This window comes from Salarias fasciatus, chromosome 15 (assembly GCF_902148845.1).
Source record: "Salarias fasciatus chromosome 15, fSalaFa1.1, whole genome shotgun sequence".
NCBI classification, from domain to species: domain Eukaryota; kingdom Metazoa; phylum Chordata; class Actinopteri; order Blenniiformes; family Blenniidae; genus Salarias; species Salarias fasciatus.
Window position 1 is genome coordinate 26,170,439 of NC_043759.1, and position 60,948 is coordinate 26,231,386.

General features: G+C 45.6%; 4 protein-coding genes across 4 annotated transcripts in view; all 4 read right to left on the reverse strand.

Annotated features, from left to right (window-relative positions):
* znf292b (zinc finger protein 292b) overlaps positions 1-2,486 on the reverse strand; it is a 17,095-nt gene extending 14,609 nt beyond the window's left edge. The window contains exon 1 of the mRNA XM_030109937.1: positions 2,311-2,486. Within this exon, the coding sequence (XP_029965797.1) occupies positions 2,311-2,475 (165 nt within the window). The 5' untranslated portion in view covers positions 2,476-2,486. The remainder of the gene's footprint in view (positions 1-2,310) is intronic.
* A 2,275-nt stretch (positions 2,487-4,761) lies between these two features.
* On the reverse strand, positions 4,762-5,907 carry htr1e (5-hydroxytryptamine receptor 1E). The gene has a single exon (XM_030109965.1). The coding sequence runs from the start codon at positions 5,905-5,907 to the stop codon at positions 4,771-4,773; it is 1,137 nt and encodes a 378-aa protein (XP_029965825.1). The 3' UTR covers positions 4,762-4,770.
* Positions 5,908-37,993: 32,086 nt separating this feature from the next.
* pcare2 (photoreceptor cilium actin regulator 2) lies at positions 37,994-44,147 on the reverse strand. The gene is made up of 3 exons (XM_030109756.1): positions 43,245-44,147; positions 41,710-42,080; positions 37,994-38,033 (listed from the first exon to the last, which is right to left on the reverse strand). Exons 1-3 carry the CDS (start codon positions 44,013-44,015, stop codon positions 37,994-37,996), a joined length of 1,182 nt encoding a protein of 393 aa, XP_029965616.1. The 5' UTR covers positions 44,016-44,147.
* A 4,959-nt stretch (positions 44,148-49,106) lies between these two features.
* Positions 49,107-59,520, reverse strand: LOC115401664 (G-protein coupled receptor family C group 6 member A-like). Its single transcript, XM_030109943.1, has 6 exons — positions 59,186-59,520; positions 57,156-57,447; positions 56,248-57,072; positions 55,940-56,155; positions 53,616-53,733; positions 49,107-51,592 (listed from the first exon to the last, which is right to left on the reverse strand). The coding sequence occupies exons 1-6, from the start codon at positions 59,404-59,406 to the stop codon at positions 50,472-50,474; spliced, it is 2,793 nt and encodes a 930-aa protein (XP_029965803.1). The 5' UTR covers positions 59,407-59,520; the 3' UTR covers positions 49,107-50,471.
* Between the last annotated feature and the right edge of the window lie 1,428 nt (positions 59,521-60,948).

The window sequence follows — 60,948 nt, forward strand, 5'->3', positions numbered from 1 at the left end:
CACTGCTTCAACACAGCAATCACACCTTGTTTTTATTTATTTTTTATAACCACACCAAACCTGACTGGCTGGAGCTTGTTTCACTTTCAAATTAGAAAAAAGAATCAATGTACTGACTGAAAAGGTCAAAACATATTTTAACAGCACAATGGAAGGAACTGAAATGGAATTTGATAAATTTACCAGATACAACAGTGTCGTTCAGTAAGTTCTGGGAAAAGCAAGCTGCCCTCTACTTGTCCATGTGTGAGCAGACTCGCCCTCTGCACGGATCCAGCCTAAAGGGCTCTATTCTACTTAGTTATGTGGAAATAAAAAACATGTGCATTATACAACAATAGCTTCACGTAAATGCTGGGGTATTTACACTCGAGCTGGATCAAATCCCTGGAGACGCTGTAATGACTTTAATTCAGTGCGATAAGCACAGGGAACATTTCCACCTGTCAGGTCACCTGCTACGAGAACTGACACACACACACACACACACACACACACACACACACACACACACACACACACACACACACACACACACACACAGTTTACACTTGTGTTCAGATTGTACTACCACCGCTACGTCACTTTCGCTTTAGGCTCAAAGGTCCTGACGTGCAGTTACTACCCCAGTCTGTCCCCAGACGGTATCCTCTGCCCAGGCTGCTATAAAGCACCGTGTCTCTGCAGAGACCCAGACACACACCTCCATGTTCTTCCCCATCGTTTGCTTGGAAAGTTGCAATGAGTTGAACTCCATATCAAACTCTGGTCCTCCAGCGCCGCCGTCCTGCATGTTTTAGGACTCATGAGGTTTTTTTCTGAGCTTGATTATGACGCCAACATTAGACTGAGGTGGGCTGAAGCAGGGAGACGTCTAAAACAAGCAGGACATCAGCTCTCAAAGACTGCAGCAATCAATGAAAACATGGTGTGCACTGATAACGCCACATCGCGGGGCTCATTGGTGATGTGTGAGGTTTACACTCCAAAGCCGGCATGGCCAGATGCATTTGTGAGGAGAAAAAGTGGCCCCCCATGTAATTCAGAGGGCACAGCTGAACTATCTGTGTGAGGGTCAGAGGGATTACCCGCTAACAGTGGGAGTGGCTATTAACCCAGCTCATGTCATGAAGGCTGAATCTCTGATTCGCCGGTTTGAGCTCACAGTTCCTGAGGGAATATCAGACCTTTAAGTGAAAGTGCTTTGGTGCTTGTTTACACTCGCCTTTCAGGCTTGCCACACGTGATCCGATCACCTGAAACACACATTAATGCCGAGTGTAAACAGCGCAAGCACTAACACAGCTGAGATGATGGAACAGACTGGTTTTTAGGATCACTTCTGACCACGTACTGTATTCACAGCACTGACATTCAGTCAACAATATTATCAGGACAAACACTGTGACAACACAGATTAAACCTTGAAGGCAGATGCTGATAAACTTCACTGTTCAGGGCCTTGTCGATTGACTGGTTTTACAATGATGATTCACTACAACGGACACACACACACACACACACACACACACACACACACACACACACACTTCTCCATTCACGGAACATACCAGGCTCTCTGCATCCACCTCAACCTTCCTATCGAGCAGCATGCCGCCATCAGCCTCCACGAGGGGTAAATGTTGTCTTTGGCGGATGTTTGGTGCATATTTTAATGCCACTCCAACAGGCACGCGCGTTACGTTCGGCACGTACACAGCAGAAATTCCTCACGAGAGAAAACACTCCGCTTATCTCAATAATTCCTGCTCATGTTTCATTGTATCGGACTCGCCATGTTGTCTCACCCTCCTGGCCGCAGCAGAAAGGTAACATATTGATAAAGGCTGGTTGGGGAAGCTACGTTACACCCCCCTCCCCTGTCAGCAAATAATAACCTCGCGTGAACGCGCATGTATCCAGGAACACGGACCTGAGCAAAACGTGACAGTGATTTCAGACCAGCACACCTCGTTTTGAAAAACAACACCCAAAACAACGTTAAGTCGATTACGGCATGCAATGAGAGGCACGAGAGAAAAGGGCTTCAAACAGCGAGCTGCACCCAGAATGAAGCTAGCAGGGTTAGCATTGGGTGCTCACGTGAAGCAGACAGCGAGGACTCCTCAATAAACACACAACACGTGCTCACAAGGTCGTACTGAAGAACCCACGAGATGCAAATAACATACACTGAACGCATCGGGCACGAATGGACTCTGAAGGCTTCTGTTTATGTGGATTATCCACGAGCTGGGTCGGAACATGCTAACTGGCTGTGTGCTAAACTCATGGGGGAAAATGACTCACCCGACAGAACTCCTGGCAGTACTCGGAGGAGGACTGCACCGGACCGCCGGCCGCGTCTCCGGCGACGCCTTCCTGCAGCCGCTGCAGCCGCTCTCGGAGCTCCAGGATCGCCCGGTCGGTCTGTCCAGCGGTACTCCGGTCCTGCTCGGCCTCGTCGTCCGCCATCTTCACATCCAGCTCCGGCGCGTACCACTCCTGCGTAACCACGTAAAAGTGACGCACGACGTCGGCGCAGTGACGTACCCTGCGTCTTATTATCATCTCAGTGTTTTTTATGTTATGCGTCGAGTTTTTGTATTTGAGTACTGTATGGAAACTGACAGTGTGATGGCAGCACAGGCTATTTTATTCTATTCTGTTTTAAAATATAAAAGACATTTGATTTAAATGATGATTTATAGATTAAGTTATGGAAATGAAGAAGGGTTAACTCAATCTCTTGCTGTGATCAGTTCCTGAGGGGAACAAAAAATGATAAAAAAAAAAAAAATAAATAAAAGGAAGGCTGGTGACCATATTAACAATAACACTAAAGGTCAGCACACAAAACACTTTTAATATACAGACCTATAGAAATAGTAAACATATAAAAACTCAACATAGTATATTTACATTTCACACCAGGCAGTGGCTTAAAGCGATCTAAAGTAACCAGAAGTGATTTCAACAGGCAGCATGAAAAACAGCTGCATTAAACTACATAAGGCGAACCTGGAAGATAAATCCTCACATTTCAGCATAAAGGGAATATTTTCCTCTCTACAGCCACACTCACTGTTCATCTCAGCATCCGTCAATAAATTGTCAGATTAAATCAAAACTGTATTGTCCAGTTGTAGAATAAATTCACACCTTCATTCTCTCACCTCCACTGCAGTCATCTCCTCCTGGCTGCGAAAAATGAAAAACATCCTAAAAATCAGCAGCTCGGGTCCTCAGAGGCTTCAATAGACGTCATCTCATGAATTCTGTGTAACTTCTCTGCCTTGAGCCTCTTTTCTTACGTTAATTATTACCTTTGAAGCTCGTCTGAGGTTTGGATCCCTGGGCAGAGTGTTTCTGTCTCAAAGTCCAGGTTGAAGACGAAAGGCGTTTTGCTTCAAGGCCCCTGGCTTCGGTGTGAGCCTCTTTTGAATTTCTTCCCAGACTCTTCCAGAAGTATCTGACATTTATTTGCTTTCTATGCATGTTGTAATGAGGGAAGTTCATTTGAAGAAGGAGAAACATTTAGATGATATGATTTATTTGTGTGGCAGTGTTATTTTGGGGACTATTTCCTGTCGGTGGAGGAATACGTGAAGTTTGTCAACACGTGTTGTGTTCTAGTGGGAGAGCAGTGTTATGATGAGAACAGAAGAGGATGAGGAATAAAAGAGTTGTTCTTGACCTTGGGCTGTGTGACTTTGTTCACGAGCCGAAATGGGATCAGCTGACGCTACTCAGGCCGGCGTTACACTGATATTCCACTATAATGTCATTTCTCATGCTCTCTAAGTGAACTGGAATACGATCATTCATTTGTTTTTTGTGCTGTAATAGCTCTGATTTTTACCTTTAATGACTGAACTGATGACTTTTTCCTCCACTACACCTGTTTTTGATAAGCAAGCACAAAAAATGTTTTTTTTGAAAAAAAAAATGCAGTCCTCAAGTGTTTTTTTTAATTTTTTTGTTTGAGTTTGTTTCAGATGTGTATATGACCAAGCAAGCGTATACTGATAAGACATATTCAGGTATTACATTCTCAACGATTTTTTTGACACTACTTGGCAAAATATTATTGCAATATTCAAATATTTTATGACACTAGTGGCACATTAGTTTTGCCTCTATTACATATAAAATTCACCAAACTATTACCTATTTGGTAGTTATGACATGATTGATTGCAAAAAAACCCCGGCATTTCTTTTCAGGGATATACGCTTGTATGTCAGTCTCATTTTTTGGTAACACTTTGCTTGAAGGCCCCCGGGATAACACATTATAAGTAGTTATAAACACTCATAAATGATCACAGTGTTTTATAACCCACTATACAGCATAGGGTTAGGGTTAGGTCCTGATGTTATAAAGCATTGTGATCATTCATGAGTGTTTATAACTATAGTTATACAGTGCTATAATGCACTGATAATGTGTTATACAGGGAGGCTTCAAGGAAAATGTTACCCATTTTTTAAATGTAATTGTTTTGTAAGTTAAAATCAGAAATTAGGACTAGATTCCTCCTTGTGTGGCATTGTCAGTTTTTTAAAAGTCAGTTATGTTTGTGAGAAATAAAAGAGCTGAAGACAGTGGCTGATTTGTTGCTCACTGCTTAGAAAGTAATGACATGAATGAGCAGATGTTATAAATGTCTCCTTTATTGAGAAAAAGTGAGAATCGAGGTACGTTAGAGATTCTTCTATATGAAATGCAGGACACAGGGGCGGTGCGCTGGCCCAGTCCTGATCCGTCCTACGAGTGCTCCTTCCTGCGGAGCAGCTTCTTGAAGGCCGCCTTGAAGTCGTCGTTGAAGCTGGTGTAGAGCAGCGGGTTGATGAGGGAGTTGACGTAGCCCAGCCAGGTGAGGAGGTCCGAGACGGACCGCGACGGCTGCAGCACCCGCAGGCCCGCCAGCAGCTCCTTCAGGAAGAACGGCAGCCAGCAGGCGGTGAAGGCCCCCAGGATCAGGCCCAGGATCCGGGCCGCCTTCCTCTCCCGGGACGACACGATCTGGTTCTTGTCGTCCTGCCCGTCCGTCGCGTCCGTCTCCGAGCCGGGGACGCGGACGGCCGCGGTCAGCGTGTCGGAGCCCGGCGCGCGGTCCGACCTGGATGAGTCCGAGACGCAGAACGCGTGGGAGACCCGGCACTGGTCCATGGAGTTCTGGCTGCCGACGCTGCGGTTGCTGAGGTGGCGAGACGAGCCGCGCTTCTGGTACAGCATCTTGGCGGCGTTGTAAATCCGGTAGTACAGCATGAGAATGACCATGAGCGGGATGTAGAACGCCCCGAAGGTGGAGTAGATGGTGTAGCCCAGGTGGTCGTGCTCGATGGCGCAGTGGTGGGGGCTGCCGCCGCCCCGGGCCCGCTGCCTCCAGAACAGGGGAGGCACGGATATGAAGACCGAGATGACCCACACCGCGCCCACCATGGCGGCGGCGTGGCGCGGCGAGCGCCGGCAGGCGTACTCCACGGCCTTGGTGATGGCCCAGTAGCGGTCCAGCGCGATGACGCACAGGTGCAGGATGGAGGAGGTGCAGCAGGTCATGTCCAGGCTGAGCCACGCCTCGCACACCGCCGCGCCCAGCGTCCACGCCCCCGTGCTGATGTACAGGATGCTGAGGGGCATGACCAGCAGCGCCACCAGCAGGTCGGTGACGGCCAGCGAGCAGATGAGGTAGTTGGCGGGCACGTGGAGCTTCCTGGTGGTGCAGATGGCGAGGATCACGGCGCCGTTGACGAGTGCGGTGAGGAGGGTGACCAGGCCGAGGAGGACCACCAGCGCCGCCATGCTGTCGCTGGGCCGGACCGCCCGCAGGACGGTGCCGGGCGGGCCGGTGCAGTTGGTGGAGTTGGGTCCTGCGGTGGCCCCCCGTGCGTAGCCCTCCATGACTGTCCGAGGCCTGGACAGCTCTGTCTTCTAAAGGTCAAAGGTGAGTCTGAAACCACAAGACAGAGAAAGACCACATTAGACCATGTTAAACTTCCGAAAACGCAATTTGAATCTATTTTTCCCGAGCGATCCCAAGACTTCCTCTAAAAACATCAGCAGGCCAACTGTCTGGTCCCTCATTTGATGAAACATTCCAGTGAAGCAAGACTACAGCAGTTGAGAAGGGTCAACGCCACAACACAGCAGCAAAGAAACAATAACGGTTAACTATGAAAATGCATATAAAAAACAATCCCTAAAAGTATTATGTCAACAAACTGATTATTAATTCTTATCCTGGCACTGCCAGAGGAGATGGTGAGTTAATCAGGAAGATCTTGCGTACAGTCGCTGACAAAATGATTGATTCCTCTTGAACGTTTTGCATTTCATCACTTTATAACCACAAATGTCAACATACTGTCTTGTCTTCCTGTGACAGACCAACACAACTTGAAATTGAATAGAAATGATTCATGGTTTTGAAGCTACTGCAAACGGCCACCAGAGGGCGCCATTGTATGTCAAGTCTGTTTTTTTTTTCATTAAATTGAGTTTGGATAATGTTTTTTTAATCTCATTTCAGAGATTAAAACACTATTTGAAAAGCTGCCGTGATTCAATACAAATTCCAATAATTAAATAAAACCTTGTATGTAGTTTTAAAAGGAAACAAGTGAGAGATAAATAAATATTCACCACCTTCAAAGGTTTACCCTTCATAAATGTAAGGATGGTGGATAAAATAATGCTTTAATAACAGAAGGGAATCATCTTTATTGTAAGAGTGGCAGCAGAAAGGCCAGCTGCTTACATCTGTCTCTTACTGACAGTGATGAAACCCTGAAACCTTAAAGAGGCCTGAGACGGATGGAGCTGATGTTACAGGAGTTACAACGGTCTGGGATCACTTGGTCTTATTGATCAGCACAGTCAGATTTCTGAAAAGGTGACCTTTGACCCTAAGGTGGAAAGACTTCTGCTCCACTTTAGTAAATGATCCACCAGTAACGTCTCCTCTGCAGCATTTCAGTCCTGCTTCTTTCGTATTATTTAACTGAACGGTTGCTCTGAAGATAAAGCATGTTACTCTGACGATATTCTGTCTACGGAGGCCCTGAAGGGACATGAAGGAAAAACTAAATGGTTTGTGGTGAGCACAGGTGTTATGTGAGAACGGGAGACGTTTCTCCTAAGAACAGGATGAGTCTCTTAAGGTAAAGTTTTGTATTTTCAGCAACCGACGGGGAACAAACCTTAGTAGCAGCTGTTCTGTTTTTGTTGGTATCGTTTGAAATAAACTGATTGAAACAGGATCTAAAATTTGGTCAGTATGTAAAACATGAGAGCGTTTTGAAGGGCTGGCACAACAGACTTGACAGTTTTGTCCCTTTAGGGTCTCCATACATTCAACTGTGGCAAAGTAAAAACATGTCTGGGCTGTGGAGGACATGGATGAGGACTGAATGTCTTACAAACACGGTTTTTACAAAGAAACACACTGATATTGGGAGACTTTGCACCAGAGGATGATTCACACAGACATTCATTGATCGTGTTTGTTTTCACTCAGTCTCTTTAAAGAGGCTCAACCCATCAAAAACATCATTTCATGGTGAATTGTCCAAAGACTGGACTACTCACGAGATGTATAGAAAAGGAGATGCTTTTAAAAAAAATTTCAAATCCCTTCACGTGTTAAAAACAGATGTTTCTCTGATATTCCGACACTCGTCACTAGAGGGAGCTGCTGTACCACTGGTACAACTTTCATAATTTTAGCCATTGAGGTTATTATAGGAGTCTTTTCTGGAAGTATTTGCTGTTCAAGTTCATACTTAATTTAACCATTTAATCTGTAGTTTTTATACATTTTCATTAAATCTGTTTTCCTGTTTTATATGCCTCCAGGGCAGATTTATTATTAAATAAATGATGATTTTTGAAAATGACTCAATCCGTCTGCAGTCTCCTGGTTTCAGTCATGCCAGAGACTGACTTCATGAACTGCAGCTGACAAAAGTTTAGTAAGTTTGGAGAAAGAATTCTGGAAACACTTTAGACGAGACATAAAGAACACACTATTAATGCGTTTTAATGCAATAAATTGGCAATAAAGAAACAAAATAGTAAAACAGATGACTGAATGTATATTAACTATCTCACCCACTTTCATAATTTTTGACAAATAAAGTGAAAAACCTTCAGCAGAGGTTTTATTTCTGAGGAATTCAGCCAAATTTAAGTGTCATTATAATATTGGCTGCCCTTTTTATATTAAAGTTACTCTTTCAAGTAAGAACTTCTTGAATTATTAATCAAATGTTAATACTATAGTAATAAAATACCAAGATCATTACTTTATTAACTCGTTTATTATTACACTATTACTTGGTTTCTAGCATCTTGTTGAATCTGTGACACCAAAAGAAACACATCTGAAGGAGAAACAGAGTTTTTCTTTGTAAAAATGCCTAAGTGGGCGATGACATTACAGGAAATCATTTGTTAAAATCATTTATTGACAAAGAAGAAACAAAGCATATTGATGTTTCTTTAATAATGTGGAAAAATTCCCTCTCTGCAAACACCTTATTCCTGGTGAACCTTGAACACACATGCTCAGTGTTACGGCCATAGGTGGCGTCATTGGGGGAAACATGATTTTTAAAAAAGCACGTGGTTTGTTTAGACCTCTAGAAGTCGAGCAGACGTGAGAAGCACTGCGCTGCTGCGTCTCCCTGGGAGACGGAGCGAGGCTGGGCTGGTCAGCGGCGGCCGTCAGCGAGGACACGCTCCACCGCCGCTGCTGTACAGCCTCTCATCACCCATCAGCTGAATCAATACCCACCGACAGCTGGTCCGGCACGGCGGCCCAGTCCGCCGGGGAAAACACGGGTCATGCACGGACACGAGACAGACTGAGGGGAACCACAGAGCCCTGAGCGCCCCGCAGAGCGCACCGATACCCTGAAACCCACACGGCGAGGGACGGGGATCCCTATAAACACACCAAGACTGAGCAGGACCACAGTTTAAGACCCAAATTCAAGATCCTGAACTCAGAGAAACATCTGGAGGTGAGAAGACGGCTCACACACGCAGAAATACACAGAAGCTAGCTGAGCTACAGCTAACGCTTGCTAATATGAATGTCAGGATGTCAGTAACCCCAGACCCAGTGCCACGAGGGGAAAACAAGGCTGTCGTTTCCCAGTTATTTAGTTTTCGTCTCTTTGATTGAGCATTTATTTCTCTGAACCTTCCATAAATCCACATGTTTACCTGCTAACGGACAAGTAGCTTTGTTCAGGTCAGAAAATTTGCATACACTTCAGAAGTAGAGAAAAACATGTTATATTTTGTGTAAAAACAGCTCCACAGCGCCTCCTACTGTTTGTGAGAACCCCACAGGAAGTCCGCTCTTTGGACAATATGTGTGTAAAATGCAGAAACAACAAAATCTTTGTTGGTGAAACCGAGTGGCCTGAAATTTTTCCGGTTGATTCAACAGACCTTCCTGATGAGAAGTTATCAGAATGTTATTCAGAAGTCAGAGGGCGAGGCCGTGACGGGCCTCTGGCACTTCTAACAGGAAGTACAGTCTAGCTTTCAAGCTCCAGTCTTCCTAAAACTTCACAGGTTTGATCAGCAGGCTGCCCTGATCTCATCCATATATTGCTATACATCCACAGTCATAGCGCCACCTTCTGGAGACAGGAAATACGCTTCGATGGAGCACTGAACTGTTGATATTTTCCTCCTGTGTTTACTGCAAAGGGACAGTAATCTCCTCCCAGATATTGATTTGCATCCTTCTGCTTCATGATGAACACCGATCACTTGTCTTTCCTGTGACAAACCGAGCTCCAAAACCCCAGAGAGAGCGTGGCGAGCAGAGCAGCGCTGCACACCCCGTCCTCCCTGGAACTGAGTAACGAGAAGAGACGCTTGTCACTTCAACCTCCTCATAAATCACAACCAGCGCCGACAGAGGTGATATGAAGCACCGCCGAGCTCCATTTATAGCGCACGAACTCTTCATCAATCATCACTTTAACATGAATCGTTATTAGAAGACACAGTCTGAACCCTGCTTTATTAAGGTCGTGTGTATCTGAATCCACACAGATAACAAAAGTAATCATCTCGGCCCGCAGACGGCTGTGATTCAGTGTTTTGACAGGACAAAGGGTTTCACTGCAAAGCTAAATCCAGACTGACACTTGAACGACTCCGGCTCTAAATCGCCAGCGGAGCTGCCGCCGGCGCCGTTGCTCAGCCGGCGTCTCACCGGCAAAATGGATGACCTCTCCGGGGAGGAGACTGTAGAGGTGATTTTGCATCATCGTAAAAGCGCCAGACTTCCAGCGCGTCTGCGGTCTGAGCGTCGGGGCTCCGCTCGGTCTCCTGCAGGCAGACGGCCCACATTGACCTCCACTGGTTCTGCTCAGCATCAGAGAGCCGGTCCGCCCTGAACCCCACCCCGCAGAGCTGAAGCCATAAAGACATCAGACCGGAGAGGAGATCAGTCAGGGCGATGCCTCTGACTGGCCTTTCTCCTTGTTTTATGGAACCAGGTTTCACTTCGTCCTCTAAATCACACTGTTTGTCCAAAGTCAACACTCGCCAGTGCCGCCGCTGGAGCTTCCATCATCCACCTCTGAGTCTCACTGACACACTGACCGCTAAAGGAAAGGATGAAAACACGCAGCAACGTGGAGGAGTCGGCAGAAAAACATGCTGAAGACGTAAAGATGTGGTCAAAGACAGCTGGGTGTCAATGAGAATGAGACATGGTGTGTGGTGTGTGTGTGTGTGTGTGTGTGTGCGTGTGTGTGCGTGTGTGTACGTATGTGCACTGAACCAAAAGCTTCCGGTAATACAAGCCAAAACTGGGGGAAAAGGCTGGATTGAATCCAGGGGGAAGTGTGTTTTAGGAGCAGTTTCTGAAACAGGGAGTTAGCCTGTGTGCAGACAACATCCAGGCTTTGTCATCTCTGCGCTCCAGTCTGCACATCAGGACCTTCGTGAAGGGATGAAACAGAATGAAACTCCAGCACGTGGCTCATCCATTCACCTCTGCTGTTAACTGCTTCAGCAAATCAGTTTTCCAGGGGATTCCTCATCCGCTCATCCTCACTGACGCCACAGACCAGATTCTTTTTCTGCTGATGCCGTCCTGCCAGAGCCAAGACTTGAACCAAGGTTCCCACACAAAATGAGGCAAACCTACATTGCGGGTTGTTTCATTGCGGGTCAGCTTTGTCTTCCTAAACGAGGCTCCCGTTTCTCAGCTCAGTGTCTGGGAGTGTGTCCCTGCTGGGCGCTGTGGACAGGGAGTGATGCCACTCAGACATGGCGGCCAGGTGCCTCCCAGATGTAATCTACCAGTCAGTGCAGTCTGCCTCCTCGTTATCAGAACGGATGGTTTCGTTCTAATGTTACTTGATAGGTTCACATTGATGTTTTACTGACCGGACACACTGCTGCCATCAGTAACGGACGAGAGGCAGCCGCATGGCGCTGGACGCTCCAGGAGGAGACGGCTCTCTTAGAGAAGCTACATTCATCATGGTTTGATGCTTCAGTGTACCTGCTCCCAGTGATGCAGGACTCAACCACACCAAGAAAACATTTTCAACAATAACATCAATTAAAGAGCCCACATTATGCAAAACTCACTTTCTAATGTTTCTCTAACATTAATCTGTGTCTGTACATCCTGTATGTGAGGCCCCCGAGGCGGAGAACGTCGCTCATCTCCCGCACTTCACTTTTTAACAAGTGTGTTCAAACAGGAGTTTCAGAGAGTTTCCCTTCATGACGTCATGAGGGGAAATAACCCCTCCCTCTTTAAATAGCCCCTCCCTCTTTAAATAGCCCCTCCCTCTGGAAATAGCCCCTCCCTTTGAAGGTGGATACTGAAACACGACAGGAAAACAGACATGATAAGGGTTCCACCAAAGACCAGCAGCTGCTCGGCCGTTGCTCTCGCTGCAGTGGGCGTGGACAGACACAGCTCATTAACATTCAAGAAATACAGTCAACCAAAGATGGAGAAGATGCAGAGCGTGCACGTTCAGTTTGTGCGCTGTAAACACGCACAACTCAAGAAGATCTTGCTACAGCTGATAGGTAGATTTTTCTCGTTCAAAAGGTCATTTTACTTGTCCGGGAAAATCAGACAAGCATGAATGAGGAGCTCTGGCCGTGATATCACATGGTTCATGGATCAACTTGGTGATTTAAAAAAAAACACTGAGATGTAGAGCGTGTATTTGGTCACCAAAACTGGGTTTTAGTCTCAAATGGCAGCCATCTCAATCGAGGACTGAACCGCCTGACATTTGCCAATCCCGTCCTCAAGGAAAGTGGTCTTCACTCCCATTTCTCCCACTTCAGCAGACTCACTGGACACTCAGCTCATTAGCGTTTAAAAATCAGAGATTTAGTATAAAAATCTTTCCCACTTTTCAGCTGTCATTGAAGAAACATCTCCTTGAAGCAATCTGCCATCTCCATCTATGATGTCTTTGTCAGGTTTTTTCATTTCAAAATAAGTTGTTCTGGGATGGAACGACTTCAGTGGGCGGGGCTAGACGTCACACTTCCTGGTTCCAGAGCCAATCACATGTGACTTCCTGAGGTTGCCAAACAAGCAGCGCGACACTCTGTATTTTAAGAGCGCGCTGTCGGCCCTGCGTGGAGGACGGCTGGCCGTGTGCACGGCGCTCATGCCTGGCGCTACAATCTCTCAACCTGGCAACCTGGTGACGCCCTCTGAAGGGGGAAGAAGGTGAGGTATGGTTAGTGCGCTAAGTGATGAAATGTTCGCTCACCTTTAAAGGTCCAGACCAGAACCAGCCTGTTCTCAGTAGAGCTCAGAGGGACTTTTAGACTGACTGGAATTGACCAAGGCTGATTTGGGGAAATACACTTTGAATACAGTGTTGTTGGACCTCTGACTCCTCTTTCTAGGAATTGTTTTAAAGACATTTTTAAAAATGTTTTCTTTTACATTGAGCCATTTTAATATCAACAGTACAATATTGCTTTTATCTGAAAACTGTCTCATCTTTTTTTTAATTTTAACACATTACTCACTGCTTGATATTTGGAACATACATTAACTAGAACAATAGCTACATCCTCCAGCCACAGACTTCACCCCCCACACACCCATGTATATCAGATAAAATATATAAAAGCTGCTGCTTCCCGCCTCCACAGAGCATGTCTGACGGAATTCGGCCGATGGTTCCACTGCCTGACACACTGCTCTTCATCCTCCACAGCCGCTTCAGACTCTTTGATTTGTGCTTTTCCTCCCAGCAGTCTCTCCACCGGCGAGCCGCCGGGTTTCCTCCTGTAAACCAGCCAGAGGAGGCCGGCAGACGCTTCCCAACAAACCCTCACTCTGAAGCAGCGGGGACTCCGCTGTGATTACAGCATCCAGGAGGCTGATTACTGCCTGTAATTCCAGGAATTAAAGGAAGACTCCAGCAGGTTTCCTAATGCTGTAATTCATTTCAACTGTTTTTCTTGGTGTAAAGTGATATTTACATGATTAGGTGTTATAATTACATCTGTCAGTAACAAGATAGTAGGAGGCTTTTTTTCAATATTGCTTACATATTTAAAGAGTGAATGTGAAATTAAATGTGACTCTAAAAGGATCTGATTGGATAAATATGGTGGAAATGTCTCACTTATTCATTCAATCAGAGAGTTTATGACTATAAATTGTTTGGAATATGAAATTTCATCTGCTTCCAGGTTGATTTTTGTTTCGTCCGGTTCAGTTTCCGTCCTAAAATTTGCATATTATCTTCCATGAATTGAATCTTTGCTGAGACGAACGGTGTGGAGGGAGGAAAGACGTTTCCCAGGGTGTTTCCAGAGAGGCGGCAGGAGCGAGGACACCTCTGGCTTCATTACGGAGTGAAGCCCCGCTTCATTAAACAGTGTCATCTTTAAAAAGGTCACAGATAAATTCCCAGCGCACGTTAGAGTCTTTCCTCCATGAATCAGGCTGAGTGTGCTGCACAGCTCCTCCCTCGCTCGCTCGCTCGCTGCCATGTTTCCTCACAGCTCATTAAAGAGACCAGAGCCGAGCTTTTATCTCAGTGGGAGCCAGTTTCTCCTGCTGCCTCTTGGTCTCCGTCCTCCGGCTCATGTCCAAAGCAATGTGGCACAAAACCAATCCGGGTGGAGCACTGCAATTGAACTTTGGCTAAGCCCCGCCCCCAAATACAAGTGAGCCAATAGCATTCAACTACCGACTGCCCGGACTCAAGACAAACACTCTCACTCTCACTGCAGTTTTGTTTTTTACAATTTTGCAGCCAAATTCTACACATTCAAACAATCCAAAGTCCAGTCGGAGTGTCAGTTATATGCACAGCTCTCTCTCCCTCCCTCTCTCTCTCTCTCGTGGCAGAGTGAGTGATTTCATGCCGTGGTGAGAGAAGCGTCCAGTCTCTCCGGTGTGCCGCCGCCCTCGGTCCAGTGAGGCTCTGCAGGCGTCACTGAAGGAAATGTTCTGTTCAAAAAGCACTCAGAGGAAAAAAACGGGCTCTCACAGGAATATGACAAAACAAACAGCTCAGTCCGGAATAAAGGAAAACACCGAGGGAGCTCGGCTTTATGCATCAACCACCGAGCAGAGGAGCCGGCCCAGAGACAGTCCTGAGACTGAATGCTCCGCTCATGTTTCCCTCAGGAGGAACATGAACTCGTTTAACCTGGTGACAGAAAGCGGTTGCAGTTTTTCTGGAGATATGAGGAGCAGAAAAGAGCGTGGTGCCGGGGAGGAATGGCCAGACTGTGGTTATAATAATGACAGCGAAGACATTGACTGTCAGCATGATGTAGCTTTTGACTTCAGCTTTTATTTAACAGTAGATTAATAATCACATATTGTCATTAAAAATAGAGCGCGTTTATTTATTTATGGTGACTTTACTTGAATCAGCGTAGCCTCTTTATATGTGATTCATCGTAGATGTTAAATAAAGCAACAACATATAAATTCCACTGTGGTTTTCATTAATGTGCACTGATTCTCAGTGAGCCATCTATCCAGTGAGGATGGAAGAAACATGCAGCAGCTCTGAAACGAAGACTCAGTGTGTTTTGGTGTGATTCGGGGAATGATTTCATGCACCAGTTTTTCTATTTATCACTTCTTTTTGGTGAATATTAGTTCATCACAGCTGCTTCACTTGCAGTATGATTAAAATAATTGTGAATGCTTCAGAACTCAAATTCACAGATTGTGTTTGATTGTGAGTTTTCTGTATTTTCCAATCCAAAGATGACAATTGTTGTTACATTTCTTTACTAACAAGTCTTCTTTAAACAGGAAATGCAGATTCCAGGAAAAAGGTTGAAATGATTATACAGAATTTATAAAATTAAACAGAAATGACATTAATATCATGATAGTTTACAGATCCATCCATCATCCCTCCATCCATCCATCATCCCTCCATCCATCCATCATCCCTCCATCCATCCATCAATCCATCCATCACATGGTGCTGGAGCTAATCTCAGCTCTTCATTGGGGAGGACAGGATCCCCCTTGATAGGTCTCCACTCCATCACCGGACACACACACACACACACACACACACACACACACACACACACACACACACACACACACACACACACACACACACACCAGTTGGCAGCTGAGGCCCAGCGATTAACCTCACAGCATGTTTTGGACAGAGGGAGGACACCGGAGGATCTGGAGGAAAGACACGTGGGGAAACCTCCACCAGGAAAGGCCCGGCTGGTATTTGAACCCGTGACCTTCTCCCTGTGAGGACGACCACTGCTCCACCGCACACCACTAACGCTCATCTAGCGGCTCAAAGCAGCGACTGTGGGAGGATGCAAGTCGGTGATTAAAGCTCGGTAAACAGGGAATGATGTGCCGGAGTTTACTGACGTCTTTTAACATGCTGTGATAAAATACATTAAATGTCATCCCTCTTCTTGTTTACTTAAAAAAAAATCTCTCAAAAGTTAAAAGAAAAGTAAGTGAAATGGTCTCAGGTTTTTTCTTTTTTAATAAATCCCAAAATGACAATGAGAAATTAAAGTTGATTTCTCTGCTTGTCCTCTATACTTTATTCAAACATGAAATTAAAACATTTTTGTCAAAGTGATGCATTGACTTCAGTGTTGATGTGACGACTCCATGAGTATTTACTGTGCACTGCAGGGGTGTGAAATATATGGTCTGTGGACTAAAACTGGCTCCAAGTCAAATGGAGCCAACAGGATGAGACGGCAAAGAGAATTAATAGAAAGAAGAGTGATTTCTCTTTAGAACTAACTGTGGTTCCTCGTTTGTTCACTGGTAAAGTAGGAGAAGTGAAGATATCAGCTGTAGACTGCAATCAGCGTCAACCAAAGACTGGAAACGCACTGCTGCAGAAATGACCATGAGATAAAATAAAATCACACAACTCATCCAGGATTGCCATGTAAAACACTGAAACACTGACAAGAATAATACACACATACATGGATGTGATGGAGGAGGTGGAAATGTATCTGCTGAACACAAACAGGTCAAAAGCAAAAGGGTTTTCATGCAGACATCATTGTGCCTGTTATCATTGTTATTATTTTCATGGATTTGTATTTTATTTTATGAGTTGCTGAATTAGCATCAGGTGTGTGTGTGTGTGTGTGTGTGTGTGTGTGTGTGTGTGTGTGTGTGTGTGTGTGTGTGTGTGTGTGTGTGTGTGTTACCCATCGCTTACCTCTGACAGTCACAAGACGCCTCCATCGCCCTGTCCTCCTCCTCCTCCTCCTCCTCCTCCTCCTGCAGGTTTTATTGGGAATAAAAGAAAAAAAAACAGGTGTTTCTCCTCCTGAAGCTCCTCTGAGAAAAGAAGAAAATCACATCCGGTCGAGTCAGAGCGCATCTGGAGTCCACCTGCATGCGACAGCAGAAGTTCAGTTTCCTCTCCTCCTCTCTCTCTCTCTCTCTCTCTCTGTTCTCTCTCTCTCTCTCTCTCTCTCTCTCTGTTCTCCTCCCTCTGGCTTCACACTACAATGATGCCTTCAAGTGCTGTGGGAATCTAAACCACCAACTGCTACAAACCAGCAGCGGTCTTTGAAGGTTCTGTCTTCTGTAAAATTCTCTTTCTCGTTTTCTAACTAAATGTCCAGGGAAGAGTGTCTCCCGTCCCTCAGTAGCTCCACTTCAGAGCAAACGTGTGATCAAACAGGTGATTCAGAGATTTTCCCTTCATGACATCAGGTGGGGAAACAACCCCTCCCCCTGGAAATACCCCCTCCCCCTGGAAATACCCCCTCCCTCTGGTATTGGATACTTAAATGCTATCAGAACACAGGCAGAGGTGCGATTAATGTCTGATTGTTGTTCCCTGTCCTGATGTGTTTCACCTTAGTGTCTGATTGTTGTTCCCTGTCCTGATGTGTTTCACCTTAGTGTCTGATTGTTGTTCCCTGACTTGATGTGTTTCACTGGAGTATTTTTTTTCCTTTTTGCAAAGGTTGGTTCCACTAACACTGTGCTGTTTTATGTCTGTTTGAGATTTTCATGTACTGGATGTGGATCAGTGTCTATTCAGGCGAGTCCTCAGAACTAAAACACAACCTGTTCTATCGTCCATAAGTTTCTCCTTTTCTGTGGCGCCTGCTTGGATTGGACTGGTACACTGTCTGGTAGGAGATTGAATGTAGATTGTTACAATGTTTCAAAAACCCTTTCTTATCCTTTGCCGGACTAAACGTTGTAAGAAGTGCGATGAGCTGTAATGAGCCTGTGGCAAATGTGCAGTAGGAGGCTGAAGAAACTCGTCAACACCCTCCATTTCAGAGCCCAGCAGGACGGAGACGAGCTGATCTCTGTCCAAACACACACAGACAGAATCCAACAAGTGAAGAAATCACTGAAAACAGTAAGCTCTGTTGTATTTATTACTATTATACATTGATGTTAGTGGTTTTGTTCATGCAGGATTTGCAGAACTTGTGCACACAGTGATCATGATAAGCTGTGTTTCCCCTCTTTGCTTTGGCTTTACGGATCTCCCTCACACTTCTGATGGATGCAGTTCAACTGAAATACGAAAGAGAAGCCATTAGAATAGTCACACTGTATTTGAGCATATTCTCTCTGTACAGGTGTGGCCAAATGAACGTATTATTTATTTATTTCCTTTATAAAAAAAAACACACCTACTCTCTCCCAAAAGTGTGATTAAGGGGATTGTGTCTGTAATTGATGCACACCTTTGTGTCTTGTTGTCATTTCCTTTTTTCTTTCTTTTGAAATATTTTTTGTTAGATTATTAACATTTCTTTCAGACAGCTACTTCAGATAATGTAGTAGATAAATGAATAAAGTATATGTATTTTTTTAATTAAAACCAGTTGTCAAAGACGGTCTCAGAATTTTTTTTTCTATTTAACAACATAAGAATTGATATCTTATCTTGTTGTAAAGTGTGTATATATCGATCAATTATATATTTTTGTTGAAGCACTTTAAGCAATTACTGTTGTGGTTGTTGTAGTACTCTGGACTGGACATGATGCCGAAACTCTATTACAGTAAAACACCTTTTAATGACGTTTATTGAGCTTTTTAAGATATAAATAGTGAGAAGTGTGTGTACATTTCCCTTCTGATCTCTTCAAGAACTGCAAAAACATACACTCTTCACCAAAATCTAGAATTCTTCACTTCTTGGGTTTTCCCTCAATGAACACTTTGATATTGTTTTTGGTTCTTTAAAAGAAAGCTGAAAAAATGAAATGGAAACAGTGGAAAAAATAAAGCGAAAACTAACAGTGAAATCTTCAAAGGATCTCTGTAGGAGCCAATGTTCTTCATATCGTACTGTTTTGTGTGCCCGTTACCTCCCACAGGAAAAAAGGCTTTAGTCTTACAAATGTTTTGCAACATTAAAGCACAAATGGTAAAACAGTGGAGAGAAACAGGATGAAATAAAATGACCACAATTTCATTTCAATAAAAAAAGGGGCAAGCCAAAGAACATGATTAGATTCTGTCAGAATAAATGTTTAATGCATCTAATTCTCACAAAGAGATTTCACATTCAGTGATCAATCAGCAAGATACAAACAACACATTTTGTAAAGAACTGGACTTGATAACAACCTTTCAGATATGAATCACCTTGAAAAAACAGACTGCTCTCTGCAAATGGTTCTCTGAAACGCCGCAGCGTCTCTATTAGATACTGAATCATCGGCGAATCAATAGAGCAGATTATCAACGAGACGCACGTCGTCAAAACCCGTCTTTTCCTATTGACTGCACGACTGAATGTGAGAGTGTGCGCGTCCGATCCTGCGATCAGATTTCCATTATCAACAGGCCACTGCTGTACCGTCCACGGCGTTTCCATAGAGACCACGGAGACCCTCTCACATCCATGCAGACACATTTGCGCCCCACTGTCAGCAGCAGTGGCATCTCAGAGAGCTGAGTTACATCATTAAACCCTGCGTGTGTGAGACGCTGCCACTCCACACACACACACACACACACACATCACACCGCTGCTGGGTTATTTCTGTGTGTGGAGCATTGAAGCTGATGAATGCTGAGAAGGAAAACTTATGACACTTAGCACAAATTATCATGCATTTGTGCAATCAACAGAACAGACAGTTTGCAAAAGCACATCAAAACCAGAAACTCCCGCCTCTGCAAAACACTCCCTTTCTGCAAAACACTAAATTTCTATCAAACACTGCACCTAAACAAAATACTCCACCTCTGCAAAACACATGTATTATCACCAGTGGTGGGCCGTCAGGGCCTGCAAGGCCCTCCCCGCTGGAATAAAAAGCATCTGAATTACAGACTGATGGAAATTGTATTTTGCCTATGAATACTTATTAAATAATTCCAAATGGTATGTTCCGGTTCTTTTCATAGATTTCCCGTGGTTGTGCTGCTTCCAGTCATTTTTTTTTTTTTCATATTTAAGTTTTTAACCAATCAGATTCCAGCCATCATCTGTTGCTAGGGTAATAATAATAAGAATAATGCATTGGTTTTATATAGCACTTTTCAGGACACTCAAAGACGCTTTACATTGCATTATTCATTCACACCATACTGGGTGGTGGTAAGCTACTGCTGTAGCCACAGCTGCCCTGGGGCAGACTGACGGAAGCGAGGCTGCCAATCTGCGCCATCGGCTCCTCCAACCATTCACTCTCACAACTTCCACACTAAGCAAGCTGGGTGAAGTGTCTTGCCCAAGGACACAACGACAGTTTTACGCCTGCAGGAGCGGGGATCGAACCGCCAACCTTCCGGTTATAAGACAACCTGCTCTACCAAGTGAGCTACTGTCGCCCCGTCAGCAGCTCAGGGTCAAAGAAATCTGCCTGGAGGCCTGCACAGTCAGTTCTGATGGCTCAGTAAAGTAAAGTAAAGTAAAGTAAAGTAAAGTAAAGTAAAGTAAAGTAAAGTAAAGTGTCAGACAGACAGTTGCTTTAACCAATCAGATTTTGAGTTGGTGCCTCAGTGCCTTCTCACAGGTGTACAGTAACAGCAGCGTATCCAGGTTTTATGATTGGATAGTCAGAGGGCGGGCTAGCCAGAGCTAGCAAACAGCATCTGTAGCGAGCTGCACGGGCGAAAATACAGTTTTGCAATGGCGGAAGGAGGAGGAATTGATGTAAATTAGTGTGAATTAAAAATTACGCCAGAAATTCCACAGGGAAAGCTCGACTTTCAGCCCTGGCTTTGATGGCAATGGAGAAGGATCTGCTGATGGAACTGAAACGCACGGGTAATCTATATGACAGAGCAACTGAACTCTTTTGAGGAAGGAAAGGAGGATGGATTTTGTTTACAAATAATCCGGATTTTGGTGAGTAAAATGTTGTTATTTTCCTAAATAATATTGCTGTTTTATTAAAGGGGCTGTATCCTGCTTTTTTAGCTAGTCCAAACCCTAGAAATGGCATTAACATGGTAATAGTTTATTTTTGGCGCTAAGGAAAAGTAATTTTGTGAGAAATAAAAGATTTTCTGGGGCTAATTCTGAAACCCGGAAGAGAAAACGCTCTGTTTCACTGAAATTCCGCCTCTCCCCCTGTGGACTTTGACTGACAGCTACTTCAACCAATCAGCGCTTCAAAACAAATACGCTGGCTAGCTTTAGCTCTTTAGCTCTAACTTCTCGACACGCAAAGACACGTGAAAACGTCTTTTCCTGTTAGAAACTCACCAAGCGCAGACCCTTCAGACCCTTCAGACTCTTGCTCCTGCTTGACTGTTGCTTTCAGACGATGGTCAAAGTTCATCTCCGTAATCGGAGTTACAAAAAGCAGCAACGCTGATTGCCGAGGGCCTGCAGGAGGGGGGCTCAGGGGAGCCATCTTCTCCGTGTGACGTCAACGTGGGAAACAGAGCATTTTCACGGTGCGGGAGGGGCTGCCTCTCTGAGCAGCAGAAACACTAGGAAAGCTCAAACACACAGGCACGAAGGACAAAAACCCTTTGTGGGTGTTTTTGGTGAGTACATAACTATATCAAGGTTAAAACATACAAAAAGTGAATTTTGCAGGATACAGCCCCTTTAAGTTGTTGATGCTCATTGTAGGTGCAGAGATGTAGGAGGAGACTTGTGCACTTCAGCAAAGGCATTTATTCTGGCTGCACAAGTATCTATCTGCTGTGCAACAGCTCTTTATATGCATGTCTGTACAATAAGATGGTTATTATAGACATAAAATAGTTATTGAGAGGTGGATTTTTCAGGCAGATCTGTTCTGAAGGCCTTAGTGTGAAATGGACGGTCCGCCACTGATTATCACCATTGTTAATAATACATTTGTCAACAATATTATCTCAGCATTTTCCCAATGCATCATTACCATTGGTTTGAACACGAAAAGACAAATATAATAAAGGAAAAGACAAAAATTAAATGAACCATGCGATGCCACTGAACTGTCTGAACTCACAGAAACTCTCCTAAACTGCATCCCATGTTACGCTTTCCCCAGTAAAGGATGGGGAGGGGAGGAACTCTATGTGATGCAATGCTAACTAGTGCTCCTCTAATTCCGGGACTCCAATGTGATTTTCAGATAACGTGGTTATGAAAGGTGCTTCAACAGGCTTTTGAGTAAAGACCATGGAGCTCCAGTATGTTTGACTGTTCCTCTGTCTCTGATGTTGATGATGTTTGATCTTTTGATGAAACATCTTGAGTGGTCGTTTCTTCTAACTTCTTCTTCGTCTATCATCCTGCTTCATCATGGCCTTCTTTGATGGTTAAACTTCCAGATTCATGCATTCATGCATTTTTTTTAATATTAAAATTCTGTTGGTATGCTTGCTGATGTGCTGTGATCCTGTTGATTTCCAGCCTCTGAACTGATCCACAGGATTCATTATTTTTATAAGCTTCTATTTGAACTTATAAACTCCTATGCATATTTAATTTATTAATCTACGGGCCTTTTCTTCTCCTCAGTCGAGACTCGGGGCTAATTAGCTGTCGGTGACCGATCACAGTGAACGTCCTTGATAAAGTTTTCATGAGGATGCTCTGCCTCCCCCTGGGCTTCACAGCTGCTCACCTGCAGACGTTACATTTAATCCGCCACACTCACAGACGGGTAAACAGATCAAGGGCGGAGACGTGATTATAGGGAGTCCTGCAGAGTGTGAGGAACGGCTGAGAGACCAGCGTTATGGACTGACTGTTTAGTAACATTAACAGTGTGCTTTACTCTGGACCTCTGCCGTGCTACACAATGTGGCATTTAGAGATGTAATGTATAAAAAAATAATGGGACTGTTTCATTCATCCAAAGAATTTCTCAGAATCCTTTTATTATGAGCAGCAAAACATCCTTTTTTTGGTGGTCATTGTCCAGGCGCCAGGCAGCGGAATGCTGCACCTCCTTCCTGTAGGCCGTTCCACCATTATTATTGATAAGGCCGATCACCACTGTGTCATCTGCAAACGTTCTAATTGGGTTGGATCCATGCACAGGTCTGCAGTCACTGGTGAAGAGGAAGTGGCGTGCCTGTGTTGAGAGTGATAGTGGATCAGCAGGTGTGTCCTGATCCAACATGCTGTGGCCTGTTTGTCAGGAAGTCCATGGTTCAGTGACAGGGTGCTGGTGATTCCCAGGTACCCGGGTTCGGTGAGGAGATGATAGATTTGAATGCTGAGATAAATTCAAAAAACAATATTTGTAGTTATTGTGAGGACAGTGTAATGCTGTGGACACTGTCCACTGTGTGCAAACTGGCTTGGGTTCATTGTGAGTGGAAGACGGTCCGTGCCAGGACTAGTCCCTCCAGGCACTTCATTAGAATGGGTGTGAGTACTACAGGGCGGGAGTATTTCAGGCATGAAATACTACTGGTTGTGGAGTTTTTTGGCACGCTAGTAAAGGCGGTGGATTTGGCACATGCTGGTTTGGCTGCTTTGGCAAGAGACAGGCTGAAAATCTCTGTAAGTCTGAGCATGCACCTGGGGATGCTGAGTGGGCCGCAGCCTTGCAAGTCTTGGATCTCCTCCTCTGTGGAGGATAGTGAGGGGGGCTGGTGGTCTGCAGGGGTTCTGGGAGTGGTCACAACCTCCCTGTCAGCGCTATCAAAAGAAGCCTAAAAGTGAATTGGCCCGTTCAGGACAGAGACATCTGTGGTATGTGGAGCGGAGTTGCTGGACTTGTAGTAGCTGATGACCTGGATGCCATAACATATTAGTGTCAGGCACATTATGAAGGCGCAGCATTCAGTGTTGGGGTGTGGAGCGGTTCAACACTCTGACTGACTCTGGGTCAAGCTGTTTCTCAGTCTGGATATTTTTGCCCCAGCGCAGTCTCCTCCCAGAAGCCAGAAGGGTGAACAGGATGAGTGCGATCCTGTAGGACACAGGGGGCTTCATCTCTGTATCTGATGGTGTAGATGTGGCTGGTGGAAGGGAAGCTGCAGCTGACTGTCCTTTAGAAATCACCACCCTCTGCCACCGTGCAGTTTCTGTAGCACACAATGAGACAGGAAGTCAGGACACTCTGCACCACCGCTGCAGAAAGAACTGAGGACATCAGCTTTCAGTCCTGGTCTCTTCAGTTTCCTGAGAACCTTCTTCGTGACAACTGTGATGTTGTTGAGACAGTTGAGGGTGTTGTTCAGATGAACCCTGAGGTACCAGATGGAGGAGACCATCTCCACAGCCGCTCCATTGATGTAGAGTGGAGGGAGGGCAGTGCTGGACCTAAAGAACTCCACGACTATCTCCCTGGTCTTCAGTAAATTGACGATAAGCTGCTGAATTGGTCACTTCAGTGGTTCCAGTTGGTTGCATCTTGATGTCTCAAGTGATTAACTTAAACGTTTAAGTAACTAATTGCTGTAAGGATGAACTCACTCATGGAGTCAGAAGAAGTCAAGCCAGGCAACCTTCAAGCCAAACAGGTCCTTATTGCAGGATTTACAAGTCAGCAGCAGTGAGAATACCCCAGGTAGACCGATTCTTTTCCCCCCAGTGTCTCCATTGTACTCTTCTGGGGCCAAGGGATGAACTCTGCTTTCCTGATTGACTCTTTCTCCATTAACTAACTTTTTTATCCATCCCATGTCTCGACTCTCACGTTCTTGTTTAAAAACCTGAAAAGCACCCCCCTTGCCCTCCTCTCTAGGGCTTTGGAGACAACTCTCCAAATGCTATTTTTTACATGAAGACATTTAGCTTACATTGGGAACACAGTTAGCATGTTAAAAACTCAGTTAGTTTACATTGGGTGCATCTAAATACTTCTCCATAATGCCCCATTGGTGGCACCTTAATGGTTTTGCATATGGTTTGCCTGACAGAGATATGACTACCAGACACTTGTGTTGATCGTGCTGGGCAAGTCCAAAAATATGGCTCTCACAGCATAATTAACCCTAACTGGGTGAGAGAAGGAGCACCGTAGCATTTGGACAAAGGTGCTGTTCACCGCCATCTTATCCTGGTACACCAATTGCAGGGTGCTGAGGCATGGCAGACCTGTGGTCATAGTGTAGCCACGGTCAAGGACTGGTGTTGGACTCAGAAAGCAGCCACAGCAGGTAAAACAGAAACTCCTTTATTTGAAGGAACAGGAAAATGCAGGAACTCCCTGACGCAGGAACACGGTTCCAAAACAGACTGTCCAGGAAAGGAACACAGGCACAACATTCCAGGAACAAACACTGATGGACAGGCCACACAGGGAACACACAGGGGCAGCACATCAAGGTGATGAGCACAAGGGGAAAGACGACTGGATGGTTGGAAAGACGAGGTGAAGCAGACGGTGACATTGAAGACACCAGGGAGTTCGAGGGGAAACAGGAGGAATGACAGCAGCTGCTCCATGGGCTTCATCACATGTCGTTAGCTTGGTTAGCTGGCGACGCGGATATCAGTGTCAGTGGCTAACATCAGGTAAGCTCGGTGGCTAGCTTAAGGAAGCTCATCATTAGATTGCTCAGATTATAACAGACGTCACCTTACCTCGGAACAAATGAAGACGTCCATGTTTCCAGTTGTCCCACTGAGTTGTCTGTGTGTTCTGATACACAGCTTCATCCACAGGAGACTGTTGTTCCAGGATTTGTTTGGGAAATGGGAGGATCTGCTCAGGAAACCTCGTATCCCTGTAGCATGTTCTCCATTTTAGCATCTTAAATGACTTAAATAACCCAGAAAACAACATAGCTCTCGTCAGCTCCAATCATTCTCTACAGAGGTTTCTGCTTCCAGAGTCTGAGTTGGTGTTTTTCTGGGAGTTGGTAGTTAGATGATATTGTTTCATTTGCATTTAGGGGCTGGCCATAGCCAAAGGTCAATTAGAGGTCACACTTTTCAGGACATGTTTTCATTTTTCCACCTAACCGGCTCTGTGTTGGGCTGGGTCATTAGCTCAACTGTGAAAAATATCTTGTTGTGGATGAAGTGAAAGCCAGGTGGTTTATTAGAGATTGGTCCTGACCTTTCACCCACCCAAATACTATGGAGACGTTTAAAAGCACCCAGACGATCCCCCGCAAGCAAACACGCAGAGTCCAGCTGGAAGACATCGGCAGACTTTATTTACTGTGATAATTTGACAGAGCGTTGCCTCGTCTTCACAGACTCGTTAGATAAAAGGGCACCTATCGACCCGCGGCGCCGTGGCGGTGCAAAGCGGCATTAGCTCACCGCTGGAGATGAACTGCTGCCTCCTGCTCGCCATGTCTGCACAGGGCTAATGAGCTCTGCTGGATCAGGGAAGTGGCTGCAGCATGCACAAGGTCTTTGCAAACGAGCTGCGTCTAGCGCCAACATTTCTGCATGTGGAGCGCGATCAAATAGCAAAGACATAGGAAATATGAGTGAAAAAAATCTGTCTTTTTTTTTAATGAGGATTGAGATGTTCTTCTGAGTATTATCACAAATACATTCAAGTGGGAGTTTAGAATTGTGAGAGAAACCGTAAAAACTACCTGCAGGAATTTAACCTTAACCCATTCATGCATCCATCCACTGATCCGTCCTTCTGTCCATCCTGACATTCATCCATACACACGGCCATTTCCAGAATCTGTGCAGTAATGGAGAACAGCGGTTCGCACTGAAACATAGAAATGCTTTCTGTGTGTTCAAAACGGAAAAATGGATGGTTTCACGACTGCACTGTCTGGAATGGACAGAACAAGGAAAAGTCTTCTGTATGTTTGTTATCATGGTGGTTTCCCCCCCTCCCCCAATTTCTTTCTGAGTTTCTTTAACTCTGTTTCCTTTTCAAGACGGAGCGCCGTAATTGGCTGACTGGGCGTCTTAAAAACCCAAGCAATTTCGTTGTAACTTGTAACTTGGGTAACTTGTTGTGATGACAATAAAGACTATTCTATTCTATTCTATTCTATTCTATTCTGTTTTATTCTATTCAAGTCTAGTCTATTCTATTCTAGTCTATTCTATCATTTACTTAAATATTGTCACAAGGCTTTTCAACAAAACAGTGTTTATTGGTGGAGGCAGGTTGCCTCAAAACAGAAATGGTGCAGGAGTGATGTGACTTGTTGACTTGAGATCAAAATAAACTGCAAGTTTAGAGTAAAGACGGATACTTTTCTCACAGCCTTGATTTAGTCGCAGTTGCAGCTTGTGTTTTGTATGAGAGAATTGATTTATGCTTCATGCACTGATAACGCTGTAAAGAGATCTTAGGTAACATTAGAGTCAGAAGCATCAGCCTAGGAAGGCTAAATGCATGTTGTTGAAGAAACCGCTGAGGCTAAATACGGTCAGGTAATGGAAAACTAAAAAAAACTATACTAATGATAGCAAGACGGGTGAACTAACCAACGCAATATCACCATGACAGAAGTTAAGAAGAAGATAATAAGACGTGGCTGAAATGGGTCAGGATGTCCACGACCAACGGATGAGATTAGCTTGGAGTTAATGTGAGGAAGTTAATGTAAGAAGAGAGCAGTTCTTTCTGTTCGACCCGACAGGCTGAAGAGAAGAGTGGCAGGAGCCTGTCATCATTTTCCCAGGAAGCCCAAGAAGCCCAGAGAGGTTCACGACAACCAAGGCAAGGAAACCTCCTCCAGTGAGCTTCACAAACACACGATGCCAGAGGAAGAGTGTGAATTAGCCATCTGATTGCCACTGATTGTGTTTCATATCTCTATCAGAATTTCACACACTGCTGCTCCAGATATCTGACCAGAAGACAAAAGAAAATGTTAACGATGTAGAAACAGTGAGAAAACACAGAGATGCGATCCCCCCGGTGTGTGTGAGGCTCATCTCACCTCACACAGCCACTCTCATTACCAGCACACCGTGAACATCATGAATGATTCATCTGATTCTAATCATCGTGAAATTACATTTATAGCACATGGCAGTATCTAGATTTGAATATTAATTTTGTTTTATCAATATTTATTGAGTAATTCTGAGAATGAGGAGTGAAGCTGTGCCTCTGTTACTGTTTCCTGGAGGAGCCAGAAGGACTTCCTGCCTTCCTTCAGCTTGATACCGTTCCAGTGGACTCTCGAGTGCAGCAGGAATGTCTTCCATTTCTGTCTCAATCAACTGCTTTAAGGATCACCTGGACCAGTGGGTTCAATTTTCTCCTAATGGAGTGAGTGGCAGGAGATGTGCAGAGGAAATGAAATGCAGTTTTCCATGTGAGTCTGGCGATCGGAGTTACTGGTGGGGGGTTTCTGCCTTCCTGTCTGATTTGTGTTTTCACCTTCACACTCGTGTCTGACGGGAATCTCTCAAAGCAGGACTCACAGGAGCCACCTCTCACCAAGCCTCAAGTGGTTTATTGACGTCTTACTGTGATTTATAGGCATAGAAGCATTTTTTAAATGTGATTGTTGACAAGAGCGCAGAGGCCAGAAAAAAAAAACAAACATCTGAATCAATAGTGGGAACAGAGTTTTCCTTGATGTTTCAGTCCTGCTGCTGCGTGAAGTTAAATCTCAGTGGAAATCAGGGCTGTTCAGTTCTTCACGTCCACAGTGAGGACGAAAAACCGAGGCCAGGATGAGGGATGCTGGACGTCGGCTTCACACCTCTAATAAGCTGCTGTCTCCTGTAGTTATGCTGAACACATTCTCACATTATTCTAACAGGTCAGCCTGCGATGCGAGGCTGGGCCCAGTCTGGTGTTTATTACCAGCCTTTATAGCAGGATTCAGCGGATAAAAACCACAAAGTGAAACACTTCTGGACAATAGCCAGACGAGAAGGTCAGTTTATCTGAGGTTTCGCTCTGATGGGCGCTGGAGGGCTTTTCATTTGCATCTGACTAAAAATAAAGATGTCCTGCAGACAGTGAAGAGGTGGTGGCGCTCTCTGAGGAAGTTCACTCAGGGGGAAAAGAGAAAGACGCCCTGAAAATAGAAGCGTTTCCTCAGCTGCCTCTCTTTCTGTTTCAGCTCAGTCACTGCAGACTCAGACTGAAAGCTGTTAGCTTAGCTGTTAGCCACTGACGCACTAGCTAGTTTGAACCCAAAGTTCCCTGCAGTCCGCTGCCTCCACTGATAAATAACTAACGTTGATGAAGTCTGGCACTGCGCTTTATGTCTTTTGAATGCCTTTTAATTCTTGAAAACATTCTTTCCAGCCCAGCAGCAGGTTAGGTTTAATGAAACTACTGAACATCTGGATGACAGTAGAATTGAGTAATATTGATAATGCATGGAAATATAAATAAAATATAAATAAGCATTGTTTTTTTCTCTGTAATCGCATGATCTACATTTAAATCTCGTAGGTTCCTGCTAAATTAATAGCAATACTGCTGCACTGACTCTCCAGAACAGGCATTTTTCTTGTTTTTTTTGATACCATAAACAAGTATTCTGCTTCTACTGAAGAAACAGGAATTAACTTTAGCTTCTGTTTCCCATTTTCCTGTGATAACTCATCACTTTCATGGATCAGTACAGACAAAAGTCAGACTTCATTAACAGGGTTTCATCTGAATGGCGGCCAGCAGTCCCTGGGTGAAGGGTCTGAAAGTGGATTCTAATCACCATAATGCTATTGTGTGGATGATTAACATGGGCAGATTGGATCCTGCCCTCGCTCGGTCCTTTGTTGTGCTTCAAATCCATGAATCGAGCGTCTCTAACCTCATGGCAGTGGCGATGAATATTCATTGTAGCTTCACAGTGGAGCAGTTTGATGTTGTTGCCTTTTTATGTTTTTTCCCTTCAGCTAAATGAGCCTGAATCTTTCAGAGAACGAGCTTCCAGGTTTTACATCAAAAACAGCCTCAACAGCAGGAGGTTTACGAGCAGGAATACTGTACCCATGACTGTAACTACACTACTTTTAACCTTAAAATAAGTGCTATGTTCAAACTATTAACAAAGTTGGGCTTGTAAATACAATTTGTTTTTGTCAGAAATGTCTGCTAATTCTTAAATAAATATTTCTAGTCAGGAGAAAAACCAACGCTGGAAATGCAGATGATCAATGATGAGGAACCGGTTCCAGTTTTTCTTTAGGGGAACCGTTTGGGCCAGATGTGCATGTCTTAGGTGCTCTATGGACGGAAAACTTGAGGACTTGTCTCATGTTATTCATGCATGTTTCACCCTCTACAATTACTGAGACGAGCAAAGTAGATGAAGCCTAAACAGCTTTCCACATAGAGTAACAAATATCTCACAGACTGCAATGAAGGACTTGCAGGAAAGATTACAAGAGTTGTAACAAAATGCTTCAACCACTGATTATGTTGCATTTCATCTGTTTGAATTGTATAATTACCATTGAGGGATAAAGTGGCTGGAGGTCAGTCTCAATCAGAATACATGATGGTGGGAATAATTATCTTCACAAGAAAAACACTTGATGTTTTATTGAAGGAAGTGTAGATGTAAATAAGGACCCATGCAGATATATTCCACAAAGGGTGCCAACATATTTCAATGTCCAGTGTCAGTGTCGGAATTGTACAAATTGAAGAAATCGCCCTGCTGTGGGTCATTGCTCACAAAGGAACCTCTGGGACCCAACACTATCACTTCAGGTTATTTTATCGTTAACATTTTAATAACCTGACTGTCATCAGCATAACAATGAGAAGAGACACTGTATTTTCTGAGAAGAGAGTTCAGAGGAAGTAAATAAAAAGAGAAAAACAGGGGCCCTAAGATCGAGCCCTTACCTGTGGAACTCCACATAACAGGAGCAGAAGAGGCCTCAGAATCTGACGTGTTCTGACTGTCCAGATAGTCCAGAGCAGAGCTGGAAATGTCCACGAGATACAGCAACATGTTGTGGTCCAGTATCGACTCACATGGACCCGGAGTCTGATGAGGATGTCTCTGCAGTCTGACTGGGAGCTTTGACGGGTTTGGAAGATCCTCACCATCACGTACACACCAAGATTTTATTTAGCTGAATCAAAGCAGCTTTTGAATGTACCGGTTCGGAGGGATCAAGGTTTGAAATCCACAAGAAACCACCAGAAGACAGACTGAGGTTAATAAGAGCAAGAACTGATAGATTTGATCTTTTAAAAAATGAAATCGTGTTAGACAGGTGTTCTGGTAATGAATCCAAAGACATCCAGTCATCTGGGATTGAGAGGTGACCAGCAGTGGAAGAGTTAAACATCCACATTTAAAGAATCAATGCAGCAGCTTGTCAGGACAGCGCACATGGTATTAAAATCTCCAGTGTTGAGAGTGTGGTTGTATCAGGCATGATTCCAGATCCAAAGTTCCTAAAGTCATTATATGGCGTAAACTGAGCAGCATAGCCGTGTTTCATCAAAGGTGACACTTCCTCGCTGCCGCCACCACCACTTGCTCCAGCCGGAGGATAACGAGCAACCTGTGCTTGTTAGCTGGAAGGTGGAGGAACCCAGCAAGGCTGAGTCCCACCCAAACTCCGTCAGGGCCTGCTAACATCTGACAGTCCAGACATGACCTCTGGCTTCTCGGTCTGACCCCAGCAGCTGACTGAGGGTCGGAGGTCAGGGCAGAACCTGGCTGTGAGATGAAGGACGAGCCGGACGCTGTGATCAGACCTCCGCCTCTTCCAGCAGATCGGATTCCGTCTGGTCTGCTGTGAGAACATCAGAGCTGGAGCAGCTGTGTGATCCTGAAGCCGACGCTCGCTTCTCTTAGTTCTGGCTGCGTTATGAGGAGGCCACAAATATCCACAGCTCCTGTTAACAGAGGTGCCTGGCCCCGAGGTACGTGAGCGGGACTCGGCGCCTGCAGGCAGTTCTGTCCTTGTTAGTGTCGGTTTAAAGTGAAATGAAATCCACAGCGGAAGGTGAAGAAAGCCGCAGCAAATCAGAGAGGTCGGCGGATTCAGAGGGAAGTCAGCCCGTGGCTCGCTGCGGACTTAATGAACACTTCCTGCTGAGGAGAGCCATGCTATCGGGGACTCTACCTGCCACACATGAAGAGACCACCGCCGAACTGTTCTGCTCACCGAGTGGAGCCGCTTCGAGATGACAGACCCTCCGAACGGACCGCTGGCTGAGACGGACCTCAGGCTCCCGCGGTCAAATGAAATCACCGCCGGCGTGATGAACATTCCTGTTTATGACGCTCGGCTGCAGTAAATCCCCGTCGGGTTCGTCCAGCTGATTTTACTCATTACCTCCTGTCACGGGGGGCTGCAGTGATCAACCCCCCCCCCCCCGCTCAGAATACCTTCAGACGGTTCCTCAGGGACTCGTCTTTGACCTTCCTGTCAGCAAACTGAACCTCCACTCAGGTAACCCAGGCAGCGTGAACCGCCGTGTTGCCATGTCGACCAGGCTGAGCTCCATGTTCGACGACACAAAGGAAGACGGCGGAATGTTTCTCTGAGCCGTGTCTCGTGTTTTGAATACAGTTCTCTGATTCGGACTTCCAGCATCAATAAGTCTTTAATGAAACATCGTCGACACACAAACAACAAGATGTGAACAACATGGAAGAAGCTCTCAAAGGTAGCTTCCTGTCTGCTCTCAGCGTGCAGGGACCGTCTGCAGCGATGCTGGAGACGCTGCACTGAATACCAGTGACGTTGTTGGATCTTTTTGTGGTATTCCTTACTGTTTCAGCAGTTTTTACAGTTTGCAGAGGATCTGGAGCCTGGAAACACTCCCAGTTCATCAAAGGCAGTTGGTATATTGAACTACATTATACTGAGCATTTTTTATTCCATTATCTCTCAATAGATAGGAGCGTTTCTGTTTCAAAGGGCCCACCTGGGTATACAGTTGTAAAAGTGTCCGTTCACACGCTCCGCTGGATGTGCCGTCAGCATCTCACTTCACAGTTACATTCATTAAATTTCCAGCAGCGCTAAGAGCAGCGAGTCCCGGTGATTCACTCGGCCGTTTGATCTCGCAGCCACATCAGGTACGGAGACTGACGGCAGTCCTGACAACAAACAGGCTCATCACTCATTTACAGGACCGGCGGCTTCAATCAAAGGCGCTGCAGTATTTTCAAGTTTGCTAACAATGAAATCTCTTCATAGAAGTGTTAGGCCAAGTACCAACAAGGCATCTGACATGCTGTAATGAATTCAGCGATCGCTGCTGCGCTACATGGAACATCAGAGAACGTGAGGAAAAGCTTTCGAATCTGCTGATTGGAGCTGAACTGTGGTTCCTTCATGGTTCTGTTTGACCACCTGTAGTCTGATCGATGTGACTGTACATTTCCTGATTCACACTGATTCTTACGTTCTTGTTGAATGCTCTTAGAGTCGTTTTTATAAAGATTGTTTGCTCTGAAAATATATTTCAGATGGACTGGTGAAACGTTTCCTTGCAGAGTCGCTGGTGACGTCACTCTGAGCGTCTTCTGCAGCCAATCAGGAGAGTCTTCATCAGTCTGTTTCACATTTCATCTCTGTAAAAGGTTTGTTGTTGGTTTGTTATCAGGAATCATTGATCGCCACTTTAAGGACAGCAGAGAGAAACATCTCATCCAACATGCCTGTGGTGTGATCGATCCATCGGCTCAGCGAACAGCAGAGCTGCTGACAGTCTGTTCTACCGCAGAACGGAACCCAGAAGTGTGTGTGTGTGTGTGTGTGTGTGTGTGTGTGTGTGTGTGTGTGTGTGTGTGTGTGTGTGCGCGCGCCCGTTTTTCTATGCTTGTGGGAACCAAATGTCCTCACAAGGATAGGAAAACCTGGCACGATGTGCCTTGTAGGACCTTTTTCCGGTCCTAATGAGGGGAAACAGTGTTTTCTTGATCATGTTGTTGTTACTGAAAAAAGCAAAAGTGCAAAAACATTTCTTTAGGGTTAGGCTGTGTTGTGGTCTGGGTTAGGGTTAGGATCAGGGTTAGGGGACACCGTCGATTTGATAGGAATCTGGAATTCCAGAACGGAAGAATCCGGATCCGGAATTTGCAATTGTGGAATCTGGAATCTGGAATCTGGAATCCAGAACTGAAAATTCCGTTTCCGGTTTTTTCAATTCCGGAATCTCAATTCCGGATTTTGACCACTATGTTTTGAGCGCTAGAGAGCCATCAAAAGTTAGAAAACCATTTTAAAATTCAGTTTTCAAGTGGCTAACCCATGTTTTTCACCAAAATGACTCTAAATAAATCAGAGAACCCGGCCATGTGGGATTTTCACCCGAAATGCCAAAAATGTTGGGACGAGCCCCAAAACACACAAAACAGACAGTCACACCCCCACAAACGCGTGGGTGGGGGTCCCGCCGGTCCCCGAGGGGTCAAAAATTTCACGTTGGAAATTGACCCGACCGACCCTGAGGACAAAGAAAGCTCATCAGCCCGGATCAACGCTAGAGAGCGGGGGCCGATTGGTGAAGTCAAACATTTCTAGAGGTCCTGGAGAGATGACACCCCACCACACCTGTCAGGGACCTCCCCAGCTGTCAGTGGAAGCCAATCCCAGTCCTCTAGCTACTTCCTGGGCGGAGTTATCATTGCTTGACCGCATCTGGAATCCCATTCCAATCTGGAATCTGGAATCTGGAATCTGGAATCCCAACCTGGAATCTGGAATCTGGAATCTGGAATCTGGAATCCCAACCTGGAATCTGGAATCTGGAATCTGGAATCTGGAATCTGGAATCCCAACCTGGAATCTGGAATCTGGAATCTGGAATCTGGAATCCCAATCTGGAATCTGGAATCCCCTTCCAGATTGCGTCTTTGAAGCTCAAAGTGTTTGGATCAGCCCAAAAACACCCAAAACAGACAGTCACCGCCCCGAGAGACACGTGTGCGGGGTCGTTGCCAGTCCCCGAGGGGTCCCAAATTTCATGGTGGAAATTGACCCGACTGACCCTCAGGACACCCAAGGCTCATCCCCACCGATCCAACCACATAGACTATGGGCTGATTCATGAGGTCAAATTTTTATCCAGGGGGTAGAGAGATGACACCCCACCACACCTGTCAGGGACCTCCCCAGCTGTCAGTAGAAGCCAATCCCAGTCCTCTAGCTACTTCCTGGGCAGAGTTAGAGCAGATTCCAGATTTGGTCATTGGTTGACCTAATCTGGAATCCCCTTCCAGAATGTGACATCGATTTTTAAAAAGTGCAGGTAGACACTTGAAACTACAACCATTGCACTGCTGAGGCCCTAAGCTTTCATTTGATGCCAATCTCAGCCCTCTAGCTCCTTCCTGAGAGGAGTTATCATTGCTTGACCGAATCTGGAATCCCAATCTGGAATCTGGAATCTGGAATCTGGAATCTGGAATCCCAATCTGGAATCTGGAATCTGGAATCTGGAATCCCAATCTGGAATCTGGAATCCACTTCCAGATTGGGTCTTTGAAGCTCAAAGTGTTTGGATCAGCCCAAAAACACCCAAAACAGACAGTCACCGCCCCGAGAGACACGTGTGCGGGGTCGTTGCCAGTCCCCGAGGGGTCCCAAATTTCATGGTGGAAATTGACCCAACTGACCCTCAGGACACCCAAGGCTCATCCCCACCGATCAACCACATAGACTATGGGCTGATTCATGAGGTGAAATTTTTATGCAGGTTTACAGAGATGACATCATACCACACCTGTCAGGGACCCCCCCAGCTTTCATTTGAAGTAAATCCCACACCTCTAGCTCTTTCCTGAGCTCAGTTACAGCACCTTCCAGAATCGGTCAAGGCTTGACCAATCTGGAATCCCTATTCAAAATCTACAGTGTTGTAGTTGGACACTTGAAACCACTTCCATTGCACTGCTGAGGCCCTCAGCTTTCATTTGAAGTCATTGCCAGAGCTCTCGGTCCTTCCTGAGCGGAGTTGGAGCTCGTTTTCAGAATGTTCAGTTCCGGAAACGGAATCTTCAGTTCCGGAAACGGAATCTTCAGTTCTGGAAACGGAATCTTCAGTTCTGGAATCTTTGGTAGAAAGGTCCTAGGCACTCAGAAACGGTGGCCAAGGGAGCCCGAGTCCCCTAACAGCAGTTTAAACCAACTCCCAGCTCTCTAGCATGTTCCTACGGCTCACAGTGGTAGATTGAACCAATTGTGGAACTATATTCCAGAAAACGACAGACAAATTGCTCCCCCTAGTGGTAAAATGGTGGTACTGCAACAAAAAAAAATAGGTGCTAGAGAGTCAAAAGACACATCACCGGACTGTAAAAAATCCCCCGAATTCACCTAGACGTCCTGTTTTTGTCTAGGACCCATGGTTAGGGAAATAAATGCCACATACACTTTCCGGGTATAAAATGGCAATGCCAGATATGTTGTAGAGCTCGCCGAGGCGATTCCAACGGTCCTACTCCCGTCGCTCAGAGACCCTCAGAACAAGACCTGGAATCCCCTAATTAGGGTCAGGGTTAGGAGTTAGACATGAATGGGAGTCAATGGAAGGTCCCCACAAGAATAGAAATACGAACCTGTGTGTGTGTGTGTGTGTGTGTGTGTGTGTGTGTGTGTGTGTGTGTGTGTGTGTGTGTGTGTCAGGGACTGAGGTGAACCCAAAGGCGGACTCAGACACAAGAGTAAAGTTCAGAGTTTATTGAATGTTCAGATCAGGAGCTGGAAGTCCAGAGGCGTCAGGGGAGTCATGAGATCTAAGAAAGCACAAGAAGATGAAGCTCAATCCCGAAAACCGGTCAGAACCTCAGAACCTGCTCGCTCCTGTAGCTCCATGAATACTGTCCGAACAGAGAAGATCTGTTTCTCCTCTGTTTGAACTTGACTCAACATCAATAACTTTGAATTCCTGCTCAAATGTCTTGAATCTGTTTAACTGAGATTTTATCAAATAGCCTGCTGGAAATACCATTTGACAGTGTGGTGGCCATACAGTATTTTCATATCCATGAAAGACAATAATTGACCTGGAGATACTTCATATGAAATGTGGATTTATCCTGAGATAATGTCTCTTTACCACACAGACTCAAGTGAGAGTGTGTTTTAAGTCATGGGACACATCAGAGAACCATGGGATTCTGGGTAAGGCAGCAGTCAACAGGAAAATATCCATAACTTTATAACCAAACTAAACCCTGCCTGATGTAAAACTCCGCCGTTCAGATCACCAGTCAAACCCCTTCACAGGACCTGATCAGATCCTCTGGTCCCAGAATGGCTTCAGTATCCAGTTAAACAGTCAGAGGCGACTTTGGAGGCTTAGTCTGAGGATACAGCATGATAATGTCATTAGGAGGAGCTGTGGGTGGAGTTCAGCACTCTCCTACACAGATGAATTATTTCATTAGTTTTGGACCTGAACCCTGACTCCTCTGTGATCTCTTCCGCTCTCTTTAACCGAAGTCACTTCACAGGTGACATGACATTTACTCATTAACAATCAACCACAGGCTTCCAGTTACTATGTTAAAATAACACTTTTCAAGAAAACTCAAACTTGGTTCTTTAATCTTTTATTTGAACACATGTGAGGTAGAAAACAGCTTTAACACAAACTACAAACCATTAAAACACAACACTGAGTACTCAGAAAACATGAGTTCACGCTGGTGAATATGAGAAACACTCTTCTGCAGAACAGAACACCGAACCGGGAGGTTTCTGGAGGAAACCTTCAGTTCTACTCCGCAGGATGGAAAACTGGAACTTTAGGTTCAGTTCTGGGTTTATCCCCATTAACTCGAACTGGAACTTCCTGTTAGAGGGTCCGCACCTTTATCCATCCTCTACTGGCTCGAGCCCTCACGCTGCGTTAACTGTTCCTGTCAAAACAAGAGTTCACAGAAACACACAATAATAATCCTTTGTTTTTATTCTTACCTCCCTCCCTATAACATCTCCCTCTGACAGTCAGAAACTCTTTAATAACTGAATTAAATAAGTGATCTTTAATAAATGAGGTTTGGGTTTTTTAAAATTCATCCACAGTCAGCGTTGGAACAAACATTCAGTAATAAGGAAAAGAAAGGGAGGAGGAGAAAGGGCCAGAGCTCAGAGCCTCAGAATCCTGCTAATCCATAATCCCTCAGCTAATTCCCCTCTCCGCTGACTCTCCGTCCAATCAGGGCCCGGCGCCGCGCCGCGCTGCCATCCTACTGGCCGTCGTGGGCCGTCATCAGAGCGCCGTCCGGCCTGTGGAGAGAGGGACGGGCGTTTAGAGCATAAGGGGATTAAGGGGGGACCGGGTCGACAGGCTCATCCAGCAGCAGGGGGGGCAGTGGGGAAGGAGGGCAAATCCAATCTGGATGAGGACAGGTGACCGGTCCCAAGGTAGCAGGGGAGTGGGTGACACACACACACACACAAACACACACACTCACAAACAAGTAGAACTTTTCTGAAACTCCCGGGCTGCGGTGCGAGAGGTGGCGGGAAAATGGCGGCGGCCTCCAGGGAGGCAGGACTCCCCGCTCATATTCCAGTTTCAGAGCTGAGATTCACCCTCATATCAAACTGAAACACACCAGCGGCGCGCTGCCAGCCAAAGCGCCGGTGTCTCGGCTGCTGGAGCCTCATGTCAAACCGGTTCCAGCAGATTGAATCAGTAATGGAGAAGCACTCAGAGAAGGATGAGACAGATAAATACAAACGCTGCTCATGGATCCAGGGTTTTATGTTCATGGTTAGAGTAAAGGGATAGTTTGGGATTTTTGACATGAACCGGTATGGCATCACTCCACGCCGCCTCCAGCCGGCAGACGCGCTGGTTTGTTTACCGCTAGTAAAGAGCTAGCTAGCTGTAGCTCTAGCCTTTAGCATCTCCGCGCTGCCTGCAGCTGGAGACGGCGTGGAGTGATATGAAGGGAGAGAAAATAGTGCCAAGCGTTTACGAGGTCTGACTTTTTTGTCGTCAACGGTTTGTGATGCAAATATCACTTTTTTCGAACACATATTGGTTTGAGAAGAAAAACGCTTTATTTTGGTGACCCCAGCAAACTTGCTGGATTACTTTCGTCTGGACCAAAACCGGACAGGATCTCTGCTCACTGGACGCTGTCAGGGGTCAGGGGTCAGTCTGTGTGAATGAACAACACTGCTGACGGGGATGCCACACAGATTCATGTCAAAAATCCCGAACTATCCCTTTAAGCCTAAATGAAAAACTAGAGGACAGATATGGATCAAAATCAGCAGATTATTAAAGGAAGATGTGGTCTGATTTCAGGTGAGATCAGGATTATATTCTGGATCCAGAAAGAAAAAATGTTCTTTTAAATTATTGAGATGTTGTGAAATTTTAATGGAATGTGGAAAAACAATAGAGCAGTTTTATCAGGAGACTGATCTGAAGAACGTTCTGGGTCAAAGATCCAGATAGGTGGGGAGGGATGGGTTCTCTGAGGACCTTCTTCTCTTAATTCTGTTATAAATGCTCCAGATGGCATTCACTACGATACCTACTGCACTGTGTTTCCTTTTAAGGTCACAGAAGTAACTATAACAAGCGGTGCATTTTTTTTTTTTTTTTTTTTTTTTTGATGAATTTTGTGCTGATTTCCTGCCCGGTCTGCTCTGAGGTGGAGGACCGGACCAACACATCAGCTTTACAGCTTCCAGAGCACATTTTAAACACATACGCAGGAAAAAAGAAGCATCTTCTCTGAACTGAGCTGCACACGTGCGCTGTGCTCATGTGGAAACAGAGCGACACTGCTGAGCTTTTCCAGTGCGGTGGATGTTTCCTCCACCTTCACCTCCATCACGCACTCCTCACGCACATGTTCGGTTTCGAGGAGCTTGAGCCTCACATGCCGAGAAAAAGCAGAAATGATCCATCGTCGCTGAGTAGAGAGGGATTAAAGCAAGACGCCGTCTTGGTATTTCACCCAACCTGAATGACCAGCTCCTTTCTTTCCTTGAATTTTAGCCAGATTTGTTAATCGTCCTGATTGGTTTGGAGCTCCGGCAGCATGCTGACACGCCGGGCGGGTCGAAGCCCTCCGGCCGGCGTCGCTCTGCAGCTGCACGAACCGTCTCACTCTGAAGGCTCGTCCAGCCGAATCATTTCACCACAAAGGGGTCGAGGTACAAACAATCTGAACAAAGCCCGGCCGGCGCCTTCCAGAGATTAAGAGTTAAACTGACGGTATTAACTCTAAACTCACTCTCACTCTGCTTTGTTTTGATCCAGAATCTGAAAGTGAAAACTAAAATAAGCCTGTAAAACAGACAACATTTTGTTGACATTATTTATTCTTCTAAAACCTGGAACTGTTTTCGTATTTTTGAAGCTATATATTTCTTATTATCTTGACATTTCGGCTGCTGTTTCTGGCTTCCTGCAGTCAGTCAGACAATAGAGCAGCGAGTCAGCGTGCCGTCAGAGGATTCGCTCTCAGAGCACAAATTAAAAAAACACAGAGTAATTGTTGGGACTGTTTTGGTTGGAGTTGTGGAGAAGAGCCAGGAGACGGTGATGCAGCAGATAAAGACGTCCTGCAGAGGTCGATTCAAGGTCGAGGCTGCAAAACCACACCTGAAGAACCAGGTTTAAGGTTAAAAAACCAACACTTTAATGGTTATAAGTGAAATTGTGAGTTAAAACAATGAGGTGTCTTGTTGGAGCAGTTTTCATTTTTTTTATTTCACTTCAGTTTTTGTTATAAATCAGTTTTTATTATTTATATATATATATTTATTATACTATCTTTAGGAATTAACAGGGATTTTTAATGCAGAGTAAAAAGAGTCTGACTATTTCATCAGCCAAACAAAAGCCTGTAAGTTCAAGGAAATTCCGAGCTATAGGAAAGAAACGAAAAGCTTTTCGTCTTTGTTAAGTTAACATTAAGGCAGCTGAATTACACATTATTTGATCCTAGCCAGATTCTTTATCCTCATAATGCTCAGCAAATAGATTCTAAAAGATTTTGCTCCTGCGTAGCTCCATAATAAGGAAGCAAATAAAGAATAGTCTGAGCGCTATGTGCCGGTTAAATATGCTCCTTGCTTTAAATGGATCACATTAAACACATAACCAACCTTTAAACTGCAGCTTTAAACCAGGTTCTTGTTGGATAACCACTGTTATCATATTAATATTTTTGTGTCTGTCATGGTCTGTGTTTCATAACAGTCCTGCCATAAAGGGAACACGCTAATACAGGAAGATTTATCCATTCACCTCACAGATATTCCAGAAATACACAGAGCGCCACCTCTGACCTTCGCTCCACTTTACAAACTCATCCTTCCCTTTGTTCTACTGGTTCCACCTGTTTCAGTGTCGTATTTTTACAAGCTTAGCGTGCACGGCAAATTGGAATCTGGCAGCATGTGAATGAAATCTACTTTGTCATTCTGCTGGAGGTAACAGTTTATGACGTCCACACAAAGACAGCCTGAGCCCGGTTCTTGATCCACGCTCACAGACCTTTGAAGTGGAAGAGACGGCGCTTTATGTCACACTTTAGGACTCTCCAGTCATTACAGGAATTACTTTTTAAATGAGTTGCATAAGAGTACACAAGGTGTAGCTTTAAGAAAAGACCAACTACAATGTAGATCTGAAAGGTCTGAAGCTGTTTAAGCCATTTGGTGACTGATGTACAGGAAGACAAAGCAGCTGATCGGGACTCGGGCTGGTTTTTCTCAGCAGGACAGACAGATGACTCAGTCAAAAACCGTCTGTGGGGATTCAGAGCGTACAATTATCAAAGGTCAAACTGTTTTAATTACATCAGTAATGCCTCCATCACAAGGCTTCAGCAGCGTCTGCTCGTCCTGCTGCTGCCTGACCAGAGCCGACCAGCTGCTGCTCCGTCTGCTCCGGCAGGCCCAGGGACTGCTGGGTTTGATCAATACGTACCTCTGATTGAAGGACTCGTTCCCTCGCAGGCCCTGGCTCGAGGCTGAGCTGCGATCCCTGGAAAGCTGGGCAGTCACGCCGGGCCGCTGCTCGGACTGAGTTCGGCGGCTGGAGGCGGCGTCTGTCTCTCTGGAAGCCGCTCGGCCTCGGGAGCCGTCGCCCCATCGCCTGGGGAGCACACAGCTCCCGGGCGCCTGAGGCGTCTGGGGCTCGTTTCGGCAGAACACCGAGCGCGCATCTCGAAAAGACACGGAGGGGATGATCTCTTCTGGGGTCCTATCTGAGGCACGAGTCACGGTTCTGGGAGAGCTGGGGCGGGAGGAGGTGCTGGAGGCGGACTGAGGCCTGAAGACCGGAGGACTGGGAAACCTCTGGCGCACAGAGGGGCAAGATGGCGGCAGGCGGACTCTTGATACAGGCGGCGCCGTGACGGGCGGGCTGGACGAGGCCATCTCACCGCTGTAAAACTCACTGCCTGGACTGACAGCATTTTTCTTATCAGACGACTCCACTGAGTTGCGTAAATGAATGATTTTGCGCGCCTGTTGGTACAGGCAGTGAGCTTTCTCAGTCTCTGGATCCAGACCTGCTATCGGTTGCTGATCTGGCTCTTGTGCACCCATAACGGCGTCCTGCCGAACAGGGCGGGTGGACGAGATGGCAATCGATCTTGGCTTCATGCTTGCTCGGTTTGGCAGCAGCTCCACATTCTGAACGGAGGCTTTCAGGCGCTGGGAGACTCCGCTCTTCTGGTTTATCATCGGGAGGGTTGGAGCTGAATGTTCCTGCAGCCCGTCTTCATTTCCGGCGAGGCCCTCGGTTCTCTGGAAAGAATTGTCCATCAGGACCTCTGGGGGTGGAGGCGGCAGGCTGTCCATATCCATGTCATCTCTGCTGTCGGGCCAGCTGTTGTTGTTATTGTTCCCATTGATGACCAAGCCACGCTCACTGCTGTCAGACAAAAGAATGCCACCGTCTTTTTTGGACCTTCTGATAAGAGGTGGGATATTAGCAAGGCTCTGTCCTGGTCTGCCATCGACCCCGTGGCTGAAGGTGTTGATCAGCCTCCTGACAGAATTGCGCTTTGGGGGGTGGGGTGCCAGGTGGCCATGAGGCTGAACTGCTCTCAGGCCTTTGTATGCACTCGCTGTCACATTCAGGGAATGCCGTCTCAGTCCGGCGCTGGACGGATTGTACTGAGACCCTGTCAGGTCTTTGTTTCCTTGAATTTTAGTCATGTTTTTTATGCGCTGATCCAAGTCGCCTTGGTTATTTCGTAACTCCAACAGGAGGCTCGCACAGCCGGCGGCTGAAGACTCCTCCGGCTTTGTGAGCGCCGTCAGCGGTCGCTTCAGATGCTGATCCTTCATGTAATTTGCTTGCAGGAAACAAAGAGCCTGACTAGGATCGGGTGGAGATGAGTTTGACCTTGTTCTTCTGCTTCCTTCACCTTCATCGTCCTCATAATCATCTTCATCATCGTCATCATCATCATTGTCATCGTCATCCTCTTCATCATCCTCGTTATGGTTTACTAAATTGGCTAAATTAGGAATTGGGTTGTTGACCCCAGAGCCACAGCTTCCCGATCCAGCGCTCCCTCGGTGGCGGCGGTGCCTTTCAGACCCCGTTAGACTCTCGTTCTCCCCGCCGATCCCGCTGTCCTCGCTGTGCAGGGCCGAGTCCTCTGGGTTGGACTTCCTCATTGCCGCGCATTCGACACGCGCGAGCACCTGGGCCAGCCGCTGTTCCGCTGCCTGCTTGGCCTGCAGCTTCTCCACAAGTAGTCTAGAGACTGAAGAGAAGTACTCCACTGCCTCCTCCAGGCTGGTGTCGCCCAGGGCCTGGACCGAGCCCCCCACCTGCCTCATCTTCTCCGTGGAATGCTGAAGCATTTGCTGTAAGAGGTCTGGAGGTGGATCAGAGGGGCAGGCTGTATCGGTGCTGGGCTTCGCCGGCCTGACGCCAGAAGCCGTCATCCCGGAGGGAAGGGCCATGCAGTCCCCATGTTCCTTCAGCATCAGCTCCCCCTCCTCAGCCATCTCTTCCAGCGCCTGGTTGATTTCCTCAAAGCGCAGCACCACAGCAGACATCATGGGCTGGAGGGACAGATGTGTCTGGGCGGCCTGGTCCAGAAGGCCCAGCAGGGTTTCGTATTTGGAGATGTTTGGATTGAGGAAGTCGTAGGCCGCTTGGTGAGCCCTCACCATGTGTGGAGGAAAGTCTACCTTTGTGTGGACCGCCGAGGACTTTCTCTTCTTCTCAGCAGACCTTTTCTTGCCTTTATTTTTCTTGCGTTTGTCCATCTTTTTGACCTCGTCTGTGTGCACCAAGTCAACAATTATTTCTTGTGGCGGCGCATTATTTTCTGTTTCTTTAATATCCTCAGGACTTTGAGCAGCTGTAGTTTCTTCTGGAGGTTCTTCAGATGGCAGCGGTGGTTCGTTTTCTTTCTCTTCACTGTTCAGACATTTGCTCTCCTCCTCTGAGGGTTTGCAGTCGACATTGTCGGGCGGTCCATCAGCCGCTAAAGTAGCGGGAAGCCTCTCTGGCTTTGAAAACAGTTTTCCTTTGGATGGAGAGCAGCCCATCTTCGCTCTGGGAGTATCCAACAAAACCTCAGAAGAAAAAGATGAACACAATCTGAAAACCCATAGGTATCAGGTCTCCTTGCATCCCGAAGAAATGGATTTGTTTCGGCAACTCTCAGTCCAACAGCAGGTCTCCGTGTACCGATGCTTCTCCTCAAAGTTGTGTGGTCGAGCGACGGAACCTCCGACCTGTCCAGGAGTTCAGGCGATAAGACGGATCGAGGAGAGGGGCTATCTTCCCTCGCTCTCCTTCTCCTTCAGCATGCACAGATGGCGAGTGCATCACCGTACACACACACACACACACACACACACACACACACACAAGCTGTTTCACACACACATACACGCGCATAGCCTTTCCAGCATTTAAATGTAAGACTTTAAGCTCATCAGGTTAATCAGAAGCAAGCTTGTCAGGTGGTGTTTTTAGCTTCACCCACTGCTGAGGTTTACATGCAACTGTCATGTCTGTTTGGAAGAAAAACAACCCCGTTTCACATTCATCGAAAAGTCCCATAATACATCAAAATAGTAAAATCTACTTTTTTATATATAGATGGGTTTAACTCTTAATTTATTGAAGGTAATTTAATTGGGAAGTCGACAGAAATCAACACAAGCTGATTAAAACTATAAGTATTGTGATTTACGTCAAATTAAACAAGAAGTCGATTAAGGGAATTGATGATTTCTTTCTAGACTCACAGAAAGTGCCCTGGACAGTTTTCATCTTTGAAACCGATGAAACAAGAATTTGATTCTTCTCTGGACGCTGCAGAAGAAAATTCAAAGTTTTTTCTTTCAGTGTAAAACTGAAGCTCCAGTGAAATCTCTTCAGGACATCCTGAATCTGAACACTGCTCAGTTCCTGCAACGTTCTACCAGGAAATGTCTTGAAGCTTACGTCATCATAATTAGTCACTGACAGACACAGAACGTCGATTTCACCATCTCACCATCAACAAAAACTGCAGCGTGGCATAAAAACAAGCTGGAAGAACATGAGCTGAATTGGAGCTCCAGATTTATACAGTGCATTTTCACTACTGTATAAGCATTTTAAATTATTACTTAGATTAGTTCGGTGATGAATATTTTTTCTCACTTTCTCCTTCAACAGACTCCCAGCAGGGTTCAGCCTGGCCAGTCAGCTGACCGATCACAGCTCAGTAATAACACCCTCAGGACAGTAATGAGGGGTTTTGGCACTGTGGATCAGTGAGAAGTTCTGCTGGTAAAGAAGACCAGCATCCCCAACAGACAGAAACAGGAAGTGCTTTAAAACATCGCGGTCCAGTTCTTCTCCTCTGGTCTGGTCTGGTTCACGAATGCGAGGAATGAGGGTCTGCTATTATCCTGGAACAGTCTGGCTGTAATGTTTCCATTTAATAACACTCAAAACATGAAACCATGAACTGAAAAATTAAATCACCAATAAAAACATGGTGCTATGAGGCTGTAATGACCTTCTCTTCCCAAACTGAAAACCTTTCAGCTTTGATCACATTAATTGAAGTTTGGTCACTAGATCATCTGCAGGTCAACAGTGCAGAGAAAAATCATCAAACCCCAGAAGGCCATGTGTCCCACAGCGCGGCTGTAATCCCTGCCGCCGGCGTCCAGGTGCATCATGGTGACGAGAAACGGCCAAGCTGTTGGTCGGTAAAACAGAAGGAGCTTAAGGTGTTGCAGGTCTGCTGCCTGTGTGGCTTAGTTTAATTCAGTCCAGTGACTCTATTAGGAATTAAAAATTCTTCTTTGAGAACTACGTGTCACAGTGTAGCCTCTAAATAAAGACAGAGCCAGTTTGTTGTCAACTGGTAAAAAAAAAAAGGTTTACATTTCTTCATGTTGTACACACGATCGAGTCACTGTTGCTAACAGTTCCGTCAGTTGGCGGGAGGAAGATGCTCTAAAGTCTGAAAGATATGATGTGCTTCTTAGAGTTGAATATCTTTAATCAGCAGCTCATTCAGGACTAATGAGACACTCCTTCTGGCTTCATAGAGCCATTTTAAGACAGCCGCTGCAGCTAATGCTAATGCTAACAGCGCAGGGAGCAGAGGAATGTGGCGGCTCTGTGGCTTTATCACGGTTTTTATAGAAATCTGAGTATTTCTGATGAGTTTTTCATGACTCAGTTAGCTGCTCTTTCCTCCAGAAGCAGCGGCGCTGCAGTAACAGTTCAACACATCATTCTCACCGATCACCAACTCTTCATGTGACATAACGAGACGATCGCAGCATAAAAGATGGAATAAAACCCTGCTTAAGCAGATTAGAGGACACATCTTTGCGCTGTGGCGCCTGAATCGGTAACTCATGATGACTCAGCCATTTGAAAACAGAAACAGAAAGAGGAGCTGCTTCACCCCGACGGAGCTGAGGACCGTGGGATTTACTGAGAAACAGCCCCAAGCCACTGTCCTGTCCTGACACTTCGATAACAAGCTGATTCCTTCATATTGAGGGAATCTCACGTGAGGAGGAACAGCGTGCTCTCACACGCACGGCGGTGATTTCAAACATGGCCGACATATGGACTGGTGGGGGCGCTGCGGTCCCGGGGAGGTGGTCAGCACCGATCGGCTCACAGTTGTGTAACGATGCTATTCTCAGCTGTTTGCCTAACACCTCCTTTCCCTCCAGCTCTGAAGCAGCCCTCCGGAGTCACATCGGGATTAGCAGCGGCTAATGTCGCCGTGCACGGGGGGAATCTGTGGCTTCGTCGTCTTTCCATTGATATTCAAACACACTTTCTTTAGTCGTACTGTAGAATCTGTGTAGAATCTGTGGAACAGTCTGGACAAGGAACTAAAAACAGCAAAGTCTCTGAATATATTCAAAAAATCATACAAAACTCACAACCAAGCTAAACTTTTCATTTTGATTTGTTTTTTTGTTTTTTTTTTAAGCATTAGTTAATTCACTCATTTATCTATTATGTCTGATGGTTTGCCTTTCAGTAATTTATCTCGCCTCACCATTTACTGTAAGTACCACTCTTAGCGGCCTCAAAAATGAGGAGAAGCACAAGGAGGACGGAGGAAAAATTTGGACGGAAAGGGGAGAGGACAGGGAAAGGAGAGGGAAGGGAAGGGGGAAGAGAGAGTAGAACTAAAAGGGAGGAAAGGAACAGATGGGAAGGAAGGAGAAAAGAAAATTGCAACAAAAACAAAAGGAAGAAAACGTTAATTAACAAAAGCGTTTCCTTTTGCTGTGTTCTATTTAGATTGTCGGCTTGTTGTCTTGGCTCGACTTAAGTAAGGTTCTATTTAATTTTTATACAGTGGCGAGGTAATGGTGGGCAAAATAAGCTTCGGCTTCAGCCCTAAACCTTTTCGGCCAAATGATATGTTAATTATGTGTGTATACATGTGTATGTGCATTTAAGTCTATGTATGTATGCATGTATGTGCACATATACGTATATGTCCATGTATATCTATGTATGTGAGTGTATATGTACATGTATGCATACATAACTTATCTGACATGTATGCTTTAAAAGAATACTCCGAAGATTTTGAATCCACGCCCTATCCCTATCGTTTACAAAGTGAGATAAGCTCATAAATACCTTTTTGTGTCCGTTCATCCAGTGCCTGGCTAACAGCTGTTAGCATCGTAGTTAGCTTAGCTCAACTACGGCAGGTGAAGAGGAAACAGAGCCAGACTGAGAAAGTGGACAAAATACTCCTTCCAGTGGTCCAGGGAATGGCGAAGTAAATCCGAATGGTTATAAAACTTTTTAAAAGACGTGTTTTCTTTTCAATCCCTTAAAATAGCGTTTTCATACACACAAAACTGAACAAGCATAGTGCGCTGCGGAAAGATATACCAGGTGCACAGCGGCTGAGTCTATGCTTCTACTGCTGTGCGCCGGTATATCCTTCCGCGGAGCGCTGCGCATGCGCAGGTCTGTGCACGCGCAGGAACATTATTTTAACGGATTGAAAAAAAAATACGTCTTTTAAATGTTTTATAACCATTCGGATTTACTTCACATGCTAATACACCGTCCCCTGGACCACTGGAAGGAGGATTTTGTCCACTTTCTCAGTCGGGCTCTATTTCCTCTTCACCTGCCGTAGTTGAGCTAAGCTAACTACGATGCTAACAGCTGTTAGCCAGGCACTGGATGAACGGACACAAAAAGGTATTTATGAGCTTATCTCACTCTGTAAATGATCGGGATAGGGCGTGGGTCCAAAATCTTCGGAGTATTCCTTTGAGGCCGAAATAAAGTCTAAAAAAAAAAAAAAAAAAAAAAAAATCTGACTCAGAAATCAATTAACTCTGTTTCCTAAAACAAGTATAAAAACCATAAAACATTGGATTATGAGATTTTAAGATCTAAGTGTGTGTCTGCCTCCTGGCTGAAATCTTAAAATCTCCCCCGCTGAGGTGTGCAGCCTGCAGAGGGAGGACAATGACGAGAAAGAGGAAGCAGAGAAACAGAAAATAAAGGCATGCAAACACAGCGTGGGACGACGTGGTCTGGAAGCCAGTTCCACTGAAGAAGGAAAGAGTAGAAACAAGACCAGTGACCGATTAAACACATGACCTGTTCCTGGAGGTTTACGTGAAAATCGACTGCAGGCATCAGTCTGTTTTTATTTAATTTTTACTCAGTAAAAGACTGTGTACTGCATTTCTGTGCACAAAAAGTGTGCTATAAATAAAGCCTGACTTGATTTGATATTCTATTTGTGTTCAGTGCATCCACTCCTGATGGGCCTGGATCCATGTGGGGAAAACAGGGACACACTGTAAAGAAACATCAGTGACGACGGGTTGATGCAAAAGTTCTTTATTTGTCTCACACTTTAACATTGATCACATTGCTTTGGAAATACAATGAAAAACTGCCACAAAAAGAAGAAAAAAACAATTTTGTAACATTCAAAAAGAAGAAGCAGCTTAAACCAAGTGCTTGAACTAAAGGAACTGAGCGCCTTGGTGAAACAGTCGATTCAAGAAAAAAATCTCTAGCATGCTGTCTTTCTCCAAAAACACGCAGCTAAAGACGAGTCAGTTCACGATGAATGAACGCTACTGCATTCAGAAGATAAACGTGTGTGACTGAGGTGAAATGCAGAAGGCAGGCGGCAGTGCTGGGCGGTTCTGAGTCGACAAGCCTTTCTTTAGCGTGAAAGTCGCCTAAGGCTGCGAGAAAAGACTCTTTCTGGAGGATAATGTACAAAAAACTTCAAATTAGGTTAAATTGTTTATGTGTAAATGATTTTGTGAAAAGCTTCAGGAAGCTGCTAGAAAACCTGACGAGCCACATGAAGCTCCGGAGCTACAGACACCTGGCATCAGGCGGGAAGAAAGACACACTGTGAAAAAAACAAAAAAACAACCTGTTTTCACTTCAATGAGAGCGTTTGATCATAGAAATTTAGCTTAATGGTCTGTAAAATAATGGGATTTCTGTACATAAGTGTTTGTAGTAATATAGGTAGAACTTTCAATGAAAATTCCTATAAATGTAATGTATTTGCACTCGCGCTGTCAATCGATTACATTTTTTTTAAACTAATCAATCCAGCTATGACCACAATTAATTGCAATTAATAGCATCATTTGTGAACTTAATATCAACACACAAAAGCACTGATTTAATGCACAAAAATGTCTTTGTCTGAATCCTTTAACTTCAGTGGAGCAGTGTCTCATCAGAAAACTCACTAAAGTGGGATTTCAAACATCCAACATTGCAAAGTTGAGCTGCTCAAGGGAAGGCCAGTCCCAGAACATGGACACCACAGGATGCCCTCCATTAAGTAATTGCAATTAATACGATTAAAATTGACAGCACTGATTTGACCTTCATTTGAATTGGGATATTGTACTTCTACGTCCAGCATATTGAAGAATATATTAGTTTTATGTTGTTCTTCTTAACTTGGAACTCCATCTTGAAACTTTCAGGTGACGGACGTTTGAGAAACATGAATAAAGTGCTGATGTGATCACTCCAGACCACAAGTGTCCAACCCTGTTCCTGCAGAACCTGGATCCAGCAGGTTCTCGTTCTTTTGCTCCTTCGACACACCTGCTGCAGTGACAGACTCGCTACTGGGCTCTGCTCGGCGCCCGATGAGGACAGAATCATTGGATCCTGCAGGAACTGGGTTGGACACCCCTGGTCTAGACTGACTATCAGAGAGATAAACTCCGGGTTCTTTTGGTCACGACTGATCCTGACCGGGAAGGCAGAGGTGGGAAACACACCGAGTCACAGCTGACGTCTGAGAGCCGGGAAGTGATGGTGCTCTGAGTCTCTGAGCGCCACAGGAAGCTGGACGTGCTGGTTGTTGACAGCGTCACGCTCCTCTCTGAGGGCGGGGTAGCTCCGTCTCTGTCTTCCTTCTCAGACTTAGCTCGCCATCGGTCCAGGATGTTTTCCATGGTGTCGCTTTTGGATGCCCACAGCGCCGCGTAGCACTTGGGCAAGAAGTGGCAGAAGATGATGCCGTAGCTAGACACTAAAATGGCGGACGCCTGCACGCGGGTGCCGTCCTCCTCGCTGGTGATGTAGACGGGGATGAAGCACACCCACACAAACAGGTACATGAGCATGCTGAAGATTATGTAGCCCGTTTCGCTGAACTCCTGAGGAACCTTCCGACCTTTGAACGCCAAGAGGAACCCGATCAATGCCAGCAGGGCTATGTAACCCAGCATAACGCCAAAGCCAATGTAGGTGTTCCCTTCTTTGCACTCCAGGACTTTCCTCATACTTTGTGCAGACGGAGGCTTGTCGTCGACGTCAGGGGAATCGAAGATGAGCCAGAGAAGACAGATGACCGCTTGGAGACTTGTCAGCACAACAATAATGACAGGTGGCTTGTAAAGTTTGTGTAGTCGCTTGTGCAAGAGCTGTCCAAAGGGGAGGAAAGCCAGGAAGGTGCGGTAGGCTTTCACCAGGATGCAGGAAACGCACAGAGTGAAGCCCATGGCGTACATGGTCTGCCGGGCCCTGCAGATGTGCACGGTGGGTCTGCCCATGAACAAAACCACGCTCGCAAAGCTCACCGCTAAACCGGCCATCATCACACAAGACAGTCGCACCTCGGCTTGCTTCATGGGCAGCGAGTTCCTGTACACCAAAAAGATAACTAAGATAACCAGCAAGAGCAAAACCCCGAAGGCGGCAGCGGCAATCATGGTGAGAGGATGAGGCTCGGTCCAGCGTAGGAAGAACTCTGATCTGGGCCGGCAGTGAGTATATCCCTTCAGAGACCAAGTCTCATTAGGACACGTCTTACAGTCCTGAACATCTGTTGAAGAACATCAACAACAGTATATTAAAACTCAGATACATTCTGGTTCTCGTAGGAAGTTCTTAGATACAAACACATTTACAGAAGTACATCTTAGACTACAGCTACACAGCAGGTCTTGATGCCCAGATCGGAAATCAGATTTTTCTATCATATCTCATTTTCACAGCTACACAGGCCTATAATCTCGGAAACCTTGTGTGCTTGTAGTGATTACAAACTCCAGGCTACACTTCTGAACTAAGGAACCAAGGCTTTGAGTAGATCACTGAGATTTCATATCAATTAACACAAACTCAAATGCGTCATGAAACAAAGACAACACTGGATTCCTCTCATGCCTCTTGTCTCTGTTATTTCCCTCGTGTTCACGTTTGGACACAATAAGCTTCATGGTTGCAGATTTGATGGCGACAGAGACGCAGAGCTGGGAATATCCAGTCAGCCTGGTTACACTGCGGCCACGCTGGCCGATCTGATCTGATCTGATCTGATACAGATCTGTTTATTTCCATGTGTGAGTCAGGCCTGTATCTGATCTCAAAATATCTGAATGCATGTGTCTTTTTCCTGCTTACATTGTCCAGAAGCAGATCCGATCTGTGATGCGAGAGTAAACAATCAGAACTTGGTCACTTTAAACTGACTCTGGAAATAGAACTGGAAAGACCTGTGGCTTATGTTGATTTGCACATTGAAGCTGAAACCAAGTATAAACTCAAGGGGCCTGATTTTAAAGGTGCATTAAGGAGTTTTTCAACTTTAAAAATACTTATTTTCCACCATAAATATGTTACAAATATTCAATGTTGTGTACAATGTTCCCTGACATATTCATTGCAAGTACCGCTAACAGCCCTAAATTGTCACTTGAAAGTTGCAGTGAAGGTCCTGCACCAGAATTTTTTGGGGGAGAATTTGAGATGATATGACGTAATGTGTGCTCCCGCTGACCTGATAACCCTTAAAGCTAGGGTAGACGATGTTGTCGAAAAGCACTTTTTGTCATACTGAATGAAATGCTCCTTGCCCCCTGGGAGAAGTCAATACATTATGTGGACGGAAAAAAGTGCGGAAAAAATCTGACCACTGTAGCGGCCAAAGGACAGTAAAAACTCCGACCAATCGTATCGCGCGGACCGCTCTTAAGGAACCAATCAAATCCCTTCGCCGTTCTACCAGCCCCCTGCGCGTACATTTCAATGGCGTGCACTGGTCCTGGTTCAGTGCGCGCGTTGCCAAGGCGCTCTCGGCGCTTGCGGCTCGCGTGAAAAATAGAAGGAAGCGGGGCGGGCGCGCTGCGCTGCGCTCCTATGCGCGTTGTGTGCAGCAGTCAGAAAGGTTAATAACATTGGAGGCGATCACAAACTCCGTGTGCGTGGCGCTTCCGTGCGCGTGGCACTTCTGCGTCCAGTGCGTTCGCTCCCAACGGGAGCTCCTCCAATGGGGTGGGAGCTGGGCGGAGCCTTGGGGAGATGCTACATTCGTGCTACATGCTAGTTTTCCAAGATCGTCAACCCTAGCTTTAAGTTTCGTTTTGTCCGCCATTAATCCGCCAGATGCTAAGCAGCAACAACTGAACAGGATCTTCCAGAAAGTAAGAAGAGACCGGCTTCGAGCACTGCCACAACTCCAGCACAGACCCCACCAGGCAGAAGACACTTAAATTTTACTCGAGCGCTACTTAAAGAGTGAGGAAGGAGTTCCCCTCTTCCGGGCGTTTCACTAAGCTGCAGTTACGCCCAAGGCCTGCAGGGGCCGTTGTTTCTCATTAAACGTGCAAACTCCTTAATGCACCTTTAAGATCACAAAGTCTGCAGAAGTTGTGTTCACACTTTCAGTTTGCAGATGATCAGTAAGAAATCACACCATGACTGATTTCATGTGTAAAAATATAAGTATTAGGAGGGTTCGGCATTAGACCCTGACTCAGCTAGAAGGGTTTTCTGGAAAAGTGGTTGTCCGTCAGACATTATCCTCCTCACAGCCTGTGGATCATAACAGTGACTTTGCGACGTACCCCAGTCCTCTGAGTAGGTCCCCTCCTCACACTCGATGCAGGTGTAGCAGCAGGATATGTTCAGGATCTTCTTCACCCATCCAGGACGGCAGCTCTCCGAGCACCTGGACTGAGGAGTCTGTCCGGGAAGAACATGACGGCAGCCAGGTCAACGTGGTGCGGAGGTCGTGGAGCTCGTGGGATTACGGGGTGTTTAAATGGAGCCATGTGAAAGGATTACAGTCAAGTAGGCACCAATCCAAGTCGGCCCTGGCCAACTCGGCACCGCCCCCGGGATACAGTCAAGTCGGCACCTAGTGAAGTCGGCACCTAGCCAAGTCGGCCTCTCGGGGGTGGGGGGGGGGGGCTCTCAAGTGGCCGAGTTGGTCAGTGTCGACTTGACTGTAAGCTGCTTACCAACTCGGCCCAAAGCCTCTTTTTATCCCAATTTACACAGCATTTTCATGCCAGCTGCGCTGTTGCTTCCCACGTAGCGGGCGGCCGGCCGGCCGGCTGGGCTGTGCAGCACACCGTGCTGCCCGGTTGGGAGACTGGAGGACAAACTGTGTGATTATGGTGACTGACAGGTTAGAGGTGGATAATGTACCTGGAGCTTCATGTTTGACATTCTGTTTGAACCAAGTAGCTTAGCTGTGAGCACGCAGCGCTAGCGGCTGTCTGGTCATGTGATCAGATCATGTGACCAGGCCGCCTGGTGAAACCAGACGCTCGCATTATAATTTTATTGTAATGTTCTCCACCCCTGAAGTTTGGCCAGCCAGTACAATTAATTTATTTTTACCCAATCAGTGGAAACCTAGGAAGACTGAAGAAGCTGCATGACGAACTTGATTACTCGCTGTTGCTCCAGGACAGGAAGGAATCTGGACTTCACAACCACAACATAATACTTGTATTGCATTATGCTTATGCTGCTTTGTTCATTTGTGATCAACATTGTTCGTTTATCAATCATTATTCTTTACCAATCATTTTCATTTGCAAAAACATGTAATTTGTTGTAAATGTTGTTTGCCCGCCATCTAGTGTGCATCAACAGTAAAAGCAACTGGGAATCTAAACTTTGTAATCCAAACGATTACCAGTGGTACATGTTCAGCTGTTCATATGGTTTATTGGCGTTCATAAACTCATAAACGTAGCCCTACATTCAAACCCCAGAGAGAACTACAAAATCCATGACGTCATCAATGGATTTGCATCATGCCGCTATGGGAGTTTAGTTCTATCTTCAAAATACCCCTTCTCCCTAAATAGAAGAGTGAAATATACAAAATAAGTACATTTAGGGTTTAAGAGTGGTGGGGAATATGCTCCTTTGGATTATTTTTTTCAAATGAAACTGATATACATAGGTACACGAGAATTAGGGGAGTTGGCACATTTTATTAGTGTGTGTATTTCATTGTTAGAAAAATAAAAGATATTTCTTAAAGTGCATTTGTGGGTTCTGCCTTGCAAAAGTATTCACCCCCTTTGAATTCACTGACCTTTTTCTTCTAAGATATGCCATTTAAGAAAAAGGTCAGTGAATTCAACTTCAGGCGTGGAGAACAATACAATACAATACAATACAATTACAATAAAATTATAATGCGGGCATCTGGTTTGACCAGGCGGCCTGGTCACATGATCTGGTCACATGACCAGACAGCCGCGAGCATTGCGCATTGCAGCTAAGCTTCTTGGTTCAAACAGAACGTCAAACATGAAGCTCCAGGTACATTATCCACCTCTAACCTGTCAGTCACCATAATCACACAGTTTGTCCTCCAGTCTCCCGCCTGCTACGTGAGGAGAAGTGGCGCAGCCGGCACGAAAAAAAACTGCAAATCATCGGGGCGCAGCCGGCATCATTGCACTACGATTCCCAGAATGCCTTGGGGACCAGTCACATGACCAGACAGCCACTAAGCGCTGCGCCCTCATAGCTAAGCTACGGTTCAAACAGAACGTCAAACATGAAGCTCCAGGTACATTATCCACCTTGGTGCCTACTTGACTGGAATCCCCATGTAAAGCAAGTTAACATCGCGGACATGATAGGATCATCATGGTATCATCTAACTTCAGCTTGTCCTTACGACATTGATTCAACCATTACCCTTAAAACTTTTGTCGTTGGACAAAGACTTGAAGTACAAATGTCAAATGTCAGTGTTCCATGTTTACTTTGTGTTTGTAAAATATGTTCTTCTCCTTTACTGAAGAACTTGAGCCCTGCATTCCCTAAGTCAGGTTTAATCTGCTGGATCTTCTTCTCCTGAATGTCTGACAAAGTCTCTGCAGAAGCAAAGCAGTGGTTGAGTGGAGGGTTGTCTTACCGATACATTTTCGGTTGAAAGCCAAGTGAATTCTTTGCCATCCAGTTCTATTCGATTATTTAGGATGCTGTATTTCCCAAACTTTTCAAGTCTTCGTCCAGAGCCATGTTTTTCCCACAAAATCAGATCGTAGCCATTCACAAAGTCGCCATTTTTGTCGAAGAAATACATCTGGTTCTCAAATTCAAACCTGATGTTTTTGAGTTCCTGGAGGAGCTGAAACCAAAAGAGCAAAACCAAAGCTATCTTATCTGCGATCGACATTTTTACAAAACCCAGAAGGAATCTGCTCTGAAACTTAATCTTACCTTCCACGGAGGAAAGTCGACTTCTCCGGAACACGAGGAACTGTTGCACCTGAGTAGTTTTTTGAGAGCGTGTGCTACGGCCCACACAGCAACTCGGTGCGGGAAGGGTTCGCTGGTATCAGTCGCCTTGAGGAGGTAATCGTCCTTTTGATCCGGGGAGTAACTTGAATCACATGCATACTTCAACAGATCTACACATTTGGACGGAGGATTACTGGAGCCACATTCAGCAGAGCAGTTGGACCTCAAGTTCTTATATTCCTCAATGAAGAAGTTGTATCCTCCTTCAGTCACCGTGAGATTCGTCAGAAAGTCATCGAAGGATTGGCTCCTGAAGGAGACAAAGGTGAAACCCAAAATGTCCCCAACTTCATTGATTCCATCCATCTGAGCGATGGCCGAGCTCCTGGACCAGGCGTCGCTGGCTATCCACACCCGAGACGTGTTCGTCTTCAGCATCTCCTTGAAGAGCAGCTCCACCAGCTCCGCCTTGAGTATGAGCAGCACCACCTGAGCGCGGGACGAGCGGATCACCTCGGCCACCTGCTGGATGCGACGGTCGTTTTGGGAATGATCGAGGTAATGGTGCAAAGTCTCCTGGTAGGACAGACACACGCCGTTCTCTTCGGCATCCCACAGGAAGCTCTGGAACGCCGCTTTTCCGTAGTCATCGTCCCCGTACACCACCCCGACCCAGTTCCAGTCGTAGTAGCTCATGATGCTGGCGATGGCTTTTGTCTGGTGTATGTCGCTGGGGACGGTCCGGATGAAAGCGGGGTGAAGCAGCTTGTCGCTCAACTCTGGGGACGTCGATGCACTGCTCAGCTGGTGGGATGAATGAAAGGCTTTATGATTACAAACCTTCAGAAAATGAGTAAGACATTTTAAGCAGGGTGCCGGTGGCCTACCAGAGGGACCATGTAGACGTTCAGCAGCTTGGCCAGAGCGATGGTCACCTCAGAGTACTGCGCTCCTAGAACCACCTTGACAGCCGGCCTGAAGTCAGAGTTGTCACACTCCAGGTGGTTGGAGCGGTTGAACGCCAGCATGTGCTCCGCATTCAGCAGTGCCTTGCTGGCGTACGAGCACGTGTCGCACAGCAGGTACCCCAGACGCAGACCCGGCAGGAACCCGGCCGCATTCACCTGCTGGATCTCGTGGATGACGGCCATGGATCTCACAAGCGACGACAGGTCGAAGCTGGAGACACAGTGCGAGAGCAACAGCTTTCTGTTTAATGCCAACACAAGGAACTGCAGAAAACAACAAAAGAACTGGACAATGCTGACCTTTTTCATGGATAGCATGAGTTTCCTTTTTTACTTTTAACTGAACACAGTGTTCCTTACAAGTGGAGTTTACATCCGTGTTCTCCAAACACTAGGATCATTTGGCTCCAGGTCCATGAAAGGCTAAAGGGGGACCGATGGGATGCTGGGTCCGAAAGCTAGACCAGGTGACAGCTGCTGATCTATACTGAACACTCATCCATCTATTGTTTCTTTAGAGCAGTGATCGTCAACGGATGCATTACAACCCAAAAGTGGAGAGAGGCGAAGCTGAAAATGAATGTCACATCATCTCTTCACACTTCTGAACAGTAGGTGTTGATCACACCTTCTGATGTGCGTTAACAACCACCAGGAGACCCACAAAGTTTATTTATGCGTGCTGGTCCAGCCTGGCAAAACCACAGGGATTTTCATTGTATATATAATAAGGTGTTTTCTTTTTTCTGAAGTGTTAACACCTGGAATAATGAAGCAATTCATTATGAAACATCATCTCAGTCAAGATCATTTTGACTTCATTACTTCTGCTTAAAGACACTGTGTCTCTTATCAAATAGGCTGAATTTAGTGCAGTAAAGAGCTAATGTGAGCATGATAAGGTGATATTTGTCCCCCATGACTATTTGGCTTTATAGCTCAACTTGTCTGTTTTTTTTTTTTTTTGGTGCTATAATATTCTGTGTATCTGCCTCTGGTTCAAACTGCACATTTCCAACTTAAATATTTTTCTTGATTTGGGGTGATGAGAGGTGAAAATGGGTTTGGAGGTCAGGCCAGGAGAGAATCAACACTTTGAACTGAGACTTGAAGTTCACCTGAGGTAACCGGAAGGCAGAGCAGGAGAGAGAAATGAAGCCACCGTTCTTCAGCAGGGAAAAACATCCATCCATCCATCCATCCATCCATCCATACATACATCATCTGACAGCCACACACACACACACACCATGGGGAATTTTTTTGTCGACCTGATTTTGAGATTAACCTGTTGGAAACACACACACACACACACACACACACACACACACACACACACACACACACTCTCTCTCTCTCTCTCTCTCTCTCTCTCTCTCTCTCTCTCTCTCTCTCACCTCGGGAAATTTTTGTGATTATCTGATTTTGAGATTACCTGTTGGAAACCCACACCCACCCACCCACACACACACACATACACATACACACGTGCAGGAAGAACCTAAATTCAGTGAAGCATAAAGTGAAAACCTGTTCTCTTGAGATGCAGTAAGCACACAATGAAATATCGTGTGAAGAGTCTGGATTAGTTCTCACAACAACTGCAGGCTGGTTTCATTCCCTCAGGCTAATCCATGAGTGTGTGTGTAGCAGTGATAACAGTTTAACCAAGTGATAACAGACACAGGTGAGTAGTTTGTATCAAAGCATGAACTCATAATAGTCTAACAGATTTTAAAAATGGTTAAAAACCTTGAAACAGCAGTGTCCAGTCTGTCCTGTGGAAGTCTCGATACATCTCAAACTGGACATTATCATCAGATTGTGTTGAACTTTAAATTAGTTGAATGTCTTTGTGTTAGGGGTTAGGGATATTTAAAGCAGGAATTTAAGAAACTAATCTCATCAGCAAATCAAATTTTAGTGAAAAACAGAAAGTGTGCACTCACTCTGAGCAGTGGAAGGCTCCAGGGCTGACCCGGTCTTGCACCGCCGTCACTTTCCGGTGGCAGGGCTGCATGATGCCCAGCAGGATGTCGCCGGGGGCGTGAGCCCCGCACACCGTCTGGGCAAAGTCGCACCCCCGGACGGGGGCCGGGGGGCCGCCCAGCAGCAGCAGCAGCAGCAGCAGCATCATGATCAGGAGCGAGGGTTCACGCTGCATCCTCATCCCTCCTGAAGCTCTGCAGTCTCTGGCCTGGCAGCCCGGCAGCCAGGAGCACCACGTGTGTGAGAACTGGAACCGTCCACAACTGTTTTGAGGCGTCGATTGTCAGCAGTGAGGCATTTTCCAGTCAGGCAGGTGCTAGAATGAGGAAGCTCGGTCCCACAGTGCCCAGTCACTATCCCAACTGTCTGTCAGAAGAGCCAGGTATGCAGTTTAATGAATGAGTCAGTCTGCCAGTAATACTCAGGGAGCCAGAAGTGTTTCTTTTACCAGAATGACTTACTTCCTGTCATCGTGCTCAAGTAATCATACTGACAACAAACAAAAGAACGAGGGAGCTTAAAAATAACAAGATAATGAAGACAAGCTCAAACAGTAAAATAACTGATAACTGAGGTCAACAGAATACAATACAAATACTTTGTCAATCCCAGAGTAAATTTCATTTATATATAAGGAATTACTGCTTTCAAAGTAAAAAGCAAGTGGATCCTGAAGGATTTGGAAGTGAAAATCCAGTTAGATCAGGGCTCTGCAACCTTTATGACCAAAAGAGCCATTTTATTGACTTTCAATGTTAAGTCCAGTTGTTCTGGAGCCATAAAGAACATTTAACCATTAAAATGAGGGAAATGCAGCTCATCAAGTTTCATACTTGATTTTGATGCACAAACGAAAAATATGTGTTCTGATGTTCATGAAGTTTAAGTTCAGAATTGTGAAAATTTTATTACATTGAACCTATTTTTGTTCCTGATTCTAACAGTTTCGTTCCTCTTTTCAAGTTTTTTTTTTGTTGACAGTTTTGAAATTTTAGCTGTTTTAGCCATTTTGCCTCTTTTGAAACAGTTTTGCATGCTTTTCTTCCTGCCGTATTTCATTTTCTTATGTTAGAAATTAGAGACGTTTCAGGTTTTTTAAGCTGTTCAATCATTTTTTTTCTTAGGGTTTTGCTATTTTTCCCAATTTTACTTGTACCTTTTTTTAAATCCCTTTCTAACGAAGAGTGACAAATCATATAATATAAAAATAAGTTTGATGTTTATTCACCTATCATGTTGTGAAGGCTTCCCAAAGCCACTACAGAGAGACTAAAGGGCCACATGTGGCTCCAGAGCCGCAGGTTGCACAACCCCGAGTTAGATGGAGAATTCATCCACATGGGAGCAGTTAAAGGCTGAATGTTTGGCTCAAGGAGACCAGGAACAGATTGGGAATTTAACCTACATACTTCAGATCGGGGCACAGCCGCTCTCCCAACCAAACCGGAGCCACACCTCACATCTGGGGAATTTCCGGAGGTCATCGTCACAGCCTCACCTCTGGTGAACCACCTGCATACTGGATAATGGTTTATTCCCTCCTGTCAGCTGACCATCATAAGGAGAACAATTCAACAGAGTTCCCCCTGCGGTGCTTGACTATACGAGTGTAATCTTCAAACTCATTGCAAAACTTTCATGATTATTGGGAGAGAGCTGGCTGCTGTGCTTTATGTTAAGAATGTTTTGGATTTATATGATTTTAACCGGTTCTTCATGGTCT

Coding starts and splice junctions, on each gene's coding strand:
- pcare2 (XM_030109756.1), bottom strand. CDS start 44,015: ATGGACAAACGCAAGAAAAATAAAGGCAAGAAAAGGTCTGCTGAGAAG. Junction 42,081..43,244: donor TTCCTAATTTAGCCAATTTA/GTAAACCATAAC, acceptor TCTGTGCGCCAG/AGGTTTCCCAGTCCTCCGGT. Junction 38,034..41,709: donor AACGAGTCCTTCAATCAGAG/GTACGTATTGAT, acceptor CTCTCTCCACAG/GCCGGACGGCGCTCTGATGA.
- htr1e (XM_030109965.1), bottom strand. CDS start 5,907: ATGGAGGGCTACGCACGGGGGGCCACCGCAGGACCCAACTCCACCAAC.
- LOC115401664 (XM_030109943.1), bottom strand. CDS start 59,406: ATGAGGATGCAGCGTGAACCCTCGCTCCTGATCATGATGCTGCTGCTG. Junction 57,448..59,185: donor GGAGCCTTCCACTGCTCAGA/GTGAGTGCACAC, acceptor CTGTGTCTCCAG/CTTCGACCTGTCGTCGCTTG. Junction 56,156..56,247: donor TCGACTTTCCTCCGTGGAAG/GTAAGATTAAGT, acceptor TTTTGGTTTCAG/CTCCTCCAGGAACTCAAAAA.